Source organism: Furipterus horrens, unplaced genomic scaffold (genome assembly GCF_987537825.1).
Source record: "Furipterus horrens unplaced genomic scaffold, mFurHor1.1.pri manual_scaffold_3, whole genome shotgun sequence".
NCBI classification, from domain to species: domain Eukaryota; kingdom Metazoa; phylum Chordata; class Mammalia; order Chiroptera; family Furipteridae; genus Furipterus; species Furipterus horrens.
In genome coordinates, this window is record NW_028327173.1 from 145,655,720 (window position 1) to 145,727,808 (window position 72,089).

The 72,089-nt window shown below is 42.0% G+C and overlaps 1 long non-coding RNA gene across 2 annotated transcripts; it reads left to right on the forward strand.

Moving 5' to 3' along the window:
* Window positions 1-29,618: 29,618 nt before the first annotated feature.
* LOC150016258 (uncharacterized) lies at window positions 29,619-58,693 on the forward strand. Of its 2 annotated transcripts, none has more exons than XR_016510042.1 (3): window positions 29,619-29,716; window positions 31,333-31,435; window positions 58,377-58,693. It is a non-coding gene; the product is annotated as an uncharacterized LOC150016258 (long non-coding RNA). The 2 variants fall into 2 exon arrangements; XR_016510043.1 differs by lacking the exon at window positions 58,377-58,693 and adding an exon at window positions 53,024-53,083.
* The last annotated feature ends 13,396 nt before the right edge of the window (window positions 58,694-72,089 follow it).

Here is a 72,089-nt window from a genome sequence, read left to right on the forward strand (position 1 = left end):
TTCTCCCCTCTAGTCATACAAAATGTCTTGCTGGGACAAAATAAACAGATATTTCCTGATGTGTTCAATTGCTACCTGAGTTCAATGAGGCCTATCTTTGTGGTTGACGTGATTTTGACGTGTGGGGACATGGAGCGTGACAAGACACTGTCTTTAAGAAATGTAGAGATGGAGATATACAAATCACTACAGTAAAAATAAATAATACTAAGGGTCCAGAAAAAATGAATTTTGACAAAGTTGAGAAGCTTCCATAGAAGATGCAGCAGTGATTTTGTGGGGCTTCTTCCCTCAACTCCCCCATCCCAAGTTATGCTTTTAGTTTGACTTATTTATATGTCATATACACACACCAATCATTTCTCAGTGAAGCCAACATTACAAATATTTCATAGACACCTGCAATGTCTCAATTTTGTATTTTTATGCCCACTTTGCGGAGGAGGAAACAGACTTCAGATAACTTGCCTCAGGATTAGTTTATGTGATGGAGCTGATATTTGAACCCAGATTGACTTGACTCCAATAAAAAAAGTATACCGCCCTGTAAAGTAAAAGATGCTGCTGCTAAGCAGCTCAGACAAGTCTTTCTCTAAGAGCAGTTAATTGGTGGACTTGACGTTTCGTTTTACTCGTAGGATGATTTATTTATTTTCCTAAATTTAGATGTCCTTGCTTCTCTACATCAGGGATCATTGTGTGTTTTTTCCGCTGACATATCCTGAGTGCCTTTATCAGTGCCTTGCACGTGGTAGGTGCTTAATAAATATTTGTTGAATGATTAATTGCTTTCAGTTCTTTAAGCAGATGTAAAATTTAGGCTTTGGAGCAGTTAATACATACTCATTCAACTGATCCTTCTACTTGATTGAAATGCAGAGGGGTAGGCTGTTTGAAGATGGAGACTGGTGAGGAGGTTCTTTTAGTTTCTTGAACTTGTGAAATCCAAGGATTCATAGAGATTTAAGAAGATAACCACCTGGTGCCTGGAAAAGTCAGTCTAGAGAGAGAGCTATGTCTGTGGGGTGTTTTACAGGGAAAGAGTATAGGGTAAGACAGGAAGAAGTAAAAGTCTAGCAGACCTCCTGTTATCAGGAGGCAGGGATGTCCCAAACTGAACTGTTGGGCCTTTATTCATCCTCGATACCAGTTCTAGATCAGTCATATCAGCTACCTAATGCTCTTTCATTCAGGCCTTTGTTGACACTTTCCTTTCATCTGGATACACCTTCTCTATGCACCTTCCTTCTTCAAATCCAAATTCTATGAAACTCTCCCTGACCTCAGCTTCTACTGATTTGCCTCCCTCAGAATTTCTACTGCTTCATAAGTAAACCAGTGATCTCTGCTCTTTTATTGCATGTGCCTACTAGCAGAGAATTTCTAAGCATATCTTCCAATACACATATTTACTGATTCTTTAAAATATATGCACATAACTGCTATAAAACATAGTATAGAAATAAGAGAAATTTTAAAATATGAGATAAAAATGAATAATATTTTAAAATATCACACTAATTGTGATGTCTTCATGTTATTATTAGCTTATATCTCAGGAGAAAATATTCATTTAGGGACATGATTCCTTGTTAATAACAGTGGATGTAAATCTACATTTTAAATGCTTTTTCTTTTTTAAATGATTTCAAAAATTTGTTGACACCCTGACAGATTTGAAAAATTCATCCTCTTCTTTAACTTGTGTTGAAGCTGTCGAAGAGCTTTTACCAGGAAAGGTAGCAGTGTCAGCCCTGCCATTTTCTTGGTATTTGTCCAATTTTTGGGAGCTGTATTAAACATATTAGTCTATAGGAGTTATATTGGTCTTTACTAACTGATAAATCAATGCATGTAAGAACAGATATATCTAATTCTCACAATTACTGAAAAATAGATCAGTCACTGTCAACTCTTTTTCTGTAAAAATTCCATTCCTCCCTCATAATGCAGATTCTGACAAAGGTTCTAAGTGAGGATCCCAGTGCCACCCTCCCTTCAGGGTCCATGCTCTATCAGAGAACCTGCTCCTGTCTGTATTTCAGAGCACTTATTACTTATTGGCTTGTTCTGTTCCATGTGCTTCTCCTTACCTACTCAAAAGTCGAGATGACCATGTATTTTGTCTCTGCTGATGGATTGGTAACATGCACAGGCTCTTTCCTCTTTTATTTGTGTCATCTTTTTCATAAAGTTTGAATGAAGGGGAAATCAGGGTCCAAATATTATTTGAATGGCCAGCATTTCTAGTGTGATATATGCAAGCAAACCGCAGTTTGTCCAGTGGGGTCCCTATACCAACATCTGTTGTTTCTTTCCAATTTACAATCTCCCAATTTACATCTCTTTTTCAAGAAGGAATACTCCCCTCTACAAGCCCTGAAAATGTCTCACTTTATTGCTTTTAATTAGAAGGTTCTCTTCTTGTACTCTGTCAGTCTCCCCCTTCCCTCCTTCTCCCAGTTCCTGCTGCAGTACCGAATATCTCACCTGGTGAATTTTTTGTTAATTACATTTTGTTTAACTTTCTCCCCCAGGAGAGCTATTCAGAAATAGCACTTTCTGTGCAGTCTATTTGTAAGTAATGTTTCTAGGCCTGAGTCTTATTATTAGCCCCTAGCTAAGGGTTTTCACACCTGCTATGGTGATTGAGGGCAGACTCGCCTGAGCTGTTCACTGTCTACAGTAAGGTTATGACTGACAGCGGTTGAAAGACCCCTCACTCTGGTGATGTGGAGCCTTGCCCAGGATGTTTGCTCATAATTGTAGATAAGTCATTTCACTGGTCTGAAAATTTCAGTGTAGATAACAATCCTACCCACCTCATAAACTTGTTTTGAAGATTGTTGAGAAACGGTTTAGTAAATACATTTTAGAAAAATACAAGGTATACATTTGTATATGAGTAAACATTCCATGTATACAAGCAAACATTTGTCCAAATCCATAAAATGTGCTACAGCAAGAGTGAGCTCTAATGGAAACTGTTATGTGTCAATGCAGATTCACCAATTCTAACGAGTGTGCTGGTCAGGTGGACAATGCTGATAATGGGGGAGACTGGCATGTGTGAAGGAAGGGGCATATGGGAAATCTCTGCACCTTCTCAATTTTGCTGTGAACCTAAAACTGCTCTAAAAAATAAAGCCTATTTTTAAAAAGTATAAGGTGTATTACATATGTAGGATGTCATAATAAATTCTCTACCTTTTGTAAATATTCTCCATTCTTCTGCTCTTATAACGCTGGCCAATGAGCAGTGCTTAAGGTTCTCCCCAGGAAGAGGTGAGACGCACAAAGAAACTGGTTCTCTTAAGTCAGTGCTTAGGCAGTGATTTAATGCACAGAAATAGTGTTTGCTCAGGGTGGCATTGTAGAGTGCACTGAAGAAGATATGGGAAGGGGTAGGAATGAGAACTCCTTGAATCTTTGTTTTCTTATTTATCCTTCATGTATTAGCCCATTCTTTAACAGCTTTTGTGCACTCATTTACTTATATAGCACATTAGCAGTTTGGGCTAAGGAAACACACTATACCATTCCATATATAGTCATATGATTCATTCTTTATTCATTAGTTAATTCAGCAACATTTATTAAATATTTATGTGCTAGAAATTATTTAAGGTGCTAGGGAGAAAAATGCCCACCTATAAGAAAAATTCTCTGTCTTCAAGACATATGTCAAATAGTTTTCCCCTAAATGCTCAACTCCTGCAGCAGTCAGGTTTCCAGACTGTATGTCTCAGTTGAGGTTTGGGTTGTAGACTGTGTGAAGGAGTTAAATTTATTGAGATATACTGGGAAATAAAACCTCTTATAGATTGTCCCAGCTCTTACTCTTCTTCATTCGTGGTGCCCACATCAACCTAGCTAAGGACCTTTACAAAGAAATTGACATTGCATCACTAAGTTGGAAGCAATAAGCATGTAGACTAGTAGAAGACAGGCAATGTCTTTCTAGGTTGAGACTAGGAAGTGGGTTCGGGAAGGTTGCTTGAGGATCTCTGACTTCTATTTCTTAGCAGGAAATTATTTACACCCAACAGAGTTCTATCTTATAAAATATGGCACTTCTGCCTTTAAAGCACTTATTCTAGTCTTGAAACACCCAATGAAAGGGGCAGTGTGGTTATTATGCTTATTTTTCCATGAAAAAATTGAGGCCTAGATGGAGTAAATGATGCCCATTGTCTGACACTCCTGAGTTGTAGAGACAAGACAAAAATTCTTCCACAGAAATTATTCTGTGATAACATTCTGCTTCTTATCATTTGTTGCCTGTATTTCATGCTATGTCATTCCATGTCACTGCAGGTCATGCTGTCATTTCTTCTTATTTTTTTAAATACAAGTATTAATAGAGTACCATTTTATGCAAGGCAGTGTTTTAATGGCAGAGAAACGAACATGGTATGTTCCTTGAGTTCAAAGAACTTGCGATCTATTGTTTCTGCTAATGCTCCCAATTCCTACTTGCATTCAGCAAAGGCACTTAACTCTTGGTGGCACCATTGGGGTTATTCACAGTGTGAGATAACCCAGACTCTAGCAGTAATCGCAATAGTGAGTCCCCAGTGGCAGTGGGATCAGCAGTGATGAACAAGTGTCCAGAAGTGATGCATCAGCGAAGCACCATAGGCAGCATGCCTTGCTTATGTTTTTTGAGCCTGACTCTTATCTTTTATGTCAATTCTCTGATGTATCCAATATTCTTCTTAAAACTTATTTTTTTCTTTTTAATTAACATAACTTTCTGTTAAGAGTGACCAAGAACATTGGTATATTTTCCCAATAAATTATATATATATAGTAATATGCAAACATATTCTCATATGTGTATATATAGAAATATATATATATATATATATATTTAAAGAAATTACATTCCAAAGAAAGATTTTAGTACAAATAATTAAAGCCCAGGTGTCCATGCTCACTCACGGTCACCATCACATTCTGCTGCCCCTAGTCCTAAGCACTGTCCTTCTTGTTCTCTGTCCCCACCTGATCTCAGAATTTCTCATCCCCCATTCAATGCAGACTCAGTCTGCAGAGTCATCGCAGGGAGACAAATGCTACTGAAAGCAGCAATTGATATCACATGAGCTTATGCGCCTCTTCTTGAAGCCAACCTAGTTCTAAAGCCTAGACTCTGGGAAGGAATGCATTATGTCTCTTATTGCTACATCTGGCTAGAGCAGGCCTATTTTGCAAAAGGAGTTCCAGGGACATTGTGAGTGAGGAAAGCTTGTGGTTGGTCTAGAAAAAGATTTTGACAAGCAACTAACTGTCTTACAAAATCACATAATGAGGTAGAAATATAGCACAAACCAGAGTGCATTGTCCATGTCAGAAAATGGTCCCAGACTTGAAGAAACTAAATTCTGGAATTTTCTATAAATCCTTAAAGGCAGCCAGTAATATCTACAGTTTTGGAATAGGCACCATTGGTGTCATGTCCCAAATGTGGCCTGTTCATACACCCAGAACTTTTGACTAACTTAAAAGGCAAAACTGATTTTAACTGAAGTTTCTGCAGAATGATCCTGTTATGCTATTTATACAAAAAGGAGTTCTCACTCAGAGCTACATGTTAGACACATCAAGGGAACTTTTCTAAATACTGATGCACAGACTTAGAGATTCTGATATAATTGTCCTTAATTGGGGGGGGGGCTTTTTTTTTAAGTTCTTTAGGGATTTCTAATGTAAGACCAGGTTGGGAACCATTATATATAGAACAAAAATATTAACAACAACAAAAAGTAGATTCAAAGTTTAAGGCAAGGAAGAAAAAATGGGACACCTTAAAGTAGGAATTAAAAACTCAGAACAACCCTTAAAAATAATATCTTTCTAAACCATGACTCTTACAGCAAGAGCCAGTCATTAAATCCGTTGACTTCCTGAATTCTTTAGGTAAGAGAAGTCTTTGCTTTCTTGTACTTCCAAAAATGCTGTGTTCAGAGCACATTAATACTTTGCACTTTCTCATGTTTTGATTTCTTTGCTTCTAGCATAGTTCTCCATTCACTTTTGGAGCATACTCAACTGTTCGTTCCTCATTGGCTTCATCTGCAGGTGGACAGACAGCGTAGGACAACTACATTCTAACCAGGTAGCTCTGGAAAACCCTAGACATCTTCAGATGTGTTGAATTTAGAACTATTGTCCTTTTTCCTCAAGGATCACACCATAAGAGCAATGCCTGCATGTATACCTAGACAGTTCTTTTCCTTCTTCTCATATTAAATTTTTTATTGCAGGGGAAAGGATATCAGAGCTCTGGATGAATGCCTATAGCCCCCTGGTTTGCCTAAATACGTATGCACGCACATGAACACCTCAGATGCTCGTGAATTCCCATCAAGAACAGAACTATTTAAAAACTGTAATGGTCTCCATTGACATCTCCAGCTGAAGAGCAATTTGATAGCATAATTACAATGTATTGCATAATTTGGAAAAGCTTTTGTTCTCATTGTAATTATCCTTGGAAAGCTCTTTTTTACCTCCCCCTTTGCATATTGTCCAACATAAGAATGTTCGGCTCTTAAAAGCCGCTTTTTCTTCATAGAATAAAAATAATGCTTTAAGATAAAAAGGAATGAGTGGGAGAGAAATTTTGGTACATGACTCACCTCTTTATTGTAGTGAAGGTAATTTTTTACTGTTCTTAAGAACTCTCTTCCAGTTTTTTGATCCACTCATCCACTGACAGGCACTTAGGCTGTTTCCAGCACTTGGCTGTTGTAAATAGAGCTGCTATGAATATAGGGGTGCACAGGTTCTTTTGAATTGATGTTTCAGGGTTCTTTGGGTATAATCCTAGCAGTGGAATCACTGGATCAAATGGCAGTTTCATTTTTAGTTTTTTGAGGAAATTCCATAAACTGTGGTACATTTACACAATGGAGTACTATGTAGCAGAAAGAAAGAAGGAACTCCTACCTTTTGCGACAACATGGATGGAACTAGAGAGAATTATGCTTAGTGAAATAAGCCAGGCAGCAAAAGACAAATACCATGTGATCTCACCTAATACAGGAAGCTAAAGAACAACACAAACAAATGAGCAAAACAGAACCAGAGGCATGTAAACAAGGAACAGACTGACAGTGACCAGAGGGGTGAGGGAAGGGGTAAAGGGTGGAAAGAAGGGGGAGGGTCTAGTCAAGGAACTAGTATAAATGACCCATGAACTTGGAAAAGGATGGGGATTGACTGGGGGGGGGGGGCGGTTGGCAGGGCAGGGGAGAGCAATGGGGAAAAAATGGGACAACTGTAATAAAAAACAAAACAACAACAAAAAAAGAACTCTCTTGCTAGATTTTATTGAGCTAGGGGAAAAAGGACCCATGAAAGAGAATTATAGGCATCAAACGCCCCTGAAAGTGGTAGGTTTACGAATTAGTTCATGACCTTTGGCAAGTCATAGAGCTCCCTAGAGTCCCCACTTTGCCACTTTTTAAAATGAGGGAACTACACCAGATAACCCTTAAAACAAACTTTTAAAACATAGAATTCTATCGTCTGGGAATATAACATAGGAGGGAGCTAAGAAATTGATTAGAAACCAAATTTCAGATCAACTTTTTGTAGACCTTGAGAAAATGAAAAAACCTGGTTCACTTTGGATTTAGTATTTCAGCAGTCAGGATAAAGGATTTTAGAATGGTATTATTTCCAAGTCCCCCAGAAATGCTGCTGATATTTTGCTAAATGAAAGCATCTGATTTTACTATATGGCCAACACCAAAACCCTTCAAAGTGAAATAAAAGTGAAGACTTCACTCATGCCAGGCATGAGGCACCCTATATTGAGATTTGTTTAACATGAATGAAACAGAAAGAACATCTGAAGCTTCTCCTTTTCTTGCTAACTACTGGATTTTGAAGGAGTTATTTTGTTTGCCCCTAGCTATGCCTACACACTGTACTTTTATAACTTTAAATACTATAATTTTCTCTTTGTTTCTTGTTCTCTAAAACCATGGACTTCTTAAATGTTCTTGCTCTATCAAATTTTCCAGCCAGCCCTTGTACGGGATTTACTTGCTCACCCTTCTCTGTTGTTCATCCTCATCCACCAATTTCTCCAGTGCCCTACTTTAAAATGTTGTCATCCTTGAAGGCCTTCACTTGAATGTGAAAGAAGGCCATCCTTTAGTCATTCTGACTCAATGCGAGTGCAATTACCCGAATGTAGCAGTACTTTTTATGGGCTTCCCTGCATCCTTCACAATGTAATCTGTGCTGCTCCTAACTCCCTACATAACCTGATCAACTGAGGGCAGACACAATTGCTATTTCTTATCTTCCCATGGAAGCTTATGCCGAGTTCTGCGCCAAAGTGTGCTTCGTACATGCTGCTGATTAAAATAACTAAGAGACACATTCTCTTCCCCAAATTGCTGTTGATAATCTTTAAGTGTCAGTCCCAAGTCATGAGTTTGGAAGAAAATGAGATTCTATCCAGCCTAGGAGAGCACTTCTGTTCACCTTGGGGGAGCGTTAATTAACTGATACAGAGTGTGCCTCCACCTCCCTTGGCAGTTAACACCTTTCTTGGCAGTAAACCAATAGGTTGGCATTAAGCCCGGAAAGGATGAGACAAAGGTTAGGGGTTCTCCATACATTTCCTTTGTTAAGTTGTGGGTTTGGTTTTTGTGTTGCCCAGTACCAGGTCTGATGGTCTTGGCATCTGATCCAATTTTTGATGCAGACAGGAGAAAGTAGGAAGCACAGACTGGAGTGGGTATTCTCAAAAGAGAGGGAAAACAATGCTGTAAACTTGCCCCAGCTTCTATCCTGGCCATGGTTAGATGGTAGGGAGGAAACTAAAGATATTGGAAGGGAAGGAATCTTAGGATTCAGGGTAAACAATACTTAGGACACTCAGGCTGGTAAATTCAGTCTCCTGATCTTTTGATCTATTAATTAGCTCTTATTCACTTTTTGATAAGGTTTGTTATGAAAAATTGAAATCACTACTGTCTCTAATGTCTTTTTAAAAATCATCAAATAAAGATTCAATTCAATCCAATACAGTCCTACATTTTTGAATGGTGACAATCTGTTTGGTTAACAGAAAGCATTCCATTTCCTGACTATGGCAGATCATAAATATATTTATAAACTCAGAAAGGAAGTTGCTCCTCCTCCACTCTCTACATTTATTCTGTTGTTTGTGGGTCAGCCATGTGGTGAAGATCCACACTGCTCTGTGGTGAGCCCAAATGAGCACCCCTATAACTGTGGCCTTGCTCTGGCCCACCCTTAGAGAATGTTCTCAGTTCCAATGGTTGGGGATGTTCTGAGAGGCTCTTAACTTCATGGTAGCATGTGAGCCCTCCCCACCATGACAGAAAGCAATTCCCAGGCACTGAATGGACTTCTGGGCAAACAGATATTGGCCGAATGGGCACTGAATGGAATTCTATTGTGTGAATAGATATTGGCTCTATGTACTATTTTAACATTTCCGGGAGGGGGCGGGGAGGGTAAAAGCAGGGGCCTGCCTAGAGTTTAGCCAATGTGACCACAACTGTCAGCTCCATAAAAGGGATGTGGTTATGTCCAGTGGAGAGGGGCTTCTGAAAATACATGCAGCATTTTTCCAGAGTCCATGACTGCCTGTATTAAAATATTTTCTGGTAAGTGCTGGAGAAAATGTTATGTGGGAGGTGCATGGTGCAGGCTTACTATTGCCTCACAGGAGCTGAGCAAATCTCTTTCAATAATGAAGAACTGGTCTTCAGCTCAGATAGAGAGAGAAGAGTTTCCAATACATTCTAGTATGGAATCACAGAGATGGAAATTGGCTTCTAATTTGCTGTCTGTCTGCCTATATTAATATTTATCTGAAATACAAACACAACAAAGAAAAAGAAATTCTTTACAAAGGTTATTTGGCTTTGCCTCTCAAACCTTATAGCTGCCATGACGATGGGGAGGCCATTTCCTGCACAGATGGCTGTCTTGTTCTCTGTCCAGGCTGTTGTGAAAGGGGTCACCAGGAGGCCACTAATAGATCAATGACTTTGGCTCTGCATTCTCTGTTCCCACAGTGATTGTCTAGGGTGTCTTTCTTTACACATGGAGTGGATTTGCAGGTCTGGAGTCCATAAAGTCAATTTTCATTTTTAATCCTGTTTGAGCCGATCTCATTAATCAGTCAAGGCCTCCTTTTCACACTTGCCTTGGGACACAAAGGGAATCCAGTTATGAGCTGTTAATTAGCTATTAGGGGACTGAGAAACTTCCAATGGGTCATTATTCACACTGTTTGAGGCTAATACTTATTTAATTAGAAGTATTCCTTTCCTGTCATAAATCCCTAGTTAAAATAAATTTAACTCAAAATGTCAGTTCAGCTTAAAAAGAAACTGGTGGCTAATTCAAATTCTACTGACTTTTTATGGGACAAATTCTTGAATAATTGCTGTTGAGTCAAGCCAAGCACAGTGACTAGAAACCAAGGAGAACTCACACTTGGGAGACATTGTTAGTGTGTTTGTAGAATGCACACAAGGCCAAGCAAGTGGGCTCCCCTTAGTTTTCTATCATTCTCCCATAAATTTTATTTAGTTTTATGAAAATTTTGGTGAGATCCCAAGGTCTTGATTAGGGTAGAAGAGAACAGGAAGAAATGGGGTAAAGCCATGTCATCCTAACTCCCAGACATTCACATGTCACATGTGCATATTTTATTATTGGGTCACACATTCTTCCAACCAGGATTCGCTGAGGCATTCTGGGAATACAATGTCCTGAGGAATGAAGTTTCTAGATAGATGAAGACTTTTTGTTTCTGTTATTGAGCCTTGTGAAAAGCAGTTTCTATATTAGTTATTGACTGAATAAAAATCCCCCACAAAACTTAGTGGCTTAAAAGAACAAGCATTTTATTTGTGAGCCTTGAATTTGGGTAGGGCTCAGCTACGTGGTTCTTTAATTCTTTATGGCATGTGCTGGTGTTTACTTGGGTGCATTTGAAGAGGTTTTTATCAAATGTCTGTCACCTTAGTGTCACGACACAGGATGTTGCTCCCCTCCCCTCCCTTCCCCCCTTCCCTTCTCTCTTTCCCTCTCTGTCTCTCTGCTAGTCTGGGCTTGGTGGTTACAGGGTAGGCTGGGTTCTAAGAGGGAGTGTTCCAAGTGGAGTGTGGCAAGCTGCAAATCTCTTAAAGCTCAGCCTCAGAAGTCATCCAGTGTTACTTCCACTGTATTTTGTCGGCCACAAGGCCAACCCAGACTCATGAAAAGGAGAAATTGATTTCATCTCTCTATGGCCTTCCAATGACAAAGGATTTGTGGTCATCCTTAATGCATCACACGTTTGCCACATTCAAACCTGATCTGGGTTTGTTGACTAAGGGTGGTGTGGTATCTCTCCACCCTCCTTCTAGATGTGAGTGATGAGTGCATACTTATATGGATGCAGGAGGCATGACAGATGCAGGCATCAATTAAAGATGTCTTTATCTGTAAAGAAGAGAAAAGCATGATATGAAAGTTTATTTGCTTATTAGGCAGGAAGTCTAGAGACGGATGGTTGCCTTCAGGGTTGGTTGATTCAATACCTTAGTGATATCATTAAGTGATGTCTTATTATTTTCATCTCTCTTCTGTGACATTCACAGTTATTGTCTCCATTCTAAACTTCTCTTATAGCAGGAAGGCTACAGGTAGTAATTGTGGCCTTTTTCATTCTTATACACATTCAGTGGGAGAGAGTCACTATGTGTGGTTCTTTCTTAAGAGCAAGAAAAAAATTTTCAGAAGACCCCATCAAATCTCCTCGTTTTATTGGCCAGAATTGGGTCACATGCCCATTTCTGAACCAATCATTGAGAAGAGGTATGGGCTCATTCTTATACCAGCCTGTCCCATCCTGGACCTGTGGGAGGGATCAGCTTCTCTACATGATGTGGACTATGCGGTATAAAAACAAAGTTGGGCTTATATTAGAGAGATAGAAGATGGCAATAGACTTTTGGATGGGAGCCACAAATGCCATTGCATTGCTTTAAAAATAAATCCATGGCCTCTGTTCATTTTCTTAAGATAGAAAATTAAAATTCCTTTTAATTGAGGATTCAGTTTATGGAGAAATGATTATAGAATTGGCAACATTATGGAGACAAACCTGGTAAGAATTCTGTTTCTGTACCAAGAGATTAATCTTCTCTCTGAAGTATCTGTTTCCTCTCCCTAAAATTAGGATACCATGCTTCTTTGGGTCATGATTAGAAAGTGATAATGTGTGCAGGATGCTGAGGCAAAGTTAATAGCTCTCTGCTTGAGAGAGCAGCCCAAATAGGAGGTCCCCCTGAGTGGACTCGGCATAGGGGAGGTGTGGAGCACAGTAGCTTTTCAAGGCAGAATGTAAACATATCTGAAAGCCCAGAATGTAAAATTTCGCAACTAGAACCATCTGGAGTGAGGAAGGTTGGTGAAACAGAGCTGGGCCAGACTTCCCTGGGTGCTTCCTTCCCCACAACATGTTTTTTAGAAGTGAAATCAGGTTATGAAGAGTGCCATGGCAGCTTAAAGGGGAAGTCATAAGAAGATAGGCTACAACTTGGGGATGTGTGTGCTATGTGCTTACTTGGCCTTGTCTGATGGCACTTTGGGTCATTAGCTGATGGCCTCACCTCCACCCCATGACTCCTGCCTCCCTGAGCCAGTGCTCAGCTGCTCTGCTGGGGAACCAGTGGGAATGTCCCCACGCCCAGGCGAGGCTCTGGGCCTGTTTGCCCAGCCCGAAGAACGACTGCAGATCTCCGACTCCCACCATTCCCCACCTCCTGGCAACAAAGCACAGTGGTTCCTTTCTCTCTCAACCACCCCTTCGCAATGCTGGCAGGGTCTTTATGTTCCACGAATGGTTTGGAAATGAAAGCAAGAGCCTCTCAGGGAGAAAAGGTTTCCATTCAGGTATCCCTCACCAGGAATTTTTTTATGTGCACTATCTCTAGCCAACATACCAATGTGTTTTATACCCTAATAAGATGTAAAACTACGAGGCCACATCTTCTTCAAAGGTGAAAAACAAACCTCAGCTGTTCTCAACAGCAGTTAAGAGCCACCAAGTGCTTTAGAAAATTTCCCTTAATTTTGTTTGACTCTAGCCCGGACAACCTAGAAAAATAACTTAAAAAGTATTCACTGTAAAGGTAGGATTTTATTGTTGTACATAGAATTAGCTAAGCTTCATATTTCAAATATTTGGGGCTATTTTTGGTGTGCTTTGGGGTGATGTTAAACCTGAAATGAATGCCAGAGGCTGGCTAAATTACAACAAAAGGCACAGAAAACTTTACGTAGTAAATGTCAATAAATAGCCGGTCATCTACATGCATTATGGCCCTTTTCATTCTGTACGGAAGTTTTAAGTGAGATATTAATATGCTGTTTCACAGATGAGAAAATGGATTCAGGGAGCCAATGTCAGACTCCATAATTACTGACCCAGTCAATTCTAATTCTTTGTGTTACAACAGTTTCCCACTCATATGGTAACCGATAACCTTTCTTTACCTATATTAGCTCCTTGCATAGGGTAAGTTATGCACAAATTGGGAAATGTGGGTTCGTGCCCTAGCTCTGCCCCTCATTAGCAGGGAGGCATTGGGCAAGCCACTTCCCCTTTCAGGGTGAATGGCCAGCTAGACTTCTGGAAGCAGACTTGGCTCTGAAAAGCCAAGGCTGCTTTAGCTATTCTGCACTCCCATCTGAACACTTATTTAGCTGTATCCTGCCCTTTAGTTCTCCGCAAGGGGTGCGGCTGGGAAGAAGGAACCACTGCAGGAATCAGATCTTTCTTGGCCTAGAGAGCTCCTGGGAAGAGGCATTAGACACACACTGTCTCAGGGAACAACCTGGGGCTGCCACGTGGAAGGCCTTTTGGCTTTCGCCCTGAAGATCATGTAGTCCAATGCCTGTTGATTGAAAAATAGAGGAGGTTTTTGTTGATTCGGCATTATGAAACGTCACGTGTATCTGTAAAAATGATTTTGCTGTGTTTATGAGGCAGTATACAAATGAAGCCACACTGACATATCCTGACTGTTCACAAACTGTGAGAGCTGGAGTCAGGGAGTGAAGCAAGTGGGTGAGAGTCACTGGCAGGTTTCTCAGAGATGGTGGTTTTTCTTTCTTTCTTTCTTTTTTTTTTTTTTTTTTTAAAGGAGGGGCAGTTCCTTGAGTGGTACAGATGTCTGAAATGTTTTTTCAGATGGATTAGAGCTTAAAAGTAGCTAGGGGAGGGAAAATGCAAAGGATAGACTATGAGGGTAATGAAGATGCTAACGTTGGGATTTGTAAGAGGTGGTAAGAAGTCCACTTGGAGTCTGATAGATGGTGATCACCTTATTTCCTCTGCTTTCTTTCCTTCTGAGGACAGTTGCCTGGGGTTGGAGCCTGTGTTTTGATGTCTCAAGCAGGTGGCTGGCCCTCAGCTAACCGGCAGTGGGCTGGGAGATGGGGGAGGAAGGGTGTGTGCAGTGCTGTAGACTAAAGAGACCTTTCAGATACCTGAAGGACAGCCACCCTCTCTTACAAACATTTCCTCTCCTCTCCTCGCTTCCTCTTCTGGATTTATCTAACACACTGAGGGCAACTTACAAAAGATCTGCAGAGCTCTGATTTTTAACTTCAGTTGCACGCTGGACCTTAAAGGAGGACAAAGCAAACAGTTCAGTAACATTTGCCCTGTGGATACTGTGTTGATGTTTGTTAGGGACGAGGACCTCGCATTTCCTGTGGGGGAACCTTGGCCAGGGAAAGTCTCGTTTCTTATAGAGAATGCTTTGAAAATAAGAACATCCAATCCATGCTGGGTCCTGACTACTCAGGATTGGTAAGTTTTTACGGCAGCAGCAGCTGTTTCTGAGATACTTGCAGTGAAAACCATAGGACCTTGTTGCCAATGTGAAATATATAAGTAAACACACTGACCAACTAGTCTAAAGTGGGGGTAAAGCCCAGCTTTGTCTAAATCAAAGACCACAAGTCATAGGAAGATGTGATCTCCCACTTCATGGGGATTTGCTTTAATAGCATTCATGTTAAATGGCTATTAGCCTTCTTGAATAGTCTCTGATAAGAAATTCAACTGTTCAGGGTACCCCAGTGACCTGCTGTTGAAGATATTCCTTTAAAAATTTTTTTTATTGATTGATTTTAGAGAGAGGAAGGGGAGAGAGGGAGAGAGAGAGACAGAGACAGAGAGAGAGAACATCAATTGTTGATCCACTTACTTATGAATTCATTGGTTGATTCTTGTATGTGCCCTGACCAGGGACAGAACCCACAACCTTTGTATATTGAAATGACCAACTGAGCTGCCCAGCAGGGCTATTCCTTTTTGTATAGAGCTGAAAACTGTCTTCCAGTAATTTCTAAATCTGGAACTACACACACATACACAAAATCTATTCCCTTCTTCAAATGGCAACTGATATTGTATGACCATTTCTGTCCCCTGCTTTCCTCTGTTCTTTCTCATGGAGTCTGTTTTCTGGGTCTGAATTCTCTCAGCTGTTCCTCAGTCTTAATGGGCTTCAGATGAGTCTTCTGGAGAAGCTCTAGGTTGTCACAAGTGTCCCACCTACAGAGAGCCCTCCTGCCAGAATGAACATTACAGATGGGCCTGCCTAGCATGAGGGCAGGGGACTAGGCTCTCCCTTGAGCTGGGCATTAAAACTGCTACTCTGGCTAGCTAATCTAAAAAAAAATTATATTTAATGAAAGAAGCTAGACACAAAGGTTACAAACAGTCTGATTCCCTTTATGCAAAGTCTAAGTATGAGCAAAACAAACCTGTGATGGAAATCAGAAAGTGGTTCCTCTGGGGAAGAGGAAGGGCGAAATCAGTGGAAAGGGGCACCAGGGAACTGTCTGGGGCAACTGAATTGTTCCTTGTTTTATTTGGGGTGGTGGCTAATGGGGGTACAGTTGTCAAAATTCATCAAATTGATCTCTGATCTATGTATTTTACTGTACATAGGTATACCTCCATGTAAAAAAACTCAGATTTTTTTAATACAGCAAATCCCCTCAAATTTTCCTTTCATTTTGGTATTTATAAAACAACAGAAGCGCCATAAATGCAGAGCAAGGGGAGCAGCTGCCAGCTTTTCTATTGTTAGTAAGTGAAGCGTGCCTTCTCCATCACGTGATTCTATTTTTGCGTATTGAGAGAAAAAAATTTCAACCACAAGTAATATTTTAATTTCAATTACCTTCACAAAAACTAATTGTGCCATGGTATTTTTTTAAAACACAAGGATTAAAAAGGGATTAGAAAAACATCTTCATTAAGCAAAAAATAAGACTTATGCGCCCCTGCAATGAGGAAAGCAGCATTCTCCACTCAAACAAATGCTAATTAAATAAAATCTACTGATAATGATAACTACTGGGTTTCTTTATAAGTACTGCAGTACAAAAAGTAGGTCTTTCTTCTCTTTAAAAAAAAAATTTATTTGACCTGGCTGGGTAACTCAGTTGGTTAGAGTGTCATCCCTATAGACCAAGGTTGTGGATTAAATCCCTGGCCAAAGCACATCCAAGAATCAACAAATGAATGCATAAATAGGCGGAACAACAAATCATGTTTCTCTTTCGCTCTCTTTCACTCTCTCAAATCAATAATAAACAAAACCAACAAATTAATGCCTAAATAAATGGAACAGCAAATTAATGTTTTTCTCCCCCTTCCTTTCTCTCAAATAAATAAATAATTTTATTTTTTATTACAGTTTATTTAGTACTACTCTGTATTAGTTTTAGGTGTACAGCACAATGGTTAGGCAATCATATACTTTATGAAGTGTTCCCCCTGATATTTCCAGTACCCAGCTGGCACCATACATAGTTATTACAATATTATTGGCTATATTTCCTATGCTGTACTTTACATCCCCACAACTACTTTGTAACTACCAATATGTACTTCTTAAACACTTCAACTTTTTCACACAGTCTCCTAACTCCTCTCCCTTCAGGCAGCCATCAGTCTGTTCACTCTATGAATCTGTTTTTGTTTTGTTTGTTTGTTTGTATTGTTCTTTAGATTCCACATGTAAGTGAAATCATATGGGATTTGTCTTTCTCTGACTATTTCACCTAGCATAATACTCTCTAGGTCCATCCATGCCATTGCGAATGGAAGCGACCCAAGTGCCCAACAATAGATGAGTGGATAAAAAAGCTGTGGTACATATATTCAATGGAATATTACTCAGCCATTAAAAAAGCAAAATTTTACCATTTGAGAGAAAGTAGTTCTTTTTTAAAAGCAAATATTCTAATACTTTCCTTTTCACTATTTCTGACTTTACTCAAAATTTGAACATTATCTCAACTCACTAAAGTAACAAGAAACTGGGGTTTTCCAGAGATAGAATTCTCTCTTTAGGCAATAATTGGGACCACTCTCAAAGTTACCAAAACAGGATAAAAAAGCCAAGGGAATCCCATAACTCCAGTCTTACACAAGGAAAAAATGAGATATGTTCTGATATAGGGGCACTCTATGGTATACTTGACCAGCACTCATCAAAACTGCCCAGTCATCACGAACAAGGGACATGGAAGGAACCTCCCCAGCCAAGAGAAGCCTAAGGAGACATGACAACTAAATGTAAGATGGTGTCCTGGATGGGACCCTGGAGCAGCTAAAACTAGGGGGAAATTCAGGAGAGCTGAATAAAACATGAACTTTGGTTAATAATTATGTATAAATATTGGTTCATTAGTTATAACAAATGTACCATACTCATGTAAGATATTAACAAGAGGGGAAATTGAGTGAGGGGCATATGCAAACCCTCTGTACCCTCTCAATTTCGCAGTAAAGCTAAAATGAAGTCCAAAAACATGAAAAAAAAAAAATCCGGAAGTTTACAAACAAAAGGTTATCAGAGTTTATATATCTTCATGGTGGGATTAAAGGTTTTTAAAGTAAATAAATAAAGCCGTGGAAGGAAGTGCTCATACCCAAGCCCTCTGGGGAAGGGCAGCAGGAGCCTCTGATCATGTGCTTTGCCTGGTCTTCTACCTGAGACTGTGAGACTGAGTGTTGATCCGCAAATCAAATGCTCCATTTTCACCAGCATTTTGTCATGTCAGTCTTTCTGGTAATCGCCATTTTAGTGGGTATCGAATGGTGTCTCATCGTGTTCTTTCAAAAAAAATATCCTCAACCAGGGATATGTTCACTGATTTTAGAGAGAGAGGAAGAAAGGGAAGGAGTGGGGGAGAGGAGGAGGAGGAGGAGAGAGACAGGGAGAGGAAGGAGAGAGAGAGAGAAACATCAATGTGAGAGAGAAGTATCCCATACGGGCCCTGACCATTGATCAAACCCACAACCTAGGTGTGTGCCCTGACTGGTGATCGAACCTGCAACATTTTGGGGTATGGGGACAATGCTCCAACCAACTGAGCCACCCGGCCAAGGCTTATCATGGTTTTAAATTGCATTTTTCTGATGATATCAGCAGCTTTTCATGCATAATGGTGCATTTGTGGATTCTCTTCTGCTAAGCTCTTCCCTCTGGAAACCCATCCTCTCTTATAGCTGGGCTCCAAGTCTGAATCCTAGGTTAGATCCAGTAACTGGGCAAGGGATCTTGGAATTTTATTGGGGCACGTGTCCTCAGCTCCCTGATCATCCATTTTGGGTTTGTGTTGAGGGTAAGCTGCAGAGCACCTTGTTGAATCCCATCCATTTTGGCCCTAGGGATGCCATGTTCTATTAACTATTTTCATAACTGTCTAGGCCAGGCCCTCTGGCTGTTACTCCAACCTGCCACTCATTGTGATAATTAGATCTACCTAATTTCTGACACTGAGTCACCATCATCTGACCTCTGTTTGGGGGCCCCCATCTTCTGTGTCACTATCAGTTACCTTAGTTCTGCCATTGCCTCTCCTCCTATCACCGGTGGTCTACAAAGGGGTGGGATCACCGAACTTCTTAGTGCTGCTGGTGTGCCTCTGGCCAGCGTACCTGTGGCTCGCCTGTGTAACACAAGCATTTGGCGGGGGTTCTGGGACCCCAGCATGCCTTCTTTTCTGAGTCTTTCAGTCCCTCCTCCAGCATCTGCTCTGGTAATTCTGGCATTTCACTTTCACTTAGTAGGGACCATTGCCTTTTTTCACGTATTTGGAAACATCTTCATAGCAAATATGTACTTGCCAGGATGTTAAGACTTATATTTCAGAAGCATACTCCCAAATCAATAAACTTCCTCTTATTCAGTGCTCTGTTCTAGCTTCTTTGATCAAGTACCCTCAGGATCTAGTCCCATGTGCGCACCTTCCAGTTATGTCTGGCAGCCCCTTTGGAGATAGAGTCCCTTTTCTAACTCATCAGGCCCAATGAGTCTGCAGCTGCATGAGGCTGCAACTTGATCCTAGTTACAGGCCAAGTAGGTGGGAGGGGAGGTAGAGGGTTCTGCATGGTCTTTAAGCAAGGGAGTGGTCCCAGGTCTTAATGGGAGAGGTGGTTCATTTCTTCAGGCTCAGAGGGTTTAGGGGAGTCTGAAAATTAATTCAAGGGTTTGGGGGAAATCAACCTAAACATTCCATTCCATGGGCAGGATTCATAACCCCAAATTCCTGAGTTTGGCAAAGCAGTCCTGACTTGACTGAGAGTTCTAACCTTCACTGGGTTTTAGGTTGGGCTTAGGGGGAAGGCCTGGATCTGGCTTGGGCCTCCTCTCCCAGTCTTCCCTGTGCAGGGGAGGAAGCCTCTCTGGCTTTGTCACTTGGCTCTCAATTGTCTGTTAGTTGCTCTCAGCTTTTTGTTCAGCAGTAAGTATTCTTTTTGTAGAATTTTAACAGGGAGAAAAGTTACTCTTAACCTGATAACTTTTCTAACACCTAATACATAGCATCAGCTATTGTATTGCATACCCTCCTCCAATGCACTAGCCTACTTCACCACAGGACAGTTTTTCTAACAACTGGATCTGAGGCTGTCTGTCCTTCAGTTGTCTCCAGGGATGGCACTCCACTGCCAGCTGACTGGTGAGGGACCCAGCTCCTCACTGGCTGCTTTCTCAGATCGCTCCTGCCACCATTCTGCACAGGCTGGGTTCTCTGGGAAGCCGACCCAGAGGTAGAGTTTAGTGTACAGGATGTTTATTAGGGAGTGTCCCTGGGACCAATACCCATAGAAGGTGAGAAGAGAAAGCAGGACAAGGTAGTGGAAGAAGTCACTCAAATTTTTATATTCCAAGAATTACATGATCATTATAAAAAACTTAGAAAATAAAGAGAAACCAGGAGGAGCAAAAGTCTCCCCAAATCCTAATCTTTTAATTGAGGAATATGTTTTATGTGTTCTTATATAAATGTGTACATAGTGCCTTTTTAAAAAATGGTTTCACACTGTACATAATGTTCCATAATCTATTTTTCTCATTTCTACACAGGCATCCCGGCTTTTACTGCGCTTCACTTTATTGTGCCTCACAGATGTGGTGCTTTCTTTACCTGCAAAAACATCATGACTCGCTTTATTGTGGTATCTGCTTTATTGTGCTGGTCTGGAAGGGAACCTGCAATATCTCTGTGGTATGCCTGTGTTGTGAACATTTTTCTATGACAGAGAACACAGATCTATTTTGTTATTTTAATCACTGCAGAGAGGCTGGAGAGCGTGTGTCTAAGAGGGCAGACTCTTGGGGCCAGACCATCTGGGTGCCAATGGTAGCTCCGCATTTGCTAGCTTTATGACCTGGGATGAGGCAGTGAGCCTTTCTGTACTTCATTTTCAGCACCTGTAAAATGCTGATGGCACCTGTCCGTTGGGAGGATGAGATAATATATGCAAAATGTTACAAAGAGGGCCTAGCATTCAGGAGGTGCGGTGCAGACAGTGTTAGTGCTTTGTAGGAAACATCATTTTTTCTTTAGCCAAAGTCCCTACTGTTTGATATTTTCTCTGAAATAATGATGTGATGAATATTCTTCTTTCTCAGGGGAGGGTCAGGAACACTTATTTGCCTATTTCAAAGAAAGTCCTAGAATTAAAATCGCTGTGTTAAAAGGTAAGTGCATTAAAAACAAAAACAAAAAAACAACTTTGTGTATTTTTTTCCCAGATAAGCCAGTTAGAACATTGCATTGGTTTCCAGAACCAGCAAAATTGTATAAATGTCCGTTTCCTATACTGTCTCCACCACAAGTATTATCATTCATGTAAAAAGCTTTGTCAGTCTGCTGGGTGAAAATGAGATTTCAGTTTAAATACTAGCAAGGTTGAATTTTTTTCATTTAATTCGTCCATTCTTCTTTTGTCAACGGCTACTTATGGCATTTGCTTATTTTTCCAAGGGGTGTTAGTTTTTCTTTATGAGTTTGCAATACCTCTTTATATATTAAGGCTACTCTATATATTTTGCAAGTCTTAACTATAAAACTGGCTTATGAAACTTGAATTTAATACTGAAGTCTGAGTTAGGCATTAAAGCTATGTTTGATGTGAGAGACTAATTGGTTTTTAGAAAGCTTTTTTACATGGACTAGTGAATCTGGGTGAAGGGTGAATAGATGTTCTTTCTACTTTTTTCTGAAAGTGTGAAGTTACATCAAAATAAGAAGTTCCAAAAAAAATACATAACTGAAAAGAAAGCTGACTGGTGGGATACTGATACCTGGTTAGCCCAACCGCTTCCTACCTGACAACCCTCTTTCATTATGCTTGTGGCTGCTATAAATAGAGAGAGACCTTATAGCCATCACTGTGGCCAACCCAAGACAACAGCCTATGAGTTAGTTACTCCTGCTGAGCCCAGCTGCCTTGAGTTCTGCCCTTCTCTGGCCTGACACTGGGCCTGCTGGAACAATCATACCTTTCTGGTCTGTTACCAAGTGCTCAGTAGCCTGCTTGCAGTGGTAAGAAATGGTAACCATAGCTAGCCTGTTTGGTTAAGGAGGCTCCCCTTCTCTCTTTCCTTCCTTCCTTCCTTCCTTCCTTCCTTCCTTCCTTCCTTCCTTCCTTCCTTCTTTCCTTCTTTTCTCCTTCCTCCCTTTCTTCCTTCCACTGGTCTCAGGAGGATTGGAGGTGGCCATGCGGCTTGCTTCTCTTTTCCCCATCCTCACAAGTCTGAGGCTCCTTGTGCAAAGGCCCACTCCCTTAGAGGAAAAAGACCTCACTCTTACTTTTACCTCAACATCAGGAGTAGTACTAGGTTATGCTACAGAAATGATTAACCCCCAAATCATGGCTTAATTCAATAAAGATTTATGCTGCCCACCCCACATGAGCTGTGGAAGTGTGGGGTCAAGCAGCATGGGGGCCAGTGATGCTTCTGCTTCACGTTGTCACTCAGAGGTTCAGGCCAACAGAGGCTCTGCTGACTGTCATGTCTCCAGCCATCAAAGCCAAGGAAGAGAGACTGCATTGCTCTCAAGTGTTGCATGTGACTGCCACTCGTATCCGTTGCCCTGCAGTAGTCACAAGGCCCCACCTAACTGCACCGTGGCTGGAGAATGTGGAGGAGCCAGTAGAACACATGGTGAGCATTGCTGCCTCTGTCCCCTCCAGGCACTAGTCTCTGGACACTTCCTCCCAGCACTGTACCTTAACTACTTATAATATTTTGTTTAACATCTGCCTTGCTAGATTTGGAATTTGGGGGGAACTCTCCTCTTTCTTCACCGCTGAGTAATGCCCAGCAAGGTTATCTGGCAGGAAGAACACCAATGGAACTGAGACCTTTAGTGCCATCTAGTGGCAGTATTCGTGTATCACAGGAGCTGCTCCTTGTAAATTATGTAGACTAAGGACTCAGACTTGAGCTCTTTTTAGGGGATCCAAGTGGGAGTGTGAGGAAGTGGAACAGTGTTAGAAAATGAGAGCTGTTTCGAGATTTCAGTAGAAAAGTTCTCTAGAGTGAGACTGTCTGGATATCATAGGGTAGTTGTCCTATCTGTTCTGACCCCATTCCAGTTGACCCCTTCCCCAGTTTGGCTGGTAAGAGGGCTTTTGATGTAAGTCTGGGTTTTCAGAGTTGTTAGGAGACAAAATGAGTTAAAATGCCATACCCAATAAAACAAAAAAGGATCTACTCATAGCTGCTAAGTAAGTTGCAAAATAAACTCATTTACTGAGAACAGATAAACTAGAGACTTTTCTCCCCCTCTGGGACATCAGCTCTTCAGGACCAATGTTTAAGTGGCTTTTGTCAAAGCTGAAGACATTCAAGGTAAAGAACCACGGTAAGAAGGTTTCTAAAGAATTATCTGGCCTTAAACGTTGAGATTGCTGAGAAGCTCCAGGGGGCGAACTCTGGCTGCTGACCGCTGATGGAAGCTAACGGCCCTGGGGGGTAGAGGAAGGGTTAGGAGGAGCAAAGCTTAATTGAAGGTAATGGTGGGAGACAAGGAGGTGTGGAGAGCAGTAATGGAAGAAGTGCATTAGTGAGGTTTCTGCGCTGTCACCCTTTACCCGGAGACCCGGGCTCCTCCCTGTGAGTGGCGCTTGCTCTCCAGAATCCATTATCTCCCCAGCAGGCTGCATTATGTGCTCAGTGAGGTGAAACCGAGGTGCCCTGCTGCTGGCTCTGGGGAGGAGGAACCTACCACAAACAACACTTCCCAGAAAATAAGAAACAAAGCAAAACTTAGTTAAACCGGGAGGAAGGCAGGAGGGGGCAGTGGGCCCTTTTGACTGTAGGGCAGGCTGAGGAGTTTGTTTGCTTGTGAGGAACTGGTGAACGGCATTTGGAGGAGGTGGTGAGCAGAGTACCACAGATGTACAAGGTGGGCCAGGGTAGGTTGATCTTCTATTATTATTTATTAATTTTTGTATTATTTTCCATGTGAACAACTGGAAACCTACTTTTGTCCCACCCTGTATATACCTTGCAAATACCCTTTCTAGAAATAATGAAGAAAAAACTATGAGAGAACATGCACTGGGGTGACAAGACTCTTCGGAATTAAGGACAATCTTGAATTTTTAACTAATAATAACTCCCATTTATTGAGTTATCCCTCAATGCTCATGGGTATGCTATGAGGCAGAGTTGCTATGTTCCCCATTTTACAGAGGAGAAGTGAGCTCAAGAAGGTTCTAAACCTTGCCCCAAGTCATGCAGCTGGGAGGGGTGGGACGGGACTTCACTCTGGGTCTGCTGCATACAGAGTCCTGGCGTTCATGGCAGGGTTATAGGACAGCCACTCTGTTCATTCCCGACCCTGAATCCTAGCTCCTAGATCCCAGCATCACTAGTGTTCCTAGTGATGCATTGTGTCTCTCAATGCTGCCTTCCCTGCTTTTCTCTTGGCCTAGTTAGTGCTTATAGAGCCATAATCAACAACACCAAAATATATTTAGTCTGCTGGAGAGGAGCTGGGGCTGTAGCCATGTAAAAGGAGGGGCTCACTGTCCCCAGAAGTGACATATTGGGCTAACCAAGGTTTTGCACCTCAGGTTCCTCTGTCCCTTGATTGCAACTCCTCCTACATCTCCCTGCTCACCCCAACCATCTTATCTTGGCCCCACCCACACCTCAAAACTCGGAGCTTAAAAGAACCCCGCCAGACCAGCCAGAGGCTCCTGAGCCCGCCCTTTCCGGTGAGAAGGTTCTTAGAATTCTTCAAAGGATTTCCCCAGTGACAGAGGGGAACAGGGTATCGCAGAGGATCTCAAACACCGAATAGAACTCTTCTTCAATGAAATGCTTTCAACTTGTTGAAACTCAGTTTGCTGAAGGTTAATTATGTTTTTCTCTGACCTCCACAGGGGAAGTGCAAAAGGCAATTCAGAGTGAAAAAGGTCTGCAAGACTGGATGTGGCAAGAAGGTCTCTTCCATGCTGTGGAGGGTGGGCACAGGGTAAGCAGGTCCCCCGTGAGCTGATGGTGGGGCAGGCAGGGCTCAACGGTCTTCGTATTTTCAGCATAGGATAAGTGTGGGCTAAGTGTGCCCGGGCTGGCCCTTTTCTTGGAGTCAAACATGGGTTCACAGTTAGGGACAGAGTTCAGGACCAGCAGTTGGCAGATAAGGGCATAAGGTTTTGTTGTTCGCTGACAAACTATAATCTTAAACATATTATTGAACTTCTCGGCTTTAGTTTTCTTATCCATACAGTGGGGCGATGGTGCTGTTACCCTGGATCATGGGTTTTCTTAATTAACTAAATCAGAAGTAGTAAGTTATTTTGAAATATTCTGGTCAAGGCCTTAGCAATACATAAGTTTGATCACATTAAACATCATTTTACAGCCTTTGGCTCATAGGATAGTGCCACCTTTCAGCGCGATGTGCAACTTGTTCACCGATCAGCTGCAAGGTCATGCCCCTGTGCACCCTGTCAGGGCCTGGAACCCCCACTACCCACAGCTGTCTGGACTTCTTACCAACAGGCTCCTCCACTTCTGCCCAGGCTGTTTCCTTTGCTGCCATGCTCTGAAGTCCCTTGTTTGCTCTGGAGCTGGACATTGCGTTTGTAACTCCCTCCCAGACTCCTGAATTCTGAATGAACTTGCACACGTTATTTAGCTCATTTGAACTTCAGGTTCCTCATCTCCAAACTGGGAATATTGTAGTCCACCCTTATTTGTGCAGAATATGTTTCAAGATCCCCAAGGGATGCCTGAACCTGTGACTGGTACCTAATCACACACACACACATATATATATATATATGTATGTGTGTATATATATACATACATATATGTGTGTGTGTGTGTTTATCCTTCTACACACATATCTATGATAAAGCTTAATTTACAAATTAGGCATAGTAAGAGATTAACCACAACAATACTAGAATAAAATAATTGTAACACTATCCATAAATAAATTGTAAATGTGGTCTCTCTGATAACTGGCCTGATAACTGAGATGGCTACTAAGTGACACTACTCACTAAGGGGTGAGTAGTGTGTACAGAGATGATTCATGTCCTGAGTGGGCTGGAGCAGGATGGTGTGAGATTTCATCACACTACTTGATTACGAATTATTTCTGGAATTTTCCATTTAATATTTTTGGACCACAGTTGAGCATGGGTAACTGAAAGGGTGAAAAGCAAAACCATGGATAAAAGGGGAATACTGTATTAGCAACTGCCAGTGACATAGCTAGAGGTTCTGAGGGGAGGTGAGGGGAAGCCCAGTTATTCTCCCAGATACAACTGTCGTTAAGACTCTGATGGTAGGACATTTGACGAAGCAGTGAGAAAACTGGGTCTGTTCAAAATGCACTTGAAACATTAGTGGTCAAAACAAGAGATAAGAGAGCAGTTGGTCAAAAGATAGGGCCTTTCTACAATGCGTTCACACTCCTTGATGGCTGGACATGCCCATGCTTCTGATGTAATTTCCTGACCAGCTGATATAAGGTTTAAAGCAGAGAAAGTTGCTGCAGCATTTGGTACAGGGTTTGATACATAGATCTCCTAAATATTAGTTATGACTATTAATTTTTAATATAACTGTTCCTTTATCAATGTTCTCATGGTGTTATAGGCATAATATATCATGTCACTTATTTGGGGGAAGTTGCTTGCCTTCTTTGCACCCTCAGTGTCTTCATCTGCAAGATGGGAATGATAATAGTACCAACCTCTGGTGGTGATGTGAAGACTACCTGAGATAATATGTAAAAGCACTTCAGTTTCCTCATCTCCAAATTGGGAATACAGTAGTCCACCCTTATTTGTGCAGAATATGTTTCAAGACCCCCAAGGGCTGGTCAAACGCTAAGTGCCCAAAAGGTGTGGCTGTTACAGTCATTTGTTGTCAGGGAACTAAGCGACGCAGTGAGTGGGTGGGCAGGCCCATAACTACTAAGTGAATCTGAGGACATCTGAGGACAAATATGTTAAGACTTCTCCAGTGAGTACCTGGAGAACTGCAGCTGTTGATGGCCTGCGTCTGATTCTCGGGTGGCGACAGGCGTGCTAGTTTGGGGCACAGCTGCAAGGGGTCTGTGAATTGTGAGTGTTTCATGCCTTGTTTGTCTCCTGGGTTTGACTAGGAGATTTATGGAGAAGCAGGGGGATTTCAAATGTAAAGGTAATAAAAAATATTACAGTCATATATCCAGCACAGGTGAGAGGCTAGCCTCCCCTCTTGTGAAATTGCTTGTGGGTGGGAGACATTGGAAAAGATGCCTTTTCTAAAGGGCATCCCAAATCAGAATAAAGAATTTGGGTCACTGTATTTAGTGGAATCCCTTCAATGACCCATAGTTAGTTTGGGTAACAAGTACTGGTCAGAAAGAAGAACTGTAGGGGAGCGTGTTGACATCTGTCTAACTCAAAACATGCATGTGGTTGTAGGAAATGAGCGGAGGACTGAGGAGGAACATGCACTTCTCAACCAAAGCCTTTTGGTTTCTCAAGCTCCCTTTGTGGCTCACCGCCTTTCCACAAGTCTGTCTTCTGATTTCCCTCCTTCTGAACTACTTCCCTCTGGAGGCAACCCCGGGAGGATGACTGACCCTGGGAGAAAGAAACCCAATGGGGCAGGAGGCAGAAAACCAGGCCAGGCCATCAGGCTGTGGAAGGGACATGAAGATACAGGGCAGGTCTTCATCCTTCATATAGGACACTGTCACTTTAGGAGTCCTGGACGTTGTGAAGCCAAAGCCTTCTGACAGTCCACTTTTATACGTCTCCGTCTTGCCCACCTTTCTGCACTCCTAGCCCTTCCCAGGGTCCCTGAAGGTGTAAGTGATCAAAAAGAGCTTCTCAAATCTCGGATGGACCACTCAAAATGGAAAGGTAAACTAACTCCTTTCTCAGAGGAGCTCTCCTCAGTAGGAAGGATTTTTAAGGGAACGAGCCAAGAGCCAGAGCAACCTTAGCTCGGGGGTTTAGGACCTTCTAAAAGCAGGGCTGGGAGGTGCACACCATGGGAGATCCACTCTGTGCTAGTCTTAGTCCTTGTGGGACAGTGCTGGGCACGGCATGGTGCTGCGACTGAACCCAGAGAGGAGGTTGGAGGTCTGTTACTGCCTGAGGGACAGAAGAGCTCACTCTCCAGGGAGGCAAAGACACTCCGTTACAGGGTTTCAAAGGGAAGAACCCGAGTGAGACACACAGGAGGATGCAGGCTTGGGAAGTAGGGCATAAAATGCAACTGTATTGTCTAGGTGACTGTGTTTTGCACTTTGGAGTTTCACAAACACAGTGTTAGGGAAAACTACAAAGTGAGGATCTAAGCATGTCCATCAGGCAGCAACTTCAACACCCAGCCATGTGTAAAAAGCCCATTTTACTCATGTGAATGTACATGTGAAACCATCAGGGGAAAATATGTGTGAAAAAAATAGCAAGCAGCAAGTAGATGTGTTTTAAAGAATAGCAGACTGGTAATTGCAGACCAAAGAGCTTTTTTCTCTCTGGAGCCTGAACATTTAATGCAGGCATTGTTCCTCCTTCAGACACCCTCGGTGCTGAGCATTAGCGCTGCAGAACATTTATACCTATTAGGATATGATCGTCATACTCTATTAGGCTCTTGACAAAGCCTCCAAATTATACCTTTTATAATTGTGTTATTCTTTTTATGCCACAAAGACTCACGCTGTGCGTTAACTTAAAGCAATTAACTTTAACAGGAAGAAAAGAAAGACTAGTCTTCACTTTTCTCTTTCCAAATGCTGAAATTGCTGGATCAGATCCTCTATTAGCACCACCCTCCAGCGCCACCTTCAGGTCGTTCCTCAGCACTGCTGTGGAAATTTCTAGCCACCTCAGCTTTGAGAGCTGAACTACACAATACCTATGCTTGGGGGATATGGTACAAGAACCTTCACACTTGTATTTCTGGTGACTTCTTTTCACTGAAGATTTGATTATTTTGTAATGACCAAATAGTAAAGGGTCTCTTTAATGTTTAACTTAGCTCCAAATGGAAAATTACTAGGCTGTAAGACTCAATTCAGTTGAAAAACTGGTTAGACTTACTAGTCACTGAGGTTACTGGCTAGATGATTGGATTTATTAGATATTTAATTAAAGTCCAAGATAATCCATCCATGGTCATTGTGGCTCAGTTGGTTGGAGCACTGTCCCGTAAACTGAAAGGTCACGGTTTGATTCCCGGTCAGGTTGCAGGTACAATCCCCAGTTGGGGCCTCTATGGGAGGGAACTGATTGATGTTTCTCTCACACTGATGCTTCTCTCTCTCTCCCCCCTCCCCCCTCTCCCTCCCTCCCTCTCTCTAAAATCAATAAGCATGTCCTCAGGTGAGGAAAAAAAAAATCTAAGACAATCCTGATTTCTTATTTTAGCTATTAATTTTTAATAACTTCCAAATTTTCAAACTTGACCTTTCACTCCAGTTTTATTATTTTTAAACCAAAATCTGGCAATTACCTATCTAGGTAATATTCTTCTTCATTTCTAGATAGTGATTTTGATGAATAAGAAAAAGAAAAAAGCCAAGGTAATTTATTATGATCTAAACAAACTACCTTTCATTAGTTGACAACTGCTTAGGAATCTAATGATCTGACCTTAATACCCTTCCAGTGTCTCATGGCCCCTCCTTACCCTTAGCTTCTATTGGCTGCCTTTGCAATGGACTTGGCTTGATTTTCAGCTCTGCTGCTTTCTATATGACCATATCACCTAGGATGCTCTCAGCTGCCGGGAATGAAAACCCCACCTGAAACTGGCCAGATCAACCTATATCAACTCACACACAGCAGAGGGGGCAGGTGCAGGGTTGGGTAAGTCATTTGTTCAATAATATCTCAACTATCCAGCCCCCCCCACCCCCCGCTTTGTTTTCTCTGCCGATTTTACTGTACTGGCCTTTGTTCTTAAAATGGTGTCCACACTTTCACATCACACCTGGGTGTGTGTGTGTGTGTGTGGCCTGTTTCATTAACATGTGTATTTTTTTGTCTGCCATTGGCTATTTTTTTCAATTACAGTTTACATTCAATATTATTTTGTATTAGTTTCAGGGGTACAGCATAGTGGTTAGACAGTCACATACTTTACAAAATATTCCCTTGGCATTTCCAGTACCCATCTGGCACCATACATAGTTATTACAATATTATTAACTTCATTCCCTATGCTGTACTTCACACCCCTGTGCTTATTTTGTAACTACCAATTTGTGATTCTTAATCCCTTCACCTTTTTTCACCCAGTCCCCTAGCTCTCCTCCCCCCTGGCAATCATCAGTCTGTTGTTTTGTTTGTTCATTTATATACAGTATTCCCTCACTTATCACAGGTATTACGTTCTAGACCCCGCCCCCCCTGCGAAGTAGGAACCTTACATTTATTCTACACTCTTAAACCTACGTAACTTTAACAACATACGTATACAGTACCGCAAAATCCCGCGATATAGTGAAAAATCCACGATAAATAATTAAATAATGGTTCTAAGTGCAACCAGCATCGAGGCCATAGCCTAATCAGGACTCCCTCACTGGGGCCAGAGGAGGAGCTTAGGCTCCCCAAGCTCTGCCAATCTAATTCCTAAAATCAGGGTTCTAATACAGGGAGGAGGTTGGGTGGGGATGAGGATTTTTCAGACAAACAAGCATCCATTACACTTTGAGTCTTGAACGCTGCCTGGGAAGTGAGAATTATAACATAGCTTTGGCTGGGCATGTCTTCGGGGGTTGTAGCCCAGAAAACGCTGAGACGGAGCAGAGGGAAGAATTCCATCCCATCTCTAGACCTCCCAGAGAGACCATCCTGTTTTTCTTCCTTTCCCCAGAGCCCTCCCGGTGCGGGACAGGCCTTGGGGCTGGGGTGTGGCAGGGGCAAGGCTGCACCTTACTTCTCTCTGCTCTTCTAGAGCTTTCTCTGCCCTTCCTTTCTAGGCAGCTTTATATGCGGTGGTGGGGAGGGGAGCAGGGAACCAAACAGCTTTTCTGGCTCCCTCAAACCGTACTCCCTAATAGTCACTTCTCAAACATGGATGCTCTTCTGAGTGTCTTGAGTTGAAGATGTACCTGAGTTTGAAGGTACAGGTAGGTGGTACTCAGTGTCTTTGCTCCCAGAAATCGTCATGGGAGCCCTCTGGGACTAACATCTTTCCAAAGGGTCTCCTTCACAGGCTTGGAGGGCCCTGCTTAATGTGCCCATCATGGCTCTTCTTCCCTGGGGCGGGATGTGGAGGGAATTACCGAACACAGCCTTACACTTGACCTGGAATGGCCGTTTTGTAGGACGTACAAGCCCAGATTCCTGGTTCTGCCCTCTCCACCAGAGTCCTCAGGGGATTTCCCCCAGGCAGCGCCCTCAAGTGCAACTCTTATGGGGATTCCCAGCCATCACACATGTACATCTGAACATGCCTTTCAACATTCCTTCAACAGATGTCCTCTCCTGGCTGCCAACTATGTGCCAGGCACCGTCAGAGGCCCTGGGACACAGCAGCTAACAAGAGGACCAGGGCCTGCTTCCGCAGGGCTCACACTGGTGGGTAACAATAAGTAGCTCAGACCTAAGAAAATGCCAGGCAGCGATAACAAGAAAACGAGAGAGGACGGTGGGACAGTGAGCCCTTGGGGTGGGTGGGCTATGTCAGAGATAGTGTCAGGAAGGGACTCTTTGAGAGGTGATGCTGACTTGAAGCCTGAAGGATAAGAGGGACTGAGCCACTGAGAGAACTGGGGGAGGAATGTTCCAGACATGGAAATAGCAGGAAAGGCCTCCGAGGCAGTAACAAACTTGGGGTGTTGGCTGGAGCCAGGGGCCCAGGTGGAACTTAGGCCAATTCCAGGACACGACCGGACACCTGTGGGAGTGGGACAGTTGAGACATTGCCCAGATGTTCTATGATCTCCCACAGAACAGTGTTCCCTGCCTCCACCTGCCCACCTGAAAGGATCTCATCTTCAACCCTAGGGCAGGCACCATTCCTTCTAATGTCACCCTGGTTCTGCTTCCTTATAAACCTGGTGCTCTCTGAAATACCTGATATGCGACTCTCTGTCCCCATGACAAGACGTAGAATTAGTTTCCTCAGCTCCGAGAACTGTCTGACGTTCGCAGTCGGCAAGAGTCGGTGGGGCGGCGGCTCTGTGGACCCCGGGCGGCACACGGCTCTGCGGGGCTCTGAGGCAGCGAGTTCTCCTCTGAGTGTTCCAGGCTGTTCTGCCACACGCAGCTTTATTTTTGCAATTAATGAGTGTGCCCAAGACAATCAGCTTATTCCCCGGTAAAGAGGCTGAGTCTCAGATCGGGGCTCACCACAGTGAAAAGGAAGAGAGATCTGCCCCTGCTCCCAGAAGGCAGTGGTTGAAATGATGTCAGCAGTTCTGAGGGGAGATAAAAACATGGGGCCCAGGAGTCCCCCATTCTGGGTTGGGGAGCTACAATCCCTCTTCTGTAATTGCATGTCTGATAGTTGAACTACTAGCTTGTTTATGAAGCTGAAATGTAAGAAGCTGGTAGGAAAATGTACAGATACCAGTGTCTTGGGATATTTTAAGGGGTTGTGAAGTTTTTACTAAAAGCAGGTTGGGAACAAGAGGGAAGTGATATGACTTTCCTAACAGAAGCCACATCTACCCGTAACCAGCAATCAGGGACTGCAGAGGGTCAAATATGAAATAACCTTGTGCCTTCCTGTTAATATTGATAAGTACCAGCGGCATTCTGTCACACTCCATTCCTAAAGCTGAAGTGTGCGTGTGGTTAGACTTCTAGCCGCAGGAACAGCTATAACGAAGGGGTGCTCAGTGCCCTCACACTTAAATGCTCTTCACTATTCACCACAAAACCCACCGGCAGGAGTGTGGTGCTGTGAGGTGGGGCCTGGCTTGCACATGTGGATTCCAGAGCAGAGGAAGGCAGAACGCCCTACCACCTTCCTGTGATCTCGGGTTTGGCCTGGAGCAAAGAGCCTCAGATGCTGGGCTGTGCTTGCCAGACCAGGCTGAGGAGTCCTTTTCCGGTTTGTCTGTTGCCTCCACCTTGCGTGCTTTGGGCAGCACTACACTTGGCTAGATGAACTGCTGCCTAGGGACGCAGCCAGGGTCCTGGCTGATCCAGGCAGGCTCCAGATGAGAAGGAAGATGTAGGCGGAGCCAGGGGCTGGGCTGATCAAGAGGCTGCTCCACCTGGACCTCTGCTGGGGGCTGTGGCCTCCTGGCTGAAAGCTAAACACTGTGCTGACTCACCATGACTGTGGTTGAGAAAGAAACCCAGCTAGCTGGTGGCTTTCATGAGCCCCAGGTCTGTAAAATATAGGCCAGGGAGCCTCTGCCGGAAGGGGCTTCAGTTAGTGAGAAACCAACCTCTTCTCCCCCATACCCCACCTCTCTTTGATGATCTGGAGTTACAAGGGGCCCAAGAGGACCCTGGGCATAACACCCTCTAGTCCCCTGGGAAACCATGAAACCAGGTCAGGAAACAGGGTAAAGGGCAGGGGCAGCATCTCTCTCCAGGCCTCTCTGGGATTCTGCAAGTCCTCTCTTGCTCTTTTTGGTCGTCCTGCTATGTCCGAACCCAGGTCTAGCAGGTGCCTGTCTCAGTCCCTTGGTGAGCTTAGCTCCTGCTCCCCAGGGAACTGGAATGACCCTCTCCAGAGTTGTGCATTCAGGGATGAAGATTGGGAGTCAAGGGGCTAGGAGAGTCAGGGTGGGGTATAGCCACCTAACATTTTCTGTAAATGGCGTCCCCTGCAGTACGGCAAAGGAGCACTAAGACAGGTGTCCCAGTATCCTGCACCCTCACCCCTGCTTCCCTCCCCAACCTAATGCCCTTAATATCATAAATCAGCACGTACACTGTGCCTGGATCATTAAGGCACTAAATGAATACTTGTGAAATATATATAGTGGGGGATAGGCAGAATAATGGCCTACAAAGATGTTCCCATCCTAATCTCCTGAACCTGTGAATATGTGACCTCCCCCAGCAAAAGGGATTTTGCAGGTGTGATTAATGTTTTGGACCTTGATATGGAGAGGTGATCTTGGATTATCTGGGTGGGCCCATTCTAATCACAGGTGTCCTTAGAAGTAATCAATCTTTCTGGTGCCGTCAGAGAGAGAAATGTGACGATGCAGGAAAAGTCAGAGATGGCAGTGTGAGAACATTTGACCCCCTGTTACTAGTTTGGGGATGTAAGGGGCTACATGCAAGGATCAGAGCCTTTTAGGAGTTAAGGGTGACCCCAGCTGACAGCCAGCAAGGGAACAGGGACCTCAGTCCTACAGCCCCATGGAACCGCCAACAATGGAATAGACAACGAAAGATTTTCTCTCCACAAAGGGATGGAGCCCTGCCAATGCCTGGACTGTCGTCCAGTGAGACTTGTGGGACTCCAGGTCCATAGAACTAAGACATATTTGTGTTTTAAGCTGCTAAAGTTATGGTAATTTTTACGGCAACAATAGAGAACTAATACAAATGGTTACAGAGTGGAATCTATTTCACAAGTGATCATGATTTTCTTGCTTCTGGCAACCCCAATAGCCAGGGATAGAGAAGTCCTTCTTCATGGTTGGGTGTGTTTTGGGGGTAGGGAGGGCATACTCTGGTCCTGCGTGCTTCCTGGGACATCGGGCTTACTTCTCTGCTGGTATCTGCTGCTGGCATCCCCACCTGCCTGGCCCTAGGGACAGATGTTCCTGGAGGCTGCTCTTTTCAGGAAGCACATAGGGCCCCCCACTGCTTCCTGTCATCTCTGCTGCTCCAGAGAGGCAGCTACTGAACCTTCGCATCGGGCAGGTGGTCCCACACCCGTGCCCCTTGCCGCTCTCCTCCCAGTGCCCTCCTGAAACTGGCAAGTTGTCTCAGGCTCCAGCTAATGCCCGTGGCCCAGTCAGGGTCCAGAGGATCTGATGGACCTCCCCCGTGACAACACTGGACTCCAAGGAAGCCCAAAGGTAGCTTCTGGACCCTCCCACCTGCCTGCACCTGGCCCTCTGCCCACTTCCTGTCTTCTCATGATATGTAGCAGACATGTCTGGGGGGGATCTGTCCGGGATCTGTGGGGGCTGCCACTGGGGGGAGCATGCACTCTCCCCTCTCCTCAGATCTTTGTGGGAGTCCCACTCTTTTCCTTCCTTCTGCCACCCAACTAGGGACAAGGCCTGAGGGTCGATGTCGGTGGTGGTGATGAGGATGGCAGGGGAAAAGCTGCAGGCCCTTCTTATTAGCTCTTCTTTCACACTGTTCCCTCCCTCTTCTGGTTGGCCTCCCTGACAGGTCACACTCCAGCAGGAGGGAAATAAAGAAGCAGTTCTAATTTCTACTGTGTGTTAACTCATAGAGGGTTCAGTTTCCTCTGTATCCAGTACTGCTTACTCTAGACTTGAGTATTTTGTTGTCTGCAGTCTTTGTGGGGTTGGTAGCAGAGAAAGAAAAAAAGAACAGGTAATTTAATTCCTCAGGATCTTTGGGTACAAAAATTAAAACCTCCCAACGAGCTACGAGTAGATGTTATGTCCTAGCAACCGGGGCATCAGCAGGACGGCTTTGCCCAGGGCTCTGTCTCCTCCCGCCCATCTCACTGCCCTCCTTGGTCACACAGATTGGATTTACTTTGTCCCTCGCTTTCTCTGGGCCCCAGTCTTCCTGTTCTAGGCCAGAAGGAATCCGTGGCATAAAACAACCCAGTTCTCACAGGAGGTGGGTGACACTTTCAGCCCGTTCTCTCCTCGGGGTTCATTATTCAATCTGTTCCCTCAGGGTCCACAGGGGGCCTGTTGGCAATGGACCATGAAAAGCCTGGGTCTGCTGTTGTAGGAGCCCCCTCAATATTATACGGAGATAAGCCCTGCCCCTGGCCTGGAAAGTCCCTTATCAAACTTAGAATCAGAACTGGGCAGACTAAACGGAGCCCCTCAGAGTTCCTCCTGTGGTTACCCAGAGAGGAGAACCAATCAGTCTTGGTTTCTAGACAACTGAGGTCAGTTATTTCAGTTCAGTCATGGCCTCCTGGCTCAGTTCCCCTCCACCAGGACCTCATCAGAGAGGTTCCTCTTGGGTTGGTGATGTCACTTTCAGGTGAGATCAGCATTGGGCAGAAGAACAGCGGAGCCCATCCTCGGGCCACTGACTTCCGTGCGGCAGCTTCCAGAGGGGGGTCCTTGCTGAGAAAGGCCCCTGGGCCTCGGAGCCGCTGCTTGCTGCATGTGGAGCGGCCCCTGCTGCTGCACGGGGCCGGGCTCTCTGTGAGCATTGCCCCCTTCATCCCGCAGACACCTGGGAGGGGGAGGTTCTCATTATTCCCCGGAGAGGGAGGTGCGATTTCTTGGTAATCGGCCTGAGCCCATGGCAACAGCCGGAGCGCTGGCTTCCCACCCCCAACCTCTTACTTTGTGGCTTTGGATGAGAGATATACTTGCTCTGAGGCTCAGGTTTTTAATCTGTAAAATGGTTCCCTAATTCATAAAGTTGTGAGAATAAAATGAAATGAAATAGCTGATTAATAATGTCCTCTACCTCCACCCCTCAAACGCAAAACACAACTTTGCCATGGTTCCCCAATAATTTGGGGGCTACCAGCAGTTTCAAGTAAAAGTTGTTGGGTAGAGTCTTTTTTAAAGCCTTTAAGCCTCTTTCCTCCCAGGAGAATTCAACATCACCAGGGGTGCTGTCCTACCAGAGAGACATGCCCCTCCCAACACCGCCCCTTCCCCCCAACCAAAGGGGCTGGGTTTAGCTATGGCCAGCTAACAGGAGACTCTTCTGACTTTCAATACGGACTTGTTTCTGGTGTTACACAACTTTCTTACTGGTTTTGTGAGTGTGGCTGATTTAACTTCTTGCTAACCTTTCAGTGAAATAACGTCTAATGGCATTTCTTTTCAGTTTCCATGGGCCTTCATTTCTCCACCAACAGGCCTAAGTAAGTTTTACTCCATGGTTTATCTCTGGACCTCTGGAGTGACAGTGCCCAACATTGTCAAGCTGATCATACTTTTGAGAGTAAAACTGCCACCTAGTGGTCACTGGAAGTGTGGCTGTCTTTTCATGAACACTCATGTTGCTGGTATCTGACACAAAATTCAGAGTGGCTGGTTTTCTGTAATACTAACTTAGAAGATGAGGGGTGAATCAGACCAAACAACGCATCTGCTTCAGAAATCAGACTGACACACACCAGTTTCCCAAGCCTGTACACTACATTTCTTCTTTGACTAAAGTGAAATTCCAATGAAGTCCTACAAAAACTCAGTAAGCAAACCAACCCATAAACCGCTAAAACCAAATAACAGAAAAGGAATGGCTTTTTTCACCTACCCAGCACATATCTACAGCGTGCTGGGCTGGCTCTGCTCGGCACTCACTGGTGATTTAAGTCAAGTAAAGCAGAATAGAGCGGAGACCCCAAGGAAGGCCTGCTCTCTCTGCAGAGCAGTGAAATTTGAGTTGGCTGGTTAAGGGAGATTAGATTTTTGTCAGGTGGGAGGAATAGAGCGCTCAAGGGGAATTCCACCTGACTGAAGGAAGAACCGTGCAATGCCCAGGGGATGGAAGTGAAGGAGGAGCTTAGGCGTAGGTAAGATATGGAGTGTGACTGAGAATATAATTCAGTCTAAAGCCTTGGACCAACAATGCATTTGTTGACCACATATACATTTTGCATTTACAAAGGTATGAGACTTTGAGAGAAGTTTAAGAAGACATGGAAGCATGTGGTTTGTAATGATGGCACATCTCCACAGATTAGTCTATAGATTCAAAAAATAGTCAATACAAATCCTATCAAATTTTCTTCTTCTTTTGTGGAAATTGACCAGCTACTTCTAACACTCATTTGGAAATGCAAAGGGCCAGAAACAGCCAAGACAATTAAAACTCGATCACAAGCCGATGAGTGGGTGTTGTGCCCCAGCAACCAGGGCATCAGCAGGACAGTTCTGCCCTGGGCTCTGCCTCCTCAGGCCATCTCCGTGCCCTCCTTAGTCACACAGGCTAAATTTGCTTTGTCCCGTGCTTTCTCTGGGCCTCAGCTTCCTTATTCTAGACCAGAAGGAATTTGTGGCATAAAAAAAAAAAAAATCCAGTCCTGATAGGAGAAGGGTGATGCTTTCAGCCTGCTTTCCCCTCAAGGTTCCTCATTCAGTCTGTTTCCTCAGGGTCAACCAGATTTCAAGACTTACAAAAAAGCTAAAGGAATTAATATTTAAAAACTGGCAGCACCTCTAAAAATGAATATAGGCATACCCTCTGACCCGGCATTTTACTCCTACATATATGCCCAGCAAAGATGCATGTATATTTAACAAAAACTTATACTACATTGGTCAAAGCAGCACCATTCATAATAACTCTCAGCTGTGACTATTCAAAGACTCAACAACACTGCGGTATCTTCGCACAATGGGATTCTATTCAGCAATGAGACTAAAATATTTACAACCCTATGGATATAGCCCACAAACATAATGAGAAAGAAGCCAAACTCAAAGGAATACATACTGTACAATTCCCATCGATGAAGCATAAAAGTGGCCCAAACTAATCTGATAATTGTGCTGTGAGCTCTGATTTTTCATCTTCCCCAGTATCCATGCCCTTCATCACATTCTCTCGCTGAAGATGCAGAGTGCATTTCCCCAACAGGGCAAGTAAGGCATTTACCCTGGTCACACACAAAGTTTAAGGGGTTGCCAAAAACCTCAGTAGTCAATAAAAATAAAATTTTAATGTAATGTTTAAAAAAATTTTTTTGAATCCTCACGTGAGGATATGCCCATTGATCATATAAAGCAGTGGTTCTTAACCTTCCTAATGCCGTGACCCTTTAATACAGTTCCTCATGTTGTGGTGACCCCCAACCATAAAATTATTTTTGTTGCTACTTCATAACTGTAATTTTGCTATTGTTATGAATCGTAATGTAAATATCTGATATGCAGGATGTATTTTCATTGTTACAAATGGAACATAATTAAAGCGTAGTGATTAATCACAAAAAACAATATGTAATTATATATATGTTTTCCGATGGTCTTAGGTGAGCCCTGTGAAAGGGTCATTCGACCCCCAAAGGGGTTGCGACCCACTGATATAAAGAGAGGAAGTAAGAGAGAGAGAGAGAGAGAGAGAGAGAGAGACAGACAGACAGACAGACAGAGGGAGAGAGACAGAGAGATGATAGGGAAACACTGATTGGCCACCTCCCACACATGCCCTGACTGGGGATTGAACCCACAACCTGGCATGTGCCCTGACCAGGACTGAACCCACAAACTTTTGGTGTATGGGACGACGCGCCAACCAACTTAGCCACCTGGCCAGGGCCTTTTTTTCTTTTTTTTAAAAAATCAAAGTGTATGTAAAAAAATGCACGGTGAACAAAATATCAATATTTTTAATAAAGACAGAGACTGACCCTGCACGTATACAGCTCACTTTACTAGCCTCGTGCTAGTCCTGGCTGTCAGATCCTGTGTTGTGTAAACAGGAGGCCTGCATATTTCTGTTCGTTCCCTTACCTCTGCTGTCACTGTGGTCATGCCCTGCCAGCCTGCAGGGGGAGAGCTGCGCCCCATCCCTGGCTTGGGGGGACAGCTCGGCCAAGCTGAGCAGTGCTGCCTGTGCAACCACTGCAGGCGCGTCATCATGTCTTGCGTGAGGTTTTGTGGCTGTCTGTGATGTGGCAGTAGCCAACAGATACACTCAACTGTGCAGTAAACAGTCAGGATAGAGGTTACTTGTGGGGAATGGGGAATGCCCTGAAGGATGTGTGAAACGGGCTTTCCGAGGGGTTGGTAAGTTCTGTTTCTTGATCTGGGTGATAGTTACACAGTTGTGTTCAGTTTGTAAAAATTCATTGAGTTCTATGTATGATCTGTGCATTTTTCTATATTTTTATTACATTTGAACACAAAAATTAAAAAAATTGTAGATATGGGCCCTACCAATTTTCAAGGACAATTTAGCTGAGATAAGACACAGAAAAGTTACAAGCATCAAGGGCTGAAATAAAAATCCAGAATAATTGAATTTGAACTATTTAAAAAATCTGTTAAATTATATACTTTGAACTTTATCCACTATTATTCATAAAGAAGCACTTGGAATTATTTGGACCATTATTTTTAACCTCTATTAGGCCCAGACAAAATCAAAACATAAGAATATTCTCTGAAGCATTATTTCATTTGACTTGAGTTTTTGCTAAATTCATTTTTACATTTAGCTTTAAACTGACCTCATTTCACTGAAAAGAATAATTATTATGATCATTGCTTTTTAAACCATATGCTTATTGCAAATGTGTGGAAGATAAGAAAATATAGCTTTTCTATGCACAGAAATTAGAATAATTATCATTCAGCATCAATTCGTCGTCGGCAGCCGTCCGTCTCGAGAGACGATGGTGTAGCTTCTTAAGAGTCTATCTGCACCGCCGAGAATGGTTGTGCAGTCCGACTCGGGAGTGACACGGTATCTGTCTCCTCCCGTGTTAAATCGACATCTTGCGATGACGCTGGAGTGTCCTCTCCAGTGGAGCTGAAGCTACAGAGCCTGGGCAGGGTGATATGGAGGGTCTGCTGTTGCCCATGCAGCAGACCCCCCCTCTCTTCGCAGCTGAAGGATCCAAGGGAAAGACGGAGTCAATACAGCTTGGCTTCAGGTGCGCCGCAGGAGTTGCCGGTGTTGACTACAATGTCAAACCGCCTTAGGGACTCCGGCTCCGGATTTTCTGTCGGGGTTTACTCCCTTAGCCTTTCCCCTACTCAGAATCACTCTCTCTGACTTCCAGCACTGGGGTAGCAGCTTGAAAGGCACCAGTGGTATACAGGAAGACTCTGAAGTTTCTGGCATCAAGGTGAGCAGAAGCCATTGTCTCTTTTCTAAACACTCTCCCCACAGAACCAGCAAGCTGGTGCCATATCCGAGAGTCCATCAAGCTGGCTAACTCAGTTTGACCCACATCAAAGATCCCCAGACTCTGCTCACCCAAGCTGTTTTTCCACATGAGGTGGGTGGGAAAATTCCATCATCAATTTGATGCCAAAGGACAAGTAACATCTGCTTTAAGATTGAAAGAAAAGGGGAAAAACATGTATCTAAATCTAGACTTTGTGATTTCCTAGTATTTATTCTCAAACATTTATGTTGTGATCTCTCTGGAGAAAACAAACTCCTATTTAGAATGAGATATTCTACCTCGTCCAGGGACTTCCCACTCACCTGGCCCCGGCAGTGTCCTGCCTCAACTTTCCACAGCAGATGAGGGCCAGGCACAGCGCCAAGAACTTGAACTACATGAACTCATTGAATCTTGAAACTTCCCCATGGGAGTATTCGATCATTATCTCCATTTCACAAATGAAGACTCTGACACAGAGATGTTGCATCGCTTGACTGGAGTCACCCAGCAAGGAGCTAGCTAAGAGCTCACATTAAACCCAGCCAGCTGTCTGCTCTGGAGCACGTGCTCTTCATCACCAGCACCTGCTTCCGAACTGTACCATGCGCTCTCCATTTCGAAGGAGCTGTGATAAACCCCTATTGAAAGTGACTATTTTAGAAAGAGCTACCTCTCCCTGACTGATAGCTGGTATAAATCTAAATTTTTATGTATATCAGTTTGCTTGATGTGGAAAGGGACATATCTATAGAATGAATTTATAATCATAAATGAGATCATTCTGAAACTAATGACTTAAAATAATCTTTTAAAATGTATACTTTATTGTCTACTGTTCTGACTATATCACACAATAAGCCTGTGTGGTGTTTTTTACTCACTGATAGTTTCATAAATCTATGGCTCAGTTACGGATAAAGGCTCTTTAGGCAGGACTCAGCTCCTTCCCTTTGTAAAAGCGGCAGTACGCAGCACACGTGGGAGGGCAGTGCATGCTCAGAGTACGGGCTTATCGATTGATTAATGGGACTGAAGTAAATGTCTTACAGCTGAGCAGAGAGTCTGCAGAGAAACAGAACGAAATAAATGAAAAGTGTGTTCTGTGACATTGACTAGTGGTACATCTGGAAGTTATGCGAACATTTTCATTGACAGGAAAACAACAATGGTATTTCTGGGTACAGAATTTCTTCATCTGTTTTGCTCCTCTGTATTTCCTAGTCGTAGTCATTTTCCTTCTCCTCTCGTCCTCCCCGCCCAGCAAGACTAAAAAGCAGAATCTCAGGAACCTCTCTGGCTGTCAGCACACTTGAGCTTTTGGGCAGCCCACCGTGATTTCCAGTTTCCAGATTACTGTCTATTTCATTTCCCTCTCCAGGCCTCCCAGAGCCCCAGGCTGAATGCACACCCCTTCCTTCCTCACTGTCGGAAGGTGGAGCTGCGAGCTCTCAGGCAGATGGTGGAAAATCTAGAGGTTTCCTCAAGCCCCATAATCCCTGCTATGCTTCGTGCCATTGAGGAGGAGTTTCTGGGGAGACTGCCCTGGGCTCACGGTACTGTCTCCACCATGTCTCAGGAGTCACAGCCGAAAGAATTCTTGAGTGCGCTGGTGACAACCTCTGCTAAGGCTGTCTGTTATTTTTCTTGTAATTTCTATCATTAGGAATGACAATTCCTGTTTGTTTTAAACCAAGTGCTGGTTCTAATCACCTTTGATGGCAACACATTCTTGTTCCTTAACCAAATCAGCCACCAATTTCTTTCAAAAACTCAGCTACCATTTAGGAGCTTTCCTTGTGGGCAAAGTCCTGTCCTAGGTGCCTCAGGGCAGGCAAGGTGAGAGTGCAGATCTGTCCCCTGGACATCAAAACCCGTGGGACAGGAAGTTGGGGCATACACCAGCCAATCAACCCCAACACTATGACATGTGGCCTCTGATGGGGATGTGAGAATGGGGTGCTCAAAGGTGAGATTAACTAATTTTGACAAGGGGATGCAGGGAGGCCGGAAGAAGGGTGCCTCCTTTCAATTCTCATCATAGTTCTGGCAATTATTCATTCACTCCCAATTTGTAGCTAGTGCATTTAATTAATCTTCCAGCCTCCAGCTCTACTCCACTAGGAGCCTTCTAGCTCAGCCCACAGCAAATGCTCCAACCACCCAGACAGCTGTTGGACCAGAGGGGTTCCTCCTTTGGGTAACTGTGCACCCAAGTAATCCAAGATAATTTTTTCCCTGGATGCAGACTTTGGTCAACAGTAAAATAAGCCTGACTTCCATAGTTCAGTAGGAAAGGTTTTTTTTATCTTGGGGAGCGGGGGATGGGGTTGGGGTTGGCGGTGGTGGTAGAAAGCAGCTATACATTACACACAAATTGAATTATTTCTTCATTTGAAAACAGTCTACCCCAAAGGAAACCTGTTCACTGCCAGCACACTTTTGCAGTAAAGAATGCTTACCTTTGATGATCTGGGGCTGAAGCCACCTCTCTTGGAAACAGTGCCGACTGACTGCAAGGGCTTTGCGTCTTCCTCCCTTCTCAGTAAGATGGCGCTCTGATCCCCCAGTGGGTCCCACGTGGGAGCTCAGGGACTCGTGGTTGCATTTAGAATCACTTGGGGAGCATTTTAAACCTTCAGTTTTGTGGGTTCCAGCCCTAGAGATTCTGTTGCAGTAGCTCTGAAAGTAGGACCTGAAGATCTGTTTTTAAAAAGCTCTCCAAGAAAGTCAGGGTAAGCGAGGTTCGGAAATGGCTGTTGCAGGGACTGTGTGATTGGCAGATGAAATTCCTGGTGATGAGTGATATTGGATTATTGCTCTCAGGTGATTTCATTTCCAGGTACGTTGTTACCCACACGCTCTGCAGCTGACTGCGGGGAGAGAAAGTGGTTTGTTGGGCAGGGTTGATAGTGGTCACCATGTGTCAGCTGGGTGCCCTTGGCTTGTTTCTCTTGGCAGAATGTTTCCTGTGACTATGATACACCACCAGGAAGTGAAGTTGCACATACGATGTGTAATATGAAGTGATATTACAAAAAGAAATCAACCATATTGTTGCCATCTTTGCACATCCCATTTCTTTCATTTTATAGTCTTATGACTGCACTTGATACTCTCTACTTTTATTTTCCTGCTGGTATTCTCCTGGGTATTTTCTCACATTATTACAGGAACTTTTTAAACAGTTATGTTCTTGCCAGCTTTTAGTATACCTGGGTTTACACCACATTGGTGGATTTTAATATTTGGCACCAATCGGTGTTCTGGGGATTGCTGGGGCAGCCGCACTCACACTTTCACATTTTAGGTACGGTTCATCGACAGCAGTGCTGGCTTCGTGTGTTTGAATGGCCTGAAAGTCACTGTTAGACCTGTGTTCATCTGTTCCCTAACGTTTCTCACTCTCTTGGTGCAACACCCAAAAGAGACCAGGAGATGGCACTGTGCATCAACTTTCCCCCCACATTCTGCAATACAGGTGGTTTTCTGAGAACCCAGGCGAAATATCTTGAGAGAGCTTTCATTCCTTTCCTATTGGGGATAATAAACTGCTCAAATCTGCATGCTAAATGAAATCTTTAAAATAAATAACTTTTGGCTAGGAATGAAAGATGATGATGCACTGACTTTAAACCCTGCTCTAAAGCCCTAGGATCTGAACTTCACATTAAACTTGAATTTGGAGAATGTGACGAGTTGAGTGTTTACTGGTGTCTTCCGGTTACCAACAGCGAGATTAGAGGAAACGTTTGGGGAAGTCTGGAGACCAATCTGGGGCTCCCTGCTGCTCTAAAAGTGGCACGGAAAAGTGATTTCAATATAGATGGAAGTCCAAAAAAATACATATATTTTATGCTGTCCTTGGTTTAACCATGGAAATGTCAGGCAAAAGTTGCTATCTACAAAATTAGCATAAGGAAAACATCTGGTGTCAAAGACCATGCTATGCTGCCCAAGCCTTTTGTAACCACTACTGTAGTTGGTTCACCTCCCTAGCATGCTGAGATACTGCTCACAGACTGGTTGGTTTTCCTATGGTGTCTTCATAACTTCTTCTGGGGTTTGTAGTTAGAATGTGGCCTGCTGGAATGGATTTTCATTTTTGATATGCATGCAAATAACTTGACCATGACCCTGTAAATTTCCCACAGGCCCTTTTAGAATTAGGGTGTTGTTATCCCAGAGGTGGGGTCCCTGCATCATGCTTAAGAATGTCTAAGCCAATTAACTCTGTTGACTTGTGTATGGCTTTAAGGCATCCAAGGTCACAGTAACCATCTGTGGCAACATAGTCAACTTAGAGAGGAGAGAGCCTGTGTCTTTCAGGTTCCAAGAAAGATGCGCTTTAAGCCAGGCAATACATAGTTATTGGTAACCCAGAAAAATATTATAATGAGCATGGCTCAGTGTTCCTTGATGCTTAGCACAATCACCACTCAATGATGTCATCATCACCAGCAGAGCCATTTTTGTCTATACAGGACAACCCCTTTCCAAGGAATTAAGCTGATTCAGAGTTTGATCTATGTGACTCTTCATGTGACTACCTGTGTCTCCTAAGTTATTTGCTATTATACATGACAATTAGGAAGAAATGGAAAGATAACTGTGCTTATTGATAGAGTCACGAAACCGCTTAATACTGAGCCTTCCACAGAAGGGCCCCCATCACCTGCAGAAGTTTAGGAAAACTGCAAAACAGGTTTTTCATCATTTTTGCTGCCTGTGGGGTCTCTCTTATTAGCCACTGTGATGCAGACGCATACTTGAGATTTACAGTTGTTTACTTGGGAAGCAAAATCTCACATGCAACAGGAAAGGGACTTTCATATGAAGAATAAATATTTGTGTTCTATGTAGGTGGAGAAGACAGTGCCTTCTTCAGCTGAGTTTCTGCTGCTGGCTGGTTGAATGTCGGTCACATACATAATAGCTCACATTCACTGACCAAGGGACTGGCTCTGTGCTGAGCACAGTACAAGTATCACTTCTTTCACTCCTCACAAAGCTTTGTTAAGTAGGTGCTGTTATTATCTGCATTTTTTAAGGATGAAGAAATAGGCTCACAAAAATGAAGTAATTTCTCTGGCTACTAAGTGGCACAGTATGATCGAACCCAGGCTAAATAAGCCTGAGGCCATGTTCTTAAACACCACCCTTTCCTATTCAGCCTATAACTTACCAGAAACAACCTAATTTCAATCTGATTCCGTTTTTTGCCAAATAGGGCTACATGCTTGCAATTCTGTAAGTGGGGAGTAGGGTCCCATTTCTGCATTCAGATCTGCCTTCGTAGTTCTCCCCCTCCCTAGGCAGCAGGTATGCAGGGAGGTGGACAGTCACAGGGTCAGTGTTCCTGTTTTTTAATTAAGTCCTATGTGTGTGTTTAACTTCTCTCCGTGGAATGCGAGGCTACATTTCCTCTATTGTTCTCAGCATGGGACTATGTCAAAAATTCTAGACAACAGGAAAAGACCCAGTCAATATTCTGTTACATGGAAACCCTCCACTCATCTTAGTGCTCAGCAAAGTCACTGACTTAGTAGGAAAGACCACCCTGAGAGGGCATTTAGGGTTCCATCTATTGTTACTCGAGCATATTCTCTGGGGTTTTGTCCTTTCGAACTATCTTCCTTATTTCTTGCAACACAAACACTATTCTTACAAAGGAAAATTCTTCCATAGTTATGAAGAGAATAAAGTTTTTTCCATATCATCCAATATATGTAGCTTAAAAGCAAACATAAACGAAGAAGTTTTTGTTTTAAGTATTTAACTTGGGTACATGGTTTTTGAAGTCTGGAACCTATGGCTGCTCCCTTCATTTGGAGGTTCATTGTCATTTCCCTTGGGAGATCTTCTCTAGGACTGTCTGCCTTGAGAAGACTGTGTGGCACTTTGCTACAGGGTCTTGGATCAAGGGGATGTCACTATAGGCAGGTGGGGAAGGTTTCACAGAAGTTGGATGTGAGGTGGACCTTGAAGGAGGTGCTGCATTTGAACTAATAAGGAGGTGGGGTGATGTGTTTCAGGTGGAGCAAAAGGTGGAGCCAAGATTAAGTGCTGGAATTGAGCCTGTTGGTGTAGACTGGGAAGCCTGAGAGGGATAGAAGGTAACTGGCATGTGTGAAATGAAGGTAGAGACAGAGTCTAAATGGATGAGGAATGTAAAATTAATGGAGGCAGTTGTGGAGTTGGCAGGACATTCAGTGGTAATGGTAGTATTTTAGTATGGACTTACTTCTGGAAACTACCTATTCCAAACCTCACGTCTTATAGCCGAGGCAATGAAAAGTCAGGGTGGCGAGGCAGCCTTCCCAGGGTCTCACAGGGCATGAGTGGCAGAAGGTCATTCAGTGCTTGCTCCTTTGGACATTCCTGCCTCTGTGCTTGGTCTGAGCATAAACAGAAAGCCACTGTAGGCCAGGAAGCTAAGAATCTCCTTTACAACACAGTACCAGTTTGCTAGGTGTGCTGAACAAGGAGAAAATAGAAAATTCAAAGGAGAGCTATTATTATTATATGCAAAGCTTGAGGTGTATATGGTGGCTTTCTGTTTGCAGGGGAACAAGGGAGATAATCAGATGTATTTAAGGAGAAGTTGGTAGGGACTAGAGAACAGGAACATAAGCTCATTGCAAGTTTCCAATTTTGTGTTTTTGTAGAATAGTGTCAAGGGAGCAAGGGGGTGATTCTGAGCTGGAGTTTGGAATTGTTTGGTAAACCGACTGGGTGACTGACAACAGAAAATAATGTTCATTCATTTCATCTAATGAATATTTATTGAATGCCTATACTATGAGCTATTGTGCTAGGTGCTGAATAAACAAGCAATATGCTCTTGGCCCGGGACCTCCTGGAGTTTGCATTCTGGTGTTTCCTGATGGAGAAACATGGCCTTAGGTGAGAGGCACCCCCTGGAGTGATGCCTCCTGGAGCCACCTGCTGCTGTGGTGACCTGCCTCAGGCAGTGAGAACAGAGTGAGCAGCAGAGGGCTGGGGCAGAATCTATGGACCCCTGCCTGTTGCAGGAAAGATACCATCGTTATCAACAGGCTACAAGCTTTAAATACATTGTCCTAAGAGTTTTAAAACCACTTTTCCTCTATTTCTTTTTATTTAAATCAGTTATTTGAACTTATCTCCACCAAAGAGTTTTCTAAGATTCAAGTGACTAGAGTGAATGATTAAACAGGCTGTCAATGGGGCGAATGTGTCCACTGACCCAAGATAAAAGGTGACAGACTCTAATTATATTTAAAAAATTCCCCTGGTCCACTGAACTGGCACCAGCACCTTTTTTGGGGGGGTTCATTTGTCAGGATTCTTTAAGCTTGGCCTCGCTCCACCAGGTGGGGTTAAGTGCTAAGCCTTCTCTCTCTCTCCTCTTTTTTTCTCTCCCTGTTTTAACGCAGACTTGGACTGGCCTTAGGAAATTCTGACCAATGGGATCCTAGATGATTTAGGAGGTCAAGGACAGGCCTGGGAGCACCTCAAAACACAAAGGTAGTTGTTGGAAGTTAAGAGAAAATCTTTTTGAATGATAATACTAAAATTATTATTGACTTAGATTTTCAAAGCCTTATTTACTACTTTATTATGTTATAATAATTAATTTTGTTAAATTTAAAACTTCTAAAAACCTCACAGAAGCAATCACAATGTAAATCTTACAGGTAAAAGATCAATTGTTAAAAGGTAATCTGCAATAAAAAAACACAGAGAAATTACCTTAGTGACGACATTCTTAATAAGCCTTTTCCAGACATGTCTTAGGATGGGACATGTATTGAGAAAAACCATAGAATTCACTCTTTGAAAGGCTAACATTTTAAATTCCTCAAGGGCAAGAGGGAGCTATTCTCCAGACCCTTGTTTGTTCTGCCCACCCTTCACCTCTTTCCGGTGTAATTGTATGTATGCGCCATCTTTCTTTTGCTCATGGAAATGCTTGGTGGTTGGCTTCTCCTTTTCCCTGTCTGTAAGTGCAGATCTCTCTATCCTGCCTCTCATTTTTCTTTCCCAGGACAGAGTGCCTCAGGATTTTGCTTCTGTCTGCTCTGATCCCTTAAGGTTTTATTTTAAAGTTTATCTCTCAGGATGGCATTACTTCCTTTCTGTTGCCATTCCTGTTGGGAATTGGGGAAAGTGTCACTAGGGCTAGACAACAATCCTTTTTGTTCCTGCAATATCTGGGAAGGTCAGCTGTGGGAGCTGTAAATCTTAAGTCATAGAGTATCTTAAGTCTTTTCTGTGGTGCCATGCAAGCAATTTCAAACCATTAATAATCTTAGCACCAAAGCCTGTGAATGATGATTCTTGAAAAATAAAAACAGAGGGGATTACAGATTATTCCTATAATCCATAATCTTCACTCTTTGCGTTCCATGTTTTCTGGAATAGAAGTGAAGCAGAAATAAACATAGTCCAAAGACAGTTTGGGAACCTACAAGGCCATGTGCTCACATGTATGTTTATTTATTATTTTTAGGAGTGGGAGTTGGAAACTGTTATATTGGAGGTATTTGAAAAAAATTCTGGATTTTATTGAGATCCATAGCCCCTTACCCTTGTGAATACTGAAGTCACTTTGAGTGATATAACATTAAAAGGAATTTCTACCATAGAGTAGTTGAGTCAAAATGTTTAAACTGAACATGATTCATGATTAACCAGACAAATCTCACTTCGTGGTATGCACTTGGACTTGGCCGTTCAGAGGCCTGCCCGGACACTTTGGCCCCGCCCATGAGTGCCAGCTTGTACTGCGTCCCTCTCCGCCTGCCTTTGTTTCTCTCCTCTTGCTTCCCTGCTCTCCTTTCCTCCTTCGCTACCTCACTTACTCCCTCACCAGACCCCATCTTTCCTTTTCTCTGAACAGACAGTCTGTCTACCTACAGTGCGGCTCCATGCCAGCAATAATGGAGACGGCGGAAAATTTTCCTGTGGCCATCCGTCGCTCCTGCTCTCCTCCCCAGGTATGCATTCAGGTTGGCAGGGAACACAGCAGAGCTGAGACCCAAAGAGCCTAGAGATTCTTGTTGGCTCTTGCTCTCTGCTGTGTGCTTGGAAATAGCCACTGACAACACTTTCTAGAGATTCTGGAAGGATGGGAGAGCACCAAGCAAACAGCTCTTCCCCAGAGAGAGCTGCTGGACACCAGAGAAAGGCCCCCATGCTGCGCAAGCTTCCCCTCCCGGACGCCCAGCGTGCGTAGGGACCCATCAGAGTAAATACCTCCATGCCTCCTGGGCCCACCTGGCCCTGTGAAAACCCTGCCCCTGTGTGTTTGGGTTAGTCCACTGGAGAATTTCCAGGACTCTTGAAATGCTTGTGGCTAACCTGGAATTTCCTGAGAAACCGGCTGCTGAGACCGCTGCTGGCCTGCTTCAGGGATTCATGCCTCCTGTGAGCGACAAGGACGTTTGTGTAAAAGTGGGTCCCAGGAGAGCCTTGGGAATTCCTGGGCCTTCAAGTCCCCATAAGGTGCAAATATACCAACTACCAAAGTTCTAGGCTATGTCAGAGAAGGTCTAAATCTCAACCAAGCAGAGATATGTAGGCAGCTATCATGTGTCCTTGGCTTATCCTAAAAGCCAGCTTTTTAGTATTTATTGGTAAGGCCACTGACTTATAAGATCAACTACCATTTGAAGTGGAAAGGTGAAGGCTTTATGGGGCTTATTGGAATTCACAAGTTCTCATGGGCTAAGGCACAAAACAGTGGTTAAACTGTTGATGTTCCGGATAGAGACTTCACTGATCTTTCCAAGTGGATGCGATACCTAAATTCCCCCAAGTGAAAGCTCAGAAATCGTCACTCTTATTTAAGCCACAATTCAAGCACACTCAAAAGCACTTTTGGGGGCCACTACCTTTCCTTTCCTTTCAGTAGCAGTAGCATATTCTTTCTCATAAATTATATCATTCTGTTGTTTTTGATTCACTTAACAAATATTTGCTAAACAGGTGCCAAGTCCTTTATTAGGGAGTGAGAAAATAATGGTGAGCAAGAGCGTCCCAGATCCATGCCCCTTAAAAATATAAAATCACCGTAAAGCAGAGCAGAGTCCCTTCCATGCCACACCTGCAGGCACAGGCCCCAGAGCCTGGAGGACACTGACGTTCTTGTCATCTCTCCCTGCAGACACTGTGACTTCAGAAGTAGCTGTGTCAGCCCCAACCATGGCTCCAGTGCCTCCATCTTTGGCTTTTCTAGGAGAGAAAGATGTTGGGAAGGGCAAAGAATCTGCTTCTAAAACAAGAATGCGGTGCTGCAGGCCACCCTTTTTTGATAATATTCACCTAATGGTAACAGTTTCTGCAAAGTCTGCCTGACTTACATTTCTTCTGCTTCCAGAGAATAAGAAAAGTAAGTCATGCAGACTTTGCAGAAACTTTACATTTCTTTTTTTCTGGAAGAAAAAGAAATGTGTAAATGCTACCACTGTGTTCTTACAAAGTCAAAGTTTTTCACTTTCCCTCCAATCGTTGTCATTTACTCCATCAAGGGTCCTGCGCCGGAGGAGTATACTATCTGGTCAAGAAAGCAACAAATGCAAACATGCGAGCCCTTTAGGGCAGGGTCAGCAGGACACAGCCAGGAGGTCATTTCTGCAGGGCTAAAATAACCAGTGACTATGTCAGGAAGAGGATGACATCAGACTTGGAGCATGAAAAGGAGCTGAAATGTGAGGGAAGGAGGGCATTTTCACTAGAGAAAAAGTACATGGGCAGGTGTAGAAAAAGAATTATTCATGGCATGATGTGGCAAGGAGAAGACAGGCCCACCTGCAGCTCTGAGTTTAGTGTGGGTGGAAATCGAGATACTCTGCCTAGAGATACCACCCAAGGATCTCCACGGCTCATGGAGAACTTTGCTTGTGGAGGAAGTAACTCATGTGGCCCTCTGCCCATCACTACCCCCATCATGAAGCAATCAAAGATAGAAATGAGGAGAAAACAGCTTATTTCCTCATCCTTTGCTTAAAGCATCAATTTTTCACGGGCAACATTGTACATTAAATATTTTCCAATGCTGAGGGATAGGTGAGTTTCTTTAATAAACCACAGACCTCTAACTTGAAGGACATACTCACATGCTCATGTGCTTCAGGAGGGCCCACCCAACACCCTCAGTATCCCATGGCACCCCCCATGGGTCAGAATGGAAAAGCAGAGTTCCCCAAATGGCCACAGCGCCATGTTCCGTGTCTCCAGAGAAAAAGGCCCGAAAGTGCCAAGAACTTGAGCCAAGAAAGAGACCATGAAAGGTACATTTCTCATTCAAGGTGAAGCAGTAGGTACAAGGCTGTTCTGTCTGAGATTTGTGAAGCAGCCTGTGCACGAGTTGGACGGCGAATTTGACTGGCAGCCAATTGTGAGCCTGCAGTGCTGAAACCCGTTCTGTATGTCCACACCAACATGTATGCATGGCGTCATTGTGGACCAGGCTGGGAGTCAAGAGCATCCTGTGTGAGGACAGCTGCATTGCAGAATGAATGCTGGGCTCCTATACCACCACGGCCCGAGACTTTTCCAAAGAAAGCTTTCAACATACATCATCGTGAGCATTAGACAGTGCTCTGTTTGTGCTGCCTGAGGTTTTTTCAGGGATGCAGGGAAGTCTTCTCTGGTGAAATGTAGTTAATTCCAAGGTTCAGGACGCTTTAGATTAATTTTTCCTCTAAGCTATAAGAGAAAAGAGCAAACTAAAGGGGTGAACCTCATAGGTCATTTGCAAACCTACAAGAGAAGCAACAGAACATACTGTGCCTCCCTCTCAAAAAATAAGGGTTCTTTTCCAGCTTGTCACCCATTTTGGGAGCTCAGTTTTACTCATTCCTGCTTGGACTGTGAACTCTAACCCTACAGGGGTCACGTTAGCCCCCTGGGCCTGACCCTGCTGGACATCTCACTTCTTTCCCCGTGGGGGTCCAAAGCTTTCTATCAGGCAGGCCGTACGTAGTGGGACCTGTAGAAGCCGAACTGGGCTTTCAGCCAAGAGATGCAGTCAGCTGCACTTGTCTTAACCCTGAACTTCTAAATTAGACATGCCCACCCAAGAACTCCAGAGCCAACAGCTGGAACACACAAGAGAAACATGTTTGCTATAAAACACAAAGCTGAGCTTTAGGCTTTCTTTCACCATTCAGAGCAATCCTCTTCACCTCTTTCTTCATTCCCACATTGACTTCAGTACTGTTTCTACCCTTATTCAGATCCTCTTGGTTTTGCCTCTTGTTTCTGGCCTCTTGGAATTGACAACCGATTTTGGCTTCCTAAAGGTAAGCCCTCATCTTCCCTTCCTCTTCCACACTCAACCCAACCCAGCTCCAGCCTGGAGCCCATGCTAGCTTGGGCCATCCCAGTCACTGGTGAGGAATGGTCTTTTAAGGTTATGACAGAGTGTGGGGTGAGAGGAACCCTGGCTGGTTTGGCTCAGTGGATTGAGCGTCGGCCTGCGAGCTAAGTGTCGCTGGTTCGATCTTCCAGTCAGGGCACATCAGAGAAGGAAAACTCTGACTCCAAAAAACCTCCGCTGCCTTGTGGCATACCTCTTCAGGGGAAAGGCTAGGGGAGTAAACCCCGACAGAAAATCCGGAGCCGGAGTCCCTAAGGCGGTTTGACGTTGTAGTCAACACCGGCAACTCCTGCGGCGCACCTGAAGCCAAGCTGTATTGACTCCGTCTTTCCCTTGGACCCTTCAGCTGCGAAGAGAGGGGGGGTCTGCTGCATGGGCAACAGCAGACCCTCCATATCACCCTGCCCAGGCTCTGTAGCTTCAGCTTCACTGGAGAGGACACTCCAGCGTCATCGCAAGATGTCGATTCAACACGGGAGGAGACAGATACCGTGTCACTCCCGAGTCGGACTGCACAGCCATTCTCGGCGGTGCAGATAGACTCTTAAGAAGCTACACCATCGTCTCTCGAGACGGACGGCTGCCGACGAGGGGTGAGAGGCAAGAAGCTGAGTCAGGTGACAATAGGTTTCCTCCTCTGACACCTGAACCAAGGGTCACCTACCAAGGCCATGACTTAGAAGTAAGCCTTAAAGATAGGCTCCCAGAAACAGTGTCTCCAGCTACACCCTAGAGCTTCTCAACAGTAGGCAACTGGTCCACTGGCCCAGGTCAGGTCATCTGGGGGGAGGTCAAGTAGCTTTGGGAAGTTTTCAGCTACACATGGTGACTCTGCCTCCCTCTCTGCTCTCCACCACCACATCTGACCCCTGAGCTCCACCCCGCTCCCACCACCTTGACCTGGGTGGAGTCAAATCCTGAGGTGTTATTAGCAAGCTCCTCAAGTGATTCTCATCAGATGCCCTATTGAGAATTATCGTGATTAAAGGAAGATGGAAAAAGATCTGAAAACCAAAACCAAAATAATCTTATTAAATGGTTTCCTGTTGTAGTGAGAAGCATGTTCTCCAATTGTGCAGGCTTAACTATGCCCTTTCAGCTTATATATTTGGGATAATTCCTCTGAATAATCCACTCAGAGGATAAAAAGTGTTCCCAGGAATCCACACTGCTATTCTTGTACTTTAATGATTTCAGTCAATACTCATAAGACCTTGATTTCTGGTCTAGCTTCCCAAATTGAAGAGCTTCTCAAAACAAGATGAAGAACTTTCAGGGAAAGCAGGCCTGTGCCAGGGGCTCTGACTCCACTATAATAGGAGAAGAGTGGAGAGCTCTGGTTTTCTTCAGAATTCCTTCAGCTGAAGGCCTGCATCAATACAGAGCACTTCAGTGGGGTCTCAGGCGGGACTTTCCAAAACAGAGCCATTCCAAAGTAATAAACATGTTGGCTGTTTTGGAAAATGTGAGACTCTCTGGTCATCATCAGTTTGTAATTGTTGAAGTTATACAAGTGAAGTTAAAAGGAAAGAGTTGGGTAACACATTTCTCAAATCAAAATAACAAAGACAAAATTATCCCAGATATGTTATTCTGAATGACATAAATAGGACATGTTTGTTCATTAATAGAAATTCTTTATCACTCTCTCATTTTTTTCCCTAAAGAATAGCCTAGATAATCTTTGATAGATAAAACCTACTTTATAAAAAAATTTCATAAAAATAAAAGCGAAAAAAAGAAGAAAAAGAATACATTCTGAAAAGCTCACTCCACGGCAGATGTCTGATGGTTGGGATGCTACCTGCTTACTCTATAGATATACATCTCATAGCACCAGCAAGAAACACAGTTTATCCCACCAGCCTCAGGGACATCAGAACGGGCCAGGAACACATTAAGTGAGGAGGAAGATGGAGCAGGAACTGTAATGAGGTCTCTTCGCCTCCTGTAAGGACCACCCATCTTCCAAGCCCTCTCCCTCCTTGCCTGCCACTCCTCTTTGGTCTTTGCAACTGTGAGAATCAACTCTTTTACAGCAGACTTTCATTCTTACTGTGCTTTCACATTTTCCTGCCCAATGAATATCTGGTTTGTGGATTATTTTGCCCCAGACATATCCATTTGCATTTTTCCATGATGATTCGCTTTTTGTCCCTGCCATTCCCATTTTCCTAATTCCTTTAGGTTATTCCTTTGCTTATGCTGGTGTTTGTCAGATTTCTCCTTTCAGTATCATCTGTGAATTTCATTTTCAAGTTCTTTCTTACTCCCTAAGGTCGTTAATAAAACAAGTCTGAGTGAAATGGGGGAAAGGTCAGCTTCCCAACCCACCCTGGAGACCACCCTCCCCAGCCAGCCCAGAGTCCTGAGGGCTGTTTACTTCCACCCAGCACATTTTTCCATCCACATGACAGAATGGACAGCCAAGATGACCTGCCTTCATTTATGCCATGTCTCGGGACCCTTTATTAACTGCCAAACTTCAGAATTCATGGATGGAACATCTGTTCCTGTCAGTTTTCATGCCTGGGTTACACACAAAGGAAAAGAGCTTGCCTTCGCCTCAAGAACCACATGGGGAATTGTTGTCAATTTAATACGTGCAGCATGGAAACTTGACCCTCCCTCTCTACGCCCTGTGGGAAATTACATTTCCTCGATGCCTCCACATTATTCTGAGGTCTCCCTGCATTCTTTATATTGGTGTACAGGACAAGCCATTTTCCCCTTCAAGAGAGTCAGCAGGTAACCAAAACCATTCATTCCTTCTAAAATTATTTAGAAATTAGTCTGCAATGTTTTTCTCTGAACCCCCAAATTCTCTTTGTGCAAAGTGAGTTCTGCTGATCAAGGCATGACTTTTCCAACTGGCAAAGCCTAATTCCAAGTAAGTCTTGGAAAGCAGGAAAGGGGTTGAAATTGGGATGCTCAAAAAAAAAAAAAAAAAAAAAAAAGATTTAAAAATGATATTTGAGGACAGAAGGAACCCTAGAGAGAGTTCTTCTTTACCAGAACTGGCTTCTGACACTAACTAGCTCTGTGGGCTTGGCCAGTTGCTTAACCTGCCTGAGCCAATTTCGTGTCTTAGGATGAGATTGGAACGAGACAGTCCAAGGTCACTTTCAGCGATACATCTATGAGTCTATCTAAAGAATTGCACACAGTACAGAAAAGTGTGTCCTTCCCAACAGATGTTCTCACAGCAGAGGGAAGGACAGTAGGGCTCACACTGGGGATCCCTTAAGAATTACAGAGCTTTTTGTAAGCTCTCAAAGGGCTGAATGACTATAGCACTTTTTAAAAACATCATCATGAAGAAGATAGGCTCAAAGTCAGCTTTGGCCCAAAACTCTGAAGCATACAGATATGTCTCTTTTTACATATCAGCTGTTTAAAGTACTTTCTCATGTAGCTCCCACACTCATTCCCCTTGGTTGGGGGAGGAGGTCTAATAGATGATCCAGTTCTAAGCACTTCATTCAGGTACTCTAAAGTGACATAAAATGTCATTCCTAAAGGTACTTTCAAAGAAGGACTCCTTAAGTTAGCATTTAACCCATTTATTCTTGAAATATTGAGTACCTATTATGTGCCAGGCACTGGAATAAAAATTAGGTACACAAAAATGAATAAGATATAGCCCCTATCCTTGAAGAGCTCACTCTTTAACACTGGAGTCATGTAGGTGAACAGACATTTGTAACATGTTGGGAATGGCTCGTAAGATTTCTCACACAGCTTATAGCACAAATCAGAACATTTTTAAAAGTAAAGTGTTGCAATATTAATTAATATGCCCATAGAAATGCAAAAGCCAGGTCCATCATAGACAAACCAGAATATATGGTCATCCTAGCTAAACAGAGAAGCGTGTCTATTAAGCCCCTTTATGTCACCACTGGGACTGGGCCACACATTACTCAGGTAAGACCCTCACCTCAGAGAGGTGATGCCTGAAACCAGACCAACAGCAGTTTGCATTCCTATTTCATATGACTGGTGACTATTTTTTTTTTTTTTTGTAAACTATGCTATTCATCACTGCCTTCCTGACTTCCTCCCTCCCTCCCTCCCTCCCTTCCTCCCTCTCTCCCTCTCTCCCTCTCTTCCTTCCTTCCTTCTCTCCCTTCCTTTTTTCCTTTCTGTCTAGTAGCTCTCCAGCTAAAGTGGTTATTGCGAGAACTTAACATAAAAAGCCAGTATTCTAGGTGCCTATTTTATGAGGGTATAACTTCCCAGTTCCTCATAAGACAGCTCCTGGAAATCTGTTGACCTGATCCCTCTTCTGACAATTTCAATTTACTTCACTGTAAAGTCCTTAAAACACAATCCATGGAACCAATCTCAGAAGACTGGATTACAGGTGAAATTTTTTGATAATAAACTTCTTCCTTCCTCCCAGTCTTCCATATTACTCCACATCATATTGACTTCAGTACTATACCTTTTAGATTTTATGAGTTTCTATTGCAGAAAAGTAGTTTTCTGCACAATTAGCCATAGTCCAAGGTTGTGGGTTTTTTGTTTCTTTGTTTGTTTGTTTGCTTTGCCAAGCAATTAGTTTCATTTATATTTATTTCATAATCAACATGATGTCTTTCTCACCTGTCATTGCTAAAGATGCTGTAACTCTCTTAAGCTTTTAATCCTTAGCCCTATCACTCAACATACATTAAAAAAGTAATCATACTCTAGCACTCCCTGAAATCTTCTCTCCAAAATAACTAGTGACTTGGGTGAGTCTACCAGGCTAAACTCTCTACATGAGTCACCTTCATCTTCCACCTAGAGGTATAGTCAGACCTTGGAGACAAAATAAAGCACTGTCACTCATGACCTACATTTTTCCACAGCTACATCATCCAGAAAAATGTCTTCTCTCTTACAAGAAAATTGACAGTGTGGGTTTCATCTGGCCTGATGTTTATCATCCCAGTCACAAATACAATGAGGTCTGTCTGGAAAAAGTCCAGCCATTGTTAATATAATGAGAACGGTTTGCATGACAGCAATGTAACATGGCAGCCAAGGAGAGTGGCCTGGAATGCACGTATGTGAACAATGATGACTTCACTCTACTAGTCAGTGGGGGTGGTAGATATAGTTGAGTCAGCATGTGTGCTGTGTGGCCATTGCATTCAAACTGAGCAAAGTAGACCAATGAATCTACATCAAAGTTTGCATTAAGCTTAAACATTCCTCGACAGAAACTATTCAGGTGATTCAGAAGGCTGCAGCTATGGACAACTGGTGATTGGCAGCTTCATCACAACAATGTGCCCACTCATGTATCACGTCTAGTGCAGAGGTTTTTGACAAAACATGGAATCACCAAGGTGACTCAGCCCCGCTATAGCCCTGATTTGGCAGCCTGTGACTTCTGGCTTTTCCCAAAACTAAAATCACCTTTGAAGGGGAAGAGACTTAAGGCCGTCAATGAGATTCAGGAAAATATGATGGGGCAGCTGATGGCAATTGGGAGTACTGTATGAGGTCCCAAGGTGCCTACTTTGAAGGTAACTGAGGTGTCATTTTCCTATGTACAATGTTTCTTGTATCTTCTTCAATAAATGTCTTTTTTTCATATTACATGGCTGGATACCTTCTGGATAGACCTCATATAAACACCAAATCAGCATACTGCTTAGCTCCACAACTTGAAGAATCAAATGAATGCCCAATCAGAATTCATCCTCTGCCTTGAGTAATTGTTAACAAAGAAGGGCAGAAGGGATAACCATAAGCTTAGAATGCTTTAAAGAACTTACATAAATTGCATACTTAAGAATGGACCGCCCTGGCTGCTGTGGCTCCGTGGATTGAGCATCGACCTGCAAGCCAAGTGTTGCTGGTTCGATTCCCAGTCAGGGCACATGACTAGGTTGCACCTCAGGTCCCCAGTTGGGGGCACGAGTGAGAGGCAACCACACAGTGATGTTTCTCTCCCTCTCTCCTTTCCCCTCTCTCTAAAAATAAATAAGTAAACAAACAAATAACTAAATAAAAAAATTAAAAAAAAAATGGACCGATAAAAGCAGGCCTTCTGGAACAAGGAAAATGACAAGTATCTCCCATTCACTCCCTCTGCTCAGTGTTGTATTAAAGATCCCAGCAGCATAATAAGACAAAGAAAAGTAATATGAAGGGCAAGTTACAAAGGATAAAAACCAATTTTTCATTGTGGGTAAATGATAATATTTCTTAAATAGAAAATTCAAGATTCTAAAAAAGACAAAAATATTGGCATAAATAGAGAACAAGAAAATTGCAAATTAAGAATCAATACTCAGAAAAAAATCAGTGACCTTCCTCCTCTATTCCAGCAGCAGCAAAATTGACATTTTAATTTTAGAAAGAAATTTGAAAAAGATTCTAGGCACAACAGAAATAAAAATTATAAGGTGAACAGAAATATATTAAGAAAATATGGACAAAACTTTATGGAAAATATTACCAAGCATATTTGAAACAAGAAAAAACATCTAAATAAAAAGATATGCTGGACATGTAGTTGGGAGATTTCAATATCATTATGATAATAATTTGCTCAGTTCTCGCTATAAATTCAATGTCATTCACAACACTATCTTGTCACTTTTTTTGTGGAAATTGACAAACTGATTTTACAAACTCATATGAATGAAGGAAGGGTCAAGAATGGTTAAGACAATTTTGAAGAAAAAGAATAAAAACAATTCCTACCATGCTAGGTGTCAAGAGTTGCTCTAATGCTATAGTAATTAAAACAGGGTTAGTTCAGCGTGCCAATGAAATAGATGCACACCTATATGGAAACTTTGTGAATGACAGTGGGGGCAATACCCATCAATGGAGAAGGGATAAATTATTTAACAAATAATGACAGGACAATTAGCTATTTATGTAGACTAAATAAATTAAAATTAGTTTCTTACACAAAATTAAGTCTTATGGATCAAAAACTTAAATGTTGAAGCAAAGCAATACTATAAAACTTTTCAAGAATATACAGAAATATAGATTTATAACATTGGAGTAAGGAACTTATATAAGACCCCACAAGTACCAACCACAAAGGGAAAGACTGGTAAATTTAATTTCAATAAAGTTAATAACTTCTGGGTGAAAACATAAACAACATAAAGAAAAGACAGGTCACAAATTAGAAGATATCTCTAACTCTTAAAAAAGAATTAGTATCCTGAATATACAAAGATATTCTTCAAATCAATAATAAGAATAAAAAACCAAAAAATGGGCAAAGGATATGAACATATAAACAGGAAATTTACAAAGAAGAAAACTGAATATCAAAAAAATGCATGAAAACATTAAGAAAGTATTATTTCATACCAATAAGGTTAAAACATTTAGAAGTCTTATAACAGACATGCTGGCAAGGATGAAGGAAAATAAGTAGTCACATAGTACTGGTGAGAGAATAAATATCCACAAATACTTTGGAAAGCAACTTCACATTATCTAGAAAAACTGAATATAAATATAACCTGCACCAGGTAATTTTGCCTTTAGGTAATTACCTTAGGGAAACTCTCAGACATGTGCTCAAGAAGACTGCCACACAGTTGGTTGTTCCAATGTTATTTTTAATAGCATAATGTTGGAAACCATCTAAAAGGCCATCAATGGGAATGGATAAACTGTGGTATATTCATATAATGGAATACTAAGCCACTGTTAAAATGAATATATGTATAATTCTATAGCTGGTAATGTGACTAAACCTGGAAAATATGAAGTTCAGAAAAAATAAGGAAATTTATGGAATATTATTTCTGTATATCTAGATATTCAAAATAATACTATGTCTTGAGAATATAGACTAATGGAAAGATAGTGGCTAATTCCTGAGGAGGAGAGAAGAATTTATTATCTGTAATGTTTTGTTTCCTTTTAAAGAAAAAAAACTGGATTAAATATAGCAAAATATTAATATCTGTTAAATCTGGATAGTAGATGCTTGGATATTTGAAACTTTTTTGTTTTTTGTGTATGATAAACATTTTTATAACAAACAAAATAAAAATATCAAATATTAAATAAAAGACTAAATCAATACATGAATAAATTAATGATTAATGGACACCCCAAATAGGGCATATTATACACAGTGGTAGATAGAATACGACGGCTACAAGCATCATTAGCAGTATCTAATCTTACTCCACATTTGACACACTTGGAGGTTGAGACCTAGAGAAATTAAGTGACTTCAAAGCCTCACTAGTAGCCCAAATTGGAATCCAGGCTTTCTACCTTGCAGTCCAGGACTCCCGCTGTGCCTGAGGTATTGAATACATGTCATTGCCATCTTCAGTAGAAGATACATGAAATTACAGGCATAAGGGATGGTATGGAGAACCAGTAATGCGACTGTCCTCAATAATGCAAAGTCATTCCCTAAAGGCCTCTCATGCAAAGAGTAACACTTATAAACTCTTCAAGAAAACTGTAGCTTATTCGTGTAATGGTTTCACTTTAAACCTCATTATAACTTCTGCCAAATGTCAGTTATGAGAAAACACCAGGAAAGGAAAAGAACTCTCCCAAGGAAAAGTTCACTGGAGGTATAGGAGCCCACCACTCCCAGCTTATTACCTGGTTGGTGGAAGATGGCATCATTCATCTCATTTATCTTTCTGAAGTTGAGTTCTCCTCAAAACTACCCAGTCAATAACACCCAATATTCTTTCTCAAACATCTCCATTCTGGTCTCTTAAGGAAACTCCAGATACCCTGATACAGACAATTTAATGGCAGAGTCTGAAGAGAGTGAGCCTCCCTATTTATTCTTTTTATTTATTTATTTTTATTTATTTTTATTTTTATTTTTTAATTTTTTTATTTTGGTTTTTCAATTACAGTTGTCCCCTTTTCCCCCAATTTCTCTCCCCCACCCAACCCACCCCCTCTCCCGCAATCATATCCCTCCCCGTTGTCCATGTCCATGAGTCTTTCATACAGGCTCTTTAATTAAACCCTTCCCTTACTTATCCCCCTTCTCTCCCTCTCCCCTCCCCCCTATTGACTGCTATTCTGCTCTTTGTTCTATTTAGTTCCTTTGTTTGTGTTGTTCTTCAGTTTCCTGTATTAGGTGATATCATATGGTATTTTTCTTTCTTTGCCTGGCTTATTTCACTAAGCATAATTCTCTCTAGTTCCATCCATGTTGTTGCAAATGGCAGGAGTTCCTTCTTTCTTTCTGCTGCATAGTATTCCATTGTGTAAATGTACCACAGTTTTTTGATCCACTCATCTGCAGATGGGCACTTAGGTTGTAAAGGAAAAAATAAATAAATGGGATTACATCAAACTGAAGAGTTTCTGCTCAGCAAAAGAAAACATCAGCAAGATGAAAAGGAAACCAACCATATGGGAAAACATATTTGCCAATGACATCACAGACAGGGGACTGATTTCCAAAATATATAAAGAGCTGATACGACTCAACATCAAGAAAACAAACAACCCAATTAAAAAATGGGCAAGGGACCTGAACAAACACTTCTCTGAAGAGGACATACAGAAGGTCCATAGACACATGAAAAAATGCTCAACATCATTAGCCATCAGGGAGATGCAAATAAAAACCACAATGAGATACCATTTTACACCAGTCAGAATGGCCATCATCAACAAATCAACAAGCAACAAGTGCTGGCGAGGATGTGGAGAAACGGGAACCCTACTGCACTGTTGGTGGGAATGCAGACTGGTGCAGCCACTATGGAGAACAGTATGGAATTACCTCAAAAGATTAAAAATGGAACTGCCTTTTGAACCAATGACTCCACTACTAGGATTATACCCGAAGAATCTTGAAACCCCAATTCAAAAGAACTTATGCAGCACTGTTTACAATAGCTAAGTGTTGGAATCCCTATTTATTCTTGGTATCCTCTCTCCATTTATCTTATCCATGGTCATCCAAGGCTTCATTCATAAAGTACACATTTGAATTGAAGACTGGGTTTTCAAAGTCCTTTCCAATGCCTAGTACTTTGTGGTAACTAACAACAATAGCTAATTTTATAAATGCTCACTAAGGGCTAGATGTTATTCTATCTACTTTTTGATTATTAACTCATTTAATCCTCATAAAACCCTGTGAGGTGAATACAATAATTACCATCGTTTTAAAGACAGGAATTGCAATAATAAGACTTAAGAACATTCTCCAAGATCACACTAATAAAGATGTGGAAGAGAGCTCAAAGCTAGGTAATTTGGTTCCTGAGCCTAATCCATCAAATACTACACCAAATTCACTTAATTCTGTGAGTGCCTACTTGTTATTGGAAAAGAACTAAAGAGAAATAGAGACAGTCAGACACTGCTCCAGTCTGAAGTCAAAAAGTGTGATGCTTTGTTCTTTTTGCTCAAGGTTTCCGAGTTGTAGGCTTTCAGCCTGGACTGGAACTGGGACTGGAGTGGGGCAGGTTGCTTTTGTGTAACTTTCTTTGTCTCTAAGTCTGTAATTCTGCAATTTTCATAGCCAGTTTTGAGAAGTCTTTATACTTGAAGTTGGGCCAATATCAAAATAAAAAGAATCATCTTATAATAATAGAACTTAGGTTACAGTCAACTCACAGATGAACTAATGTAAATTGTGGAGACACAGATATTATATTTCTCTTCTTCTTCTTCCTACCATTCCTATAATGTATATACCACATGTTCTTTATTCATTTACCTGTTGATGGACACTTAGGTTGTTTCTATATCTTGACTATCATAAATAATGCTGCAATAAACATGGATGTGCAGATATCTCTTTGAAATTGTGATTTCATTTTTTTAATAGATATCCAGAAGTGGATCATAGAGTAGTTCTATTTTTAATTTTTTGAGGAACCTCCATACTGTTTTCCATAGTGGCTGCACCAGTCTGCCTTCCCATCGACAGTGCACTAGGGTTCCCTTTCCTTCATATTCTTTCCAATGCTTGTTCTCTTTTGATCGTTTATACCTATTAAACTATTATATGTCTTCTTTGGAAAACTGTCTCTTCATATCTTTACCCACTTTTTAATCAAGTTTATTTATTTATTTACTATTTATTTAGCTATTGAGTCATTTGTATGAGTTCCCAAAATTACTTTATATATTTTGGATATTAACTCTTACCAAATCAATGGTTTACAAACATTTTCTCCCATTCCGTAGGTTGCCTTTTTCATTTTGTTAATTGTTTCCTTTGCTCCGCAGAAACTTTTTAATTTGATGTAGTCTCACTTATTTCTGCTTTTGTTGCTTGTACCTTTGGTGTCATATCCAAAATATCGTTGCCAAGACCAATGGCGAAGAGTTTTTCTCCCTTTTATTCTAGGAGTTTTATGGTTTCAGATCTTACTTTAAGTCTTTAATCCATTTTTAGTTGATTTTTGTGTATGGTGTACCACAGGGGTCTAGTTTCATTTGCATGTGGATATCCAGTTTGTTGATTGTGTATTTATTTCTGGGCTCTCTATTCTAAGTATCTTATTCTATGTGTCTGTTTTTATGCCTGTACCATACAGTTTTGATTATCATAGCTTTGTAATAGTTTAAACCCCAGAAATGTGATGCCTCCATCTTTGTCTTTCTTGCTCAAGATTGCTTTAACTACTCAGGGTCTTTGTTATTTCATATGAATTTTGGGATAGTTTTTTTTTCTATTTCTGTGAAAAATGCCATTGGGATTTTCATGGGGATTTAGTAAATCTGTAAACTTTTTTGTATAGAATGGTTATTTTAACAATACTAATCTTTCAAGCCATGAACATAAATGTCTTTTTATTTATTTTTAAAATTTTTTTCATTAATATTTTGTAGTTTTCAATGCATAGCTTTTTACCTCATAAAACGTATTCCTAAGTGTTTTATTCTCTTTGTTGCTATTGTAAATGGGATTGTTTTCTTAATGTCTTTTTTCAGTAGTTTGTTGTTAGTGTATAGAAATGCAACTGATTTTTATGTGTTGATTTTGTATTCTGGCACTTTACTCAATTCATTTATTAGTTTCAACAGTTTTCTGGTGGAGCCTTTAGAGTTTTCGCTGTATATAAGTTCATGTCATCTGCAAACAAACACAATTTTACTGCTTTCTTTCTAATTTGGATGCTTTTTATTTCTTTTTCTTCCCTAACTGCTCTGGCTAGGACTTCTTAATATTATTTGAATAAAAGTGGTGAGAGAGGGCATCCTTGTCCTGTTCCTGATATTAGAGGAAAAGTTTTTAACTTCTCACCATTGAGTATGATGTTAGCTCTGGGCTTGCCATATATGTATTTTATTATGTTGAGGTACATTTCTTCTATACCTAATTTGTTGAGAAGTTTTATCATGAATAATGTTGAATTTTATCACTTTCCCCAATCTCCATAATGTATCTCCAGACATATGTGTAAAAAGAAACTCACTTAGAGGGAGAATATTTGGAGACGCAAATCCAAGTAAGTATTTATTATACCATTCTTCTTCTTTTATCTTTCATATATATAGTCCAATTTGTTTAGATGTATTTTCCTTCATCAAATCCTAAAACCAGGGCTACAAGTTTGTTAGAGGATATCCTTTCTTCAGTGTCTCAAAAACCACCTTATTAGAGGGTTCTTCCTGACCATCCTGTAAAAAATTACACAATACCCTCTTTTTATTTTATTTATTTATTTATTTATTTTTAGAGAGAGAGGAAAGGAAAAAGAGAGGGAGAGAAACATCACTGTGTGGTTGCCTCTCATGCACCCCCAACTGGGGACCTGACGTGCAACCTAGTTATGTGCCCTGACTGGGAATTGAACCAGTGACACTTGGTTCGCAGGCCAATGCTCAATCGACTGAGCCACAGCAGCCAGGCCACAATACCCTCTGCACTGCCACTTCCCTACTTTGTTTTTGTTCACATACCTTGTGCTGCCTGCCATTTTATATATTCATCTGTTTATTGCCTCTCTCCCTCCCCTATAATGCACTACAAAGACACAGCTTTGTTCTGTTCGCTGAGGTATCATCATTGACTAGTGTAGTGTCAGAAATGAAACCTGGCTCTGCATTAATAGGTATTTCAAAAATAAAATACTAGAATTTAGAGAATTTTCTCTTTTTCTTTTTCTTACATTCCCTCTAGTCCTCACTGCTTTGATGCTCTCTGGCCCCTTGTAATGCATGACTTTTTCTGTATCTAATTAAACTGCTCTGGTTATTGTCCCCATGAATTTTGGCCTGCTACAAACCATTCTATCCTGTCGTGGAGGCAAAAGCCTCTTTGCTTCCTCCCATTCCCACCCAGTGACAGTTCTATCAGTTCAATCTGTCTTCCTGTTTTCTGGAAATTGAGTGGATTAGAAAGGATCAAGGCAGCATCCTCTGCTGTTTGACCTAATGCTGTCATGCCCTGAGGGCCTGGGAATAACATTTCTACTCCTGCCTTTGCTTGTTCCTCACAGCAGATTCAGCTCATTGGTTAACATTTCCTCGTTTTCTAACTCTGTATCTCTTGTAATGGAGACCTGATCATTTTTCCTTTGGGCATCATGATGTAATGGGGTCTTGCTTAAATTTAAGGTTTGTTTATTTATTCCCCTTCAATAATTAATGGGTTATATTGTCAATCATTATCTTATATATTTGACTAATCTGTTATAGTGAATGGTAACTTCATGATGTGGATGCTAGTAAAGCACTATGAATTAACTTTCTGATTAATTAACTATGGGTATGCCACAAAACCATGTTGGAATATTGAATCAAAATTAAAAAAAAAGATTTCAGTAAGTTCTAGTGGTGTACAGAAACTTGTAGTATGAAATAGAAGAGAGATAAACATGAAATGCTACATTTAGACAAAAGAACCCCCCCACCCCCCCAGCAATTTAGCTGAGATCAAAATAGAGGAATATGGATGGCTTAAAAGCAGGTTTTTGTGTTTACTCACCACAACCTGTAAATGAACCCTAGCTGGGATGGGGCTGCTAAGCATAAGGGAATAACAGTTTAGGCTCTTTCTAATAGGAGTGTGGTGTCCAGGTTAGTCCTACTTTTCCTGGTCACACCACATCCGAATCATTCCAGTTTTGTCCTTCTTAAAGTGGACATGGATTAAACAAGGACTCATAAGGAGAGTAAAGGATTTAAATGGAAATTTTAGATCATAGAAAAGACTTTTTAATAGTTGTTTTTAAATGGTGGAAGTATTGCCATGTAGACTCACTTTGCATGTGTCTACAAGACAAAATCACCCAAGTCCTACAGAGGTGTAACTTGGGATCACATAACAGCAGACATGTTAATAGTTAGAGCTGTTGGATGATAAGGGCTGCTCTTGTTAGGTGGAGAAATCCCTGTTCTTGGAGGTATTCACACAGAGAATGGTTGTTCCCCTGTGAAGAATATTGTAACAAAACAGAAGATTATAGGAGATGACTGCTAGGGTTGTTTCAACTTTGAGATGCTCAGCTGTGGAATAATTTTGCACCGCCACCTCCATTCCATGAGCGGCAGTGAAATAGAGAAAAAAAGAATCATGAAATTGTCTTTAGCTTAGGAACTTGCAACCACTAAGGAGACTAAGTGGATCAAAGAGAAGAGAGAGGAACAGTGGTTCTAATTTCTTTAAATGTTTTTTTTCTTTTTTAAGTGACCACTCCTCCCTCTTGCCTTTAAAATATTAAATGTTATATAGGACCTAATTTGGAAACTGAAGAGTAATTTGAGTGGGCAGGACTTGGGGCTGTTGCTGACCTGGAGCCCCATCTACTCAGTTCCCTCAACCAACCCAAGAAGTCCCTGTGGTGTCTCTTTGGAACCTAGCGTTCCCTAGAAATCAGTGTGAAACCACTAAGGGAAGCCTGGGAGAAACACCTTGGATTTGTAAGAAGAAAATTGGGACATTCTGGGAGAACATTGTCCAGTTTCTTTAGCCCATTAAATGCACTATGTCCACATAAGTAAATCCAGCAACAATAGAAAAAAATGCTGAGGAACTTCTTCAGCTCAGTTCCCCTCTACCTCTTCTGAGTGCCTGATTTATCGAGTCCCCTGATTTCTCTCTTTTGGCCCTGTGTCTTATGTCCCACTTTCTCCCCTGCCTCTTCAGATTTAGTGAACTAGTTTATGATTTGCTTGCTGTATACAACTGGGTCTGCTTCTCACTTAGGCATCACTTGTCAGGGGGGAGAAATGGTGGTAAACTTGTAGAGTCCACATGGGCAGAAGACCTAAGTGGGGGTCTATAGCCTAAAATGTGAGGTCTTGCTACTCCAGAGTAACCTACCTGTGAAATCCCCAAGTATGGATGCTCAAAGATATATGCTGGAAGCTGTGGCAGGAAACTGCAGTATCTCCTCTTTCCTGTCCCTTTTATCACACATGTAGGAAATACCTTTGATCAAGGGGAGGTGGAAAGATAGGAACAGAATGGTATAGCAATGTACAGCATCTTTAGTGGTCAGAGACCAACACAGTACATTTGCGCTATTTGGAAAACTTAATAAAGGTGAGGGCAACATTTGGGGGAAGCCACAAAAGATAAAGCTGGTGCTACCCTGATGTCAGAAGAGGCAAGGGAAAGACTGGTTGCTGAATCCAGACAGAAGAAACTGTATAAATAAGGCTGCCCAGCAGGAACTGTTGCCTTCACTAGAGGAAAAAGCCAATGACAGAATCATCAAAAGTGGAGATAAAGGAGTAATACTCTGATTTTACTCTTCTTTTGCCATCTGCCCCACTTGCTGAACCTAATGAGAAGTCAGATATCAATGGAAGCCCCTGATAGAATCCATACATGTCAGCCCCCTGGGTTTGTAGCAGGGCAGAAAATGAACCTGAAAGGACAAATGGAAGATATGCAGCATCAAGCCTCAAAATTCAGGCCAAGCTATGTTTCATCTATGTGAGGACCATCATATTTACCTCACCTCTCTTTTACTTACATCCCAATTGTAATCATGTGTTTTACTGATGGTTATGCAATATAGATGGATAAAAGACAATCTGCTATTTTTGGTGGACAAGCTCATTCTTACTGAAGTTAACACTGAATATTTTCCCAGTCATTTCTCTGGAAAGTGAAGCTAAAAGAGCAGTTTAAGGTTATCTCTTTCTCCCTCTAGTTTGACATTTGCCTTCTCTGTTCTTCTAAGCAGGCAATTCAGGATCTGAGGTACATGGTTGACTACAACCCCAACATTGGGGAGCATCTTTCTGCTTTAGAATTGACCACCAAAGGTGATGAGTAAATAATAATTAGACTGGAATATATAACCTTATTCTGTTCAATTGTTCAAAGATACACATTATATAATGATAAAGGGGTCAATCATTAAGAAGACATAAAATTTATTAATATATTAGCACCCAACTTAAGAACACCAAAATATATAGAGCAATTATTAATAGATCTAAAGAGAGAAATAGGTACATTACAATAGGTGGAGACTAACACCCCACAACAACAATGGATAGAGCAACCAAACAGAGTGACAACAAGCAAATTATGGCCTTAAATGACTCATTAGATCAGATGGACTTAATAATTTATACAGAACATTCCATCCAAAAACAACAGAATATACATTATTCTTAAGTGCACATGGAGCATTCTCAAAGATAGACTATATGCTGGGACACAAAACAAGTCTCAATAAATTTAAGAAGATTGAAATCATACTAAACATCTTTTCTAACCACAACTGTATGCAATTAGTAATCAACCACAAGAAAAAAGCTGAAAAATCACAAATATGGGGAGATTAGACAACATGTTACTAAGAAACTATTTGGTCAATGAAGAAATAAAAAATACATGGAGACATAAAAATACCACATGCCAAAATCTTTGGAATTCATCAGAAGCAATACTAAGAGGAAAGTTTATAGCAGTATGAGCCTTCCTCAAGAAATAAGACAGATCCCAAGTAAACAATCTAACCTTATATCTGAAGGAACTAGAAACAGAAGAACAAAGTAAGCCCAAAGTCAGGGCCCTGGCTAGATATCTCAGTTGGTTAGAGCATTGTCCCAATATGCCAGGGTTGTGGGTTCGATCACCAGTCAGGGCACATGCAGGAATCAACCAATGAATAGAAATAAGTGGAACGGCAAATTGATCTCTCTCTCTCTCTCTCTTTCTCTCTGTTCTCCCCTCACTCTCTCTTTCTCTCTATCCCCTTTCCTTTCACTCTAAAAATCAATAAATAAAAAAAGATTCTTAAAGCCCAAAGTCAGTAGAAAGAAGGAAATAATAAAATTCAGAGTGAAAATAAATAATATAGACACAAAAAGGAAATAGAAAAGATTAATGGAACTAAGAGCTTTTTGAAGAGGTAAACAAAATTGATAAACCTTGAGCTAGAGTCACTAAGAAAAAAAGAGAGAAGACTCAAATAAATAAATAAATAAATCAGAAATGAAAGAGAAGTTTCAATGGATGCCACAGAAATACAAGGGTCATAAAAGAATAATAAGAAAGGCTATAATCCACCAAATTGGACAACCTAGAAAAAAATGGATAAATTAGAATCATACAACCTTCCTAGATTGAATCATGAAGAAATAGAAAATCTAACTAGACCAATTACTAGTAAAGAAATTGAATTAGTAGTAAAAAACCTCTCCCCAAAGAAAAGCTCAGGACCAGTTGACTTCACTGGTGAATTCTACCTAACATTCAAAGAATGTTTAAGACATATCCTTCTCTGAATGAATGCTTCCTAACTAATTTTACTAGGCAAACATTACCCTGATACCAAATCAGACAAGAACACAGAAAATTCCAAGCCACTATCTCTGAAGAACATAGATGCAAAAATCCTCAACAAAATATGAGCAAACCTAAGACATCAATACATTAAAAGGATCATACACCATAATCAAGTGAGATTTATCCCAAGGATGGCAGCATGGTTCAACATGCATAAATCAATCAGTGTAATACACCACATTAACAAAATGCAGGGTAAAAATTATATGACCATCTCAACAGATGCAGAAAAAGCATTACAAGACACCACATCCATTCATGATAAAAGCTCACAATAAAATGCATATAGAAATAAAATACCTCAATATAATAAAAGCCATATATGACAAACACACAGCTAACATTATACTTACTAAACAGTGAGAACCTGAAAGCTCTTTCTTTAAGATTAGGAACAAGATAAGACTCACTCTTACCATTTTCATTCAACATATTATTGGAAGTCATAGCCAGTGCCATTAGGCAAGAAAGAGAAATTTAAAAAAATAAGGCATTCAAGTTTGAAAGAAAGAAATAAAACTGTTACTATTTGTCAATGACACAATTTAACACATAAAAAACCCTAAAGACCTCTTCAAAAAAAAAATCAGAAATAATAAATGACTACAGTAAAGTTTCAGAGTACAAAAACAAAAATTGGTTGCATTTCTATACACTATCAGAAAAAGAAAAATCCTATTTATAGTTGTATCAAAAACAATAATGTACCTGGGAATAAACTTAACAAAAAAGGTAAAAGACCTATTCATTGAAAATTATAAGACATTGTGGAAAAAAATTAAAGACACACAAAATGGAAAGATACCATATGCTTATGAATTGGAAGAAATAATATTGTTAAAATATCCATATTATATAAAGCAATCTACAGATTTAATGTAATCCTTATTAAAATCCCAATGGCATTTTTTACAGAAATAAAACAAAAAAAATCTTATAATGTGTATAAAGTTAAAAGAGCCAAAGCAATCTTGAGAATAAAGGACAAAGAGAGAGGTATCACATGCCCCGATTTCAAACTATACTACAAAGCTATAGTAATTAAAGCAGTATGGTATCATCAGAAAAGAGGCACACAGACCAATGGAACAGAATTGAGATCCCAGAAATAAACTCAATAATATATGGACAATTAATTTACAACAAAGGATCAAAGAACATACAGCAGAGAAAGAAAAGT